Raw genomic sequence first — 66,616 nt, 5'->3', positions numbered from 1 at the left:
AGGGTCAGCAGGTATAATATTTAAAAACATTATTGGTTATCTTGCCTTAACAAGTTATTTTTGTATGTCTAGCTTTCTGTGGGTTGTAATGCCTGCGACTACTGTTTCCCTTACAGTGAGGTATTTTGAAATTATAAGTTACTGGACACAGTACACTCATATCACAGTTGAAAAAAACTGATTAAATAAGCAAGGTGATCTGACTTAGTAGTTATGAGCAGGGGCTCTGGGGCCAGCCTGCATAAGTATTAATTCTCACTCTCCCTCCAGGGAGTTCTGTGTGAATCTTGGACAAATTATTGTTGCTGTTGTTGTTGTTGTTGTCGTTGTCATTGTTATTATTTGTGCCTCTTTTTCCTTACCTTTTAAATAGCGAGGAAAATGTAGACTCTATCCCCTACAGTGTTGGCAGGATTAAATGAGTAAACGTCTGTGATGCCCACTTCCCTGGGTTTCAGCATTCTCCAGGCAATCAGTGCAAAACACAGTGGCATTCTCCACTGTCTTCGTCAGTCTGGGATTCTGTAACAAATTACCGTGTGTCAGGTGGCTTAAACAACCAGCATATTCCTTATGGTTTGGAGGCTGAGGCTTTCAAGGTCAATGTATCTGGGAGAGGATTGCCAGCTCAAAGATGGCTGTCTTCCCACTATCTTCATGGCCCAGAGAGGAGAGAGAAGCAAGCACTTTGGGGCCCTGTATAAGAACACTAATACCATTCATGAGGGCTCTACTCTCATGACCTCATTTTATCCTACTAATCACCTCCCAAAGGCCCCGCATCCCTATATCATCACCCTGGAAGATGAGGTTTCGACATATGGATTTTGAGGGGATGCATTCAGTCCACACATCGGCTAACTCTCCCAAACATGCAGTCATCAAACCTGTAGCTAATTTCAAAATAATGTTTATATCTCTCTGCCCATTTCCATTCCTACATCTACTAACACTGAAGCCCTGCTACATTTTATTTCTTATTTTCCTTGTGAGGTTTAATTGATTCCTCTAACTCCAAGGATTCGCTCACTCCAGTCTGCTTGACAGCCCTGCCAGGTAGGTCTTCCTTAAAACACCTTCCCACTTCACCTGGTTGTTTTTTAGGTGTAAATGTCAGAATTCTCTCCACACCCCATCCTAGACCTTTAATCCCTTACACTACCACTCACTATGTTATTTTCCTATTACCACTGTAACAAATTCCCATAAGCTTAATAGCTTAAACCAGCACAGACTTATTAGCTTATGGCTGTGGATGTCAGAGATCCAACACAGTTCTCATTGGGATAAATTCAAGATACCAGCAGGGTTCCTTCCTCCTAGAGGGTCTAGAAGAGAATGTTTCCTTTTTTTTTCCAGTTTACAGAGGTCACCCACCTTCCTTAGCTTGTGCCCCTCAACTTCCTCCATTTTCATGGTCAGCAGCCTTTCTGAACATTGCTCCATCGCTACACCTCCCTCTGATTTTAAACTCAGCTGGGAAATATCCTCCATTTTAAGGACCCCTGTGATTACATTCAGCCCACCTGGACAATCCAGACTACTCACCCTATTGTCTCATCTCAGGATCCCCTTGTCCCATCCCACTCAGGCAGTATGTATGTGGCTGTGACATTCACCTTGTGTAACATTTCCTCATGAGCAATTTATGGTTCAAGGCACTTATAAGTGACTTTTTGTTTTTCTTCCTTATCCTTTCTACATTCAGTTTGTCTGGTGAGATTATATGAATCCTTTTTATTTGTGCCCCTGCACTAATCTATAATAATGTATCATGGGTTTAAAGGCTAACTAATAGACAATTTAGGAGACAGAAATCCTCTAAGATTTTTAATCCTAAAATATCTGTCATCCCTTTTGCCATGTACAGTAACATGTCACAGGTGGCTACCCTGTGGCCGGGGAGGGACATGATTCTGCCATCACACTCCCCTCATTCTCACCAATGTGCTGATCAACGAACCAAGGATCTATACTCTCCAATTCACTCACTTCCTCCTCCTTTCCATTGACTATCCTGTTCCCACCGCTTCCTTCATCCACCACATCAGGATTTCATGACCACATTCTCCCCTAAATGAAATGGGTATCTTGCATCTAATGTCTGACAGCTGTTCTTATTGTATATGCACACACTGACCTACACATAATCCCGTCCATCTCTTTATTTTCCTAGAATCTTCCAGAAGAATCAGTTCCATGATGATGATGATGATACTGACAATGATGACAGGGGCCTCTCAAGGATTCTGATAAAGAGGGAATCGATAAAGGGAGGGAATCATTGCAAAATTGCCCCAGAAACAGGCTTAAAGGTAAATAACTCTTATAGTGTTTAATGAAATTGACTAATATTTAACTATTTTTAAGACTTTATATCACTGAATTTAAAATTTTAACGGGAATTTTCATTCACCACTAACCAAGATTCAACTCTGGGACCAAAATCTAAGGATTTCTGTCTTCTAAAAAATTGTCCACTAGCCTTTTAAACACGTGATCCTTTTAAAAAGTTTAGTGCTGGGCTGAAAATAAGCAGGATTCATATAATCTCACGAGACACAGTGAATGTGGAAAGACTAAGAAATAAAAACAAAAAGCCATTCATAACGTCTTGAACTTTATGTTGCTCACAGGAGAAAATGTTTGCCAATGTGTGTGTCACATCAACATGACGACTGAGTGGGATGGGGAAGCTGATCTTCCTCAGTCATTTATGCTGATTTGTTAGATGCCAAAACAGTTTCCTCACTGAAATTGCTTCTAACAAGTATGGAAGAATTTAGGTTCTACCAAAAGCAGGCTAAATATTTTCCCCTGCTTTCAGGTCTCTGGACTGAATGTCCCCACAAGAAGGACATGGTTATGTTTCATAGGGAAGTCTTCCTGAGAAGCAACAGGCTTTTCTAGGGCAGAACTGCAGGGCCCCCCATGGAGGGCTGGAGGAGGTCTAGAGGGGACACTGGAAAAACAGCAGGAGTGAATTCAGATACTGCTGCTCAGGTCGCCAAAGACAGCATTGCTATCTCTAAGGATATGACATTCTCCCAAATTTTCCATGAGTGAAGGAGCCTGTGAACACTAAGCAGGTTGTTAAGACACAGCAGCACATAATTTGCGTGACAACACAATTAGAGTATGATTTGATATTTGGAAAATAACTAGCCCATTGTTCTTTGAAACTGCAGCAGTAGCAATAGAAATAAAAAAGACTGAGCCGTCTTGGAGACAACAATCAATAAACAATTCTAAATCTGCAGAATTCCTTGACAATATTCAAGCAATGAGCTAGATGTGTGCTGCAGATACCTCTTACTGCAGGGCTCACTCCTGCAAAGCATAGAACTAGTTTCTCAGCACACAGAGGGAACCAAGTCAACATTCCTAATCTTTTGAGATTTACTAAATGGCTGGAAAGATCAGACAAGTACATACAGGCAAATATGATTAAATGGAATCAAATAATATCAAATGTGATTTGAGCACAGACGAAAGAGAAATTCCTTTCACCTGGGATCTAGAGAGACTTCTTCAGAAAATGTGGCTTTGGAGACGGCCAAAGACATGGGTGGAATTTTGGCAGAACAGGATGTAAGGAATTTAAAAACTTATTCTATAATTCATATAAAAATTCAAATGATCCCAAAAATCCAAAACAACTTTGAACAAGAAAAACAAAGTTGGAAGACTTGCACTATCTGATTTTCAAACTTTTTTTTATAAAGCTACAGTAATCAGAAATTATGGTGTTGGTGTAAAACAGGAAAATAGAATAATGGAACACAATAGAATGTTCAGAACTAAACCAAGACTTATACAGACAATTGATTCTCAAAAAGGATGCTGTGGAGAAAGGATCTTTTCAGCATGTAGTGCTGGAACAATTAGATCGTGATACGCAAAAAAAAAAAAATGAACTTTGATCCACACCTCACAAAATATACAAAATTTACCTCAAAATGGATCATAGATCTTAATAGGAAATCTAAAACTATAAAACAGCTAGGAGAACAAGCATAGGCTTAAGGTTTATGGCCTTGGGTTTGGCAAATTTTTCTTTGCTATGACACCAAAAGTATCATCTATTTTAAAAAGAAACTGATAGAGTGAACTTTATGAACATGAAGACTCTTCAATGCTCTTCTAAACACTGCTAAGCAAATGAAAAGACAAGCCATAGACAGAAGCTACTTGCAGATCATATATCTGATAAAGGTCTCTCTTTGTATCTGATCCAGAATAAAGAGGTCTCAAAATTCAATAATAATTCAAACACCTGAATGAATGAGGCCAGAAAACACACTTCAGTAAAGATATCCAGATGGATAATAAGCATATGAAAAGATGCTGATTAAAGGTGTCATTAGTCATTAGAGAAATACTTTTAAAAACCACAGTGAGATACTAGTTCACATACATACTAGAATGAATACAGTTAGAAAGACTGACCTTACAAGGTGCTGGCAAGGAAGTAGAGCAACCAGAACTGATACACACCACGAGGAATTTACAATAGTACAACCATTTTGGAAAAGTCTTTAACAGATTCTTTTAAAAAGGTAAACACCTGTGTACCATATAATCCAGACATTCCTCATCTGGTGCTTTAGAAAGGAAAAGCATATGTCCATACAAAGACTTGTAACCAAATATTCACTGCTATTTTATTTATAATAGCACAAGTTGTAAATAACCCATGCATCCATCAAGAAGTAAATGCAGAAAGAAATGATGGTCTATACAAACACTGCTCACAATAAACTCTTCAGTAAAAACTCAGCACTAAACAATACTCTACTATAAGACAAACAAGCTATTAATACAGCAACACAGATGATTCTCAAAATAATTACACTGAATGAAAGAAGTCAGACAACATAGAGTAGATACTGCATGAATCCATTCATATAAGGATCTTGAAAATGCAAACCAATATGTTGTGATAGAAAGCAGATCAATGGTTCCCAGGGGAAGAGACGGGGAGGGAGGGAGGGACAACAAAAGTCAGGAGAGAAGCTTTGTGGGTGATGGGTATGTTCACTGTCTTGAGTGTGGTCATGGTTCCTTGGGGATATACTTACGTCAAAACGTATTAAGCTGTACACTTTAAACGTGTGAAAATTATTTTGCCAAGTATACCTCAAAGCTGTTTTAAGAAAAAAGGCACTTTAGTCCTGATCCACCTCAGCGCCTGATTGGAGTGACATGATCAGTCCCTCACACTGTCTGCCTAACGGGAAGGTAGAAAAGCTCTCACGGAAGATAACATGGATTTTTCATTTGCAATGTCTGCCATGTAATAAAGAATTTCTAGACATGCAACATGTCCAGACTATATGACAGATAACATGAGAATAAGGAGCATTAGACAAAGGATGCAAACCCCAGGTGATGTAGGCATCAGAGTTACCAATAAAGGCTATAAAATACTTTTAATATATTCAAGAAAATAAGGAAATGATGGGACAATAGATAACAGGGTAGAGACTTTCACCAGAGAAATATACTGGAATGTATTTTTAGGAAAAATCAAACTGATACTCTAGAACTGAAGCTTTCAGCTCTGGAAACAGGTAAACAGAGCTAATTAGGATCCCTTTTAAGTAAAACTTTCAGTAATTCTGGGTAAAATATAACAACAAAGTAACACAGAGCTAACTATGGAGAGAGAAGTTCCCTGATGACAATACAAAGAGGACACTTAAAGCCCAGAGTGGTCATCTTGTGAGCTGATGCCACCGCACCCTGGAGGGAAGGGGTTTTCATCTGCACATAAATAGGGATACAATGTCCATGTAGGAAAAAGGGTCCATACCAGATGTAGAAGACTCTTCCTCTATATCTATATAGTCAGAGACAGAGATGTAAAGTGGCAGCAGAGGTCACAGTGACACAGGGCCCTGGGCCAAGGAGTGTGAGCACCTCTGCAAGCTGGGAAAGGTAGGATGACGAATCCCTCCCAAGAGCCTCGGTGTGGAACTTAGCCTTGGCCACTCGTTGGTTTTAGCCCACTGACATTGACTTTGCACTACTGCACCCTAGAACAGTGAGAAGATGAATGTGTATTGCTTTAAGCCACTGAGTCTGTGGTCCTTTGTTACAACAGCAATAGGAAAGGAACTCAGGAACCAATATGAACTTGAACCACAGGCTGCCTGCTGTGCTGGCAGGAAGTCCTTTGTCTCTGATCCTGGGGGAGTGTCCTGTCCTCTGGCAGCATCCACAAACTACCTCATGCTAACTTGGCAGTTTGCAGAGGGTTAAATCTTATCCCTGCACAGTTCTTCATATTTAGTTAATAAAAATGATGGTGTCATCATGGGTATTTTTCCATCTTTTAAATACCCTTCAGTCTTCTAATAAAGCTACTTCTAATTAAGAGACCGTGTAAATAGTTTTCAATCTTCATAATAAATAACTGTGGTTTTATCTGGTTACTTAAATTATGAATAATAATGTTCACATTTGTAAAAGTTATTAAAATCAACATTGTTTAATGAAAATATCATTTCTTTTCGCATGAACATGTATTAACTACAAGAAATGTTCCATGCTTTCTTCTACGATTTACTGTTAGAGCCTTAAAGAATAATATTTTCCTCAAAAGATATTACGGCAAAGGGATTTCTTTTGGTGGAACTGTTCCGGCATCAAATCTGGTGCATGTCTCAGGCCACTGGCAACATAGAGATGATAGAAATTAGGAGGCATTATAAACACAGAATCATTTTTAAAGGAATTAAAAAAACTGGATGTGTGTAAACAAAGAATCAGAGAATATTCTGGTGAAATAAATGTATTTTTCAGCTTAAGCAAGACATGGGGTGAATAAATCTGAAATGAAAAAACCACCCAGAGATTAGCAGCGAGTCATGCATGCAGTGTGAATGATCAAAACCAAGTTGTTTCCAAACCAGTGTGCAGGCTTGATGCCTTCATGAATCAAATCTGTGTGGCACCAGGCCACCTCGAATACATGTTGATGAGGTATTTATAAGCCCTTCACCATCCCAAATCAAAGCCCACGCACGAGCCACAAGACCATCACCTACACATTTGGAAAACACACAACATGGTGAATAGCACTTTTCTTGTTCAGTAGCCGGTGGCAGCGAACTGTCAGCAGACAGAGATACAGGGACACAGAGGCACCTCCCCTCACTCAGCTGATAAACTTCCGTGCATCCCTGGGGACAGGATTGTCATAAAATGCACCATGGATTGATTCTCCTCCTAGGAAAGGAACCGTAGTGCTGTCATTAGGTTTGAGCAGGGGTGGGTGGAGGATCTCAGAAGAGTTGTTTCAGCACACCAATAGAATTCTTGGCCACCGTGACCACGAAAGACAAGTCCCCTGCCATCCCGGTAGGCACTTGGGCTCCTGACAAAAGCTGGGCTCAGTAAAGGGTTGAGTAGAAGGCACAGACCTGAGGGATGCCCCAGCAATAGGCAGGAGGTAGGGCCTGGTTTATACTGCTCTGGGTGTATCCCAGACTCATCCGAATACGAAATCAGAAATTTGCAAAACAGCACAGCTGGGGTGGATCATCTACTCCAGACTCCTCACCTTACAGTTAAAAGGGTGGCAACCCTGACAGGCAAAGCAACGTGCTAAAGGCAGAGCGTGGAAGTCGCAGTGCCAGATGAAACGCAGCGTGCAACCCCCGTTCAAGGCCGCTGACTCTGACGACGGGGCCAAGGTTTCCAATGAGGAGAATAAGACAGTGTAAATACTTTGTTCCCCCTAAAACCCCAAATGTTTTTTAAAGGCACAAAAACTCACCTTAACTAGATCTCTTCTGAGGGGGCTCTCTTCTGCTTCTTCTTCTTTCTGTCTCCATTTCCCTCTCTCAGACACAAACACATTCAGTTTTGTGAAAGGGGACTTCCTTCCATACAAAGACAGACTTCACATCTTCAGAAAGATACCTGAGAAAGCACGTTTCTCAATTCAAGTCTTTGTGTGAGTTCTGGGCAACTGGCTTATTTTCTAGAACAATCGGTAGTTACAAAATCAGGAAATCATCTTCCACAAAGGCAGAGTTCTGGTCCGTGTTGATAAAGTTGGGGATGTCACATTTCATGAGTCTGTTCGGCTCCTCCTCTGGCCACCTGCTGCATCTGATGGCTTCCTGGAGCCGAATAACACTGTAAAGGGCTATGGTAGGGATACCAGCTTTGGCCTTGTCCAAGTGGTCCACTTCATTGATGTAGCAATGAAAGAGGGACCTAGATTCGTCATTGCACTGCCAGAGAACACCTTGGGCAGCAGCGGTCTTCCAAAGTCTGACACAAAGCTGTTGAGTCTAAATCTCTTCTCGGGAGACTCTGCATTGCTACAAAGAAAACCAAAATAAAATATCGTTCACAGTGTAGCTCGGTGACCTGAAGAATCATAGTTTTTGCCATCTACTGAGAGTAAATCCCTGCACAGAGCATGCTGACATGCACTGGAATCGAAAGACATCACTTCTGAACACATACAATTAAACCCAAGGCAAAAGTCTAAAGTGAGGGCCCATGGACCATCCTAAAAAGACATCGTTCCCTGAGAATCCTCAATATTGGTGCCTCGCACACCAGTGTTTCTCCGTGGGACACTCAGATCTCTTCATCAGGATTCGTTAAAGTGCTTCTTAAAATGCAGAATTCTGGGGTGCACACCCTCAGAGTCTCCAGAGGTAGCGACTGGTAGTCTGTATTTTCATAGCCACCAGGATAACTAAACATGCTCAGGTTTAGCACCGCAGTCTACATCGGGTCACCTGAGCATCGACAATTCTGTCTCACGGGATGGGGGGTGCCATGTGTGTCAGGGTGCTGTCCTACCCATGTGTCTCCCCTGATTCTCAGAACTGACAGTGCTGCCCCATTGGGCACGAAATACCACCGTTTCACAATGCATACGCAGGGCGCCCGACTGAAAAACAATCAGTGATAGGAGAGGGGACAAAACTCAGCTTCCTGTTACCTTGTTTCACTTACTGTGGGACGAGTGATCAATTCAAGGGTAATAAATCAGCGAATGAGTGAATAACATGACTCGCGTTAGTCCCACGAGTGCCTGGAAGAGCAAGCCTGGGCACATTGAGAACCATAACAGCCCATCTACTTAAATGTCATCCTCCACAGATCTATGTAAAGGTTACTTCCACCCAGGCAGTGACTCCAGAAGGGCAAGAATCATGTATGAACACACTCTCAAATCCAGAACAGAACCTGACAACAATTAGGCTCTGGAGTCTGTGTTTAGCCAGTGTGGAATCTCAGTGATTCCAGCTCTTACACCTTGCCTTCCCATCCCACCACACACGATATGGCCCTTATGTCCAGTTCTCCCGGGGCTGGGGCCACGGAACCCATTTATAGGACTGGAAGAATCTGATCATTTAAACCATCCCCCAGATTATCATCAAGAGTCACCTGCATTTCAGGGATCAGTAATCCCAGAAGCTTTGCAGTTCAGGCAGCTGAGGGATTTTTATAACAGCTCTGTCTTCTACTGTGACTGCCTGGGTGACATCAGACAAGGAATTCTGAAAAGCCTGAACTTTTCCTTTCAGGAATAATCTAATTAACAAATCTCGTTGACCACTCAACAAATGTGATGTGAAGATCAATAATTTACACAGGAGTACAACATTCACTAGGTCGTGGATTTAGAATCAGAGGAAAATCATTTTAGAAAGATTGACAGAATGTAGCTTTAATGCGAATTTAAGTATTCTTACCTTTCAGTAAATCATCTTCCCCTACTTATCACTTCACCCAAGTTTAAAAGATGTCTGAGAACAGGGATGAGTGTGTCAGCAATCTGAGACCCAATAACCTAAAATGTCACCTAGGAAAAAGAGGGGAGTAACACATTTTTAAAAAGCATGGTGAGGATGGCGGGGCCATCCCCAACCCCAGACTAAGAAGCTCTGAGTAATAGCTTTCCTGCCTGCCTGGGGCATCAGCTGATGTGAAAATCCACCCAGAAACCTCACTGTCCAGCAGCTCTTCCATAACACAGGCTACACTTTCTCAGAATTAAGAATTGCGTCCAGTAACCACTTCGCTGAAGAATAAAGACAAAGGAGAACAAGAGAGTTCTGCCCCTCCCAAGGGAGAGCCCAGACCTCGGGCTGCATGCACTGCGCCCACCTCCCTGGAGAAGAATAAACTGGAGAAGGGCGTTCTGCGAAACTGCGGCAGCAAAGGTTGAGATGGGAACAAATTGACCAGCTGGCCAGGGACAGCCCCCTCCGTCGCTGCCTTGGCGGCTGCCTCAGCCCTCTCAGCCCATCCTGCCCACCTCCGGTGGCTAAGCTGTCAGAGAAATTGCTTTGCGACCTGGAGCAACAGAGGCTGCCCTCAGGCCAATCTGCAGAAAAGATGGGAGCTAAACCCCCAGCTCCCGAGCGGCAGGCTCCATACCCCCGCCAACACCCCGACGCCCCCGCACCCTACCGCAACCCCGGGGAAATATGACCCGGAGAAGTGTGACCTGGGAACGAGGGGCAGCAGAGGCCGCCCCCACGTCAGGCCTGCAGAGAGATTGGAGCTTATCCTCCAGCTCTCCAGGGGCAGCCCCTGTCCTCTCCACCTCCTGATCTCACCGCGCCCACCTTCCTGGAGCAATCAGACCAGGTGTGGGGTGTCAGGCGAATCTTGCTCCAGAGAGGACGTCCCCAGGCCAGGTCAGGGGAGAGGAGAAGAAGTGGCCCCATTAGGCGGGGCAGCCGGCCGTCGCAACTGCCTCTGCCCCTCGACCACATCGGGCCCGTCTCCCAGGAGCAAGCTGACCTGGAGACGGGCATCCGGCTTCTTGGGCAGCAGAGGACGCCCCCAGGATTGGTCACGGGGAAGAGGAGAGCAAATTGACAGGCTCCGCGCTGCAGGTCTTCTACCCCCGCCATCGCCACCCCCGCACCTTAAAGGCACCGCCCAGGGCGCCCCTCCCCCAGCAGGCTGAGTGGGACAGGTGCGTCTGGTGACCTGGGGCAGGAGAGGCCACTCCCACACCAGGCCATCGGGGAGACGGGAGCCAATCCACCAGCTCCCCAAGGCAGCCCCTACCCCCGCAGCAGCCACCACTCTTGCCCATGACCTAACAGTGGCCTTCTCTAGGGAGCAGGCTGACCTGGAGATGGACGTCCGACGAACTTGGGACAACAGGGACCGCCCCCAGGGCAAACCATGGGGGGAAGTGGGAGCAAATGGACAAGTTCCATGGGAAAACCTGCCGTTGCTGCCACCACCCCCAAAGTACCAAGTCCAACTCCCGGGGTCAGGCCGACTAGGATACACGCGTCTCATAACACAGGGCAACAGCGACCGCCCCCAGGACAAGACGCGGGGAAGATGGGAGCAAATGGTCCGCTCCCCCGCTGCAGGCCCCCGACCACCGCCACCCCTGCACCCTGACTACCCTGCCTCCCGCCCCCAGCAGGCAAAGTGGGACAGGGGTGTCCCGGGACCTGGAGCAGCAGAGGCCGCCTTCAGGCCACGCGGTGCAGACATGGAGCTAATCCACAATCTCCTCCGGGGCAGCCTCCCTATGCCTGCAGCCACCACCTTACCAGCCCCCTGACCGCACCGCACCCATCTCCCAGGAGCAAGCTCACCTGGAGTCGGACCTCAGGCAAATCTCCGGCGGCAGACGTCGCCCCCAAGCCAGGCCGTGGGGGAGAGAAGAAATGGAGCAAATCCCTGGAACACATCCCCTGCCCCTGCCGCCTCCGCCGCCGCCTCCCAGGAGCAAGTTCATCTGGAGACCCGCGTCCCGCCTCTAGGGCAGCAGAAGCCGCCCCTGGCTCCGCCTCCGGGGAGAGCGGAGCGAATTGATCGGCTCCCCCGCGGCAGCCTCCCTCCCCCCGTGGGTCCCGCACCTTAACGGCCCCGCCCCCACTCCGCACTCAGCAAGCTGAGTGGGACAGGAGTGTCCGGCGACCTGGGGAAGAAGAGGCCGCTCCCAGGCCCAGCAGCCGGGACAAGGCAGCTATTCCACCCGTTCACCAGGGGTAGACCCGCTCCGCCCCTCTGCCGCTGCCACCGCCCTCTGACCTAACCGCCCCACCTACCAGGAGCAAGCTTACCTGGAGTGCAACATCTGGCGAATCTCCGGAGGCCAAGCCCCACCCCAGGCCAGGCTGCAGGGAAGAGAAGAAATCGATCGGCTTGCCCGGGCAGCCTCCCAACCGCCACCGCCGCCGCCGCCGCCGCCGCCCAAAAGCATTGCAATAGCCTACCGGGGTCAGGCTGACTGCAAGGATGTGCACTTGCCTTCTTATCCTGGCCAGGTCCCTGAGCACCTCCCTGCATCCCTACACTCCCTGCACCTCTGCACCCCTGCTACTCTCTGCAATTCTGCATCCCTCCACCCCCACATCCCCTGAAATGCCTGCACCCTCCACAGCCCCTGCACCCCTGTCACCAGTTACACTTTTGCGCTGCTTACACTCCTGCACCCCTGCATGTCCCACACACCACCTCTTGGGCCTTTGGCAGAGTCTCTGCTGTTAGACCAATGCACAGTGACTCACTCTTTGCCAGTATATGATGCATCAGTGGACGTCAGGGGTTGCCTGCAGGAAGGTACATGTTCCCGGTCACTAGCCTGGGCCACTAGGGTGATCTCTGTGAGGTCACCCAGGACGGGTTCAGAGATGCTGTTCTCTGGGAAGAGAGGAGTTGAAACCGGTCTTGAGGGCAGAGCTGTGCTCACCAGGCCGTCCACGCTTCATGTTTTACACAGGGCTTCGGAGAAGTGAAATGGATCCGGCCAAGTAATACCGGCCTGCTGTGAGCCCACCTCAGTCCTGGGCTCTGAGTCAGACCGACTGGCTCCCTCAATCAGGGCCCAGTTTGGGCACCTGAATGGTCCCTTTGAGGCATCCCAACAGTTCTCAGGATGAAGTCTGGCTGCTTCCACCCCATGGCCCTCCCTCCTACTGTGCTGGCCTCAGGAAGGTTCCTTATATGGGGAAGAAGGCAGCCCACACCCTACCCCACCCCTCACCTTTCTCTAACCCAGGCTGGTGCTCTCTCTGCCCCTCAGAGTCTGGGAAGCCATCCCTCTTCAGTTATGTCCCTTCTGAGATGGACTTGCTTCCACTCAATTCTAGGCGAGGATGCACCATGGAATGCACTGGGTAAGAGAACCAAAATAAATAATTTCTTCTGTGAGGTTGTCTGTTTATCTACTGGGGCTGGGCTGTGTGTAGTTTGCTACAGCTATTGGTGTGAGAGGCTAAAACAGCCTGTGTGTCCTTGTTTTCATCTCCCCGCTGTCTTTGGGTTTTCCCTAGACACTCCTGAGACATTTACTTCTGTCAGTATTATTCCTGTTATTACACACGGGCCCTACTGACATGGAGGTAAGGTGTTGGGGGAGCGGGACAGAGCAGGGCATCTGCAGTCCTGTGATTAGTTCTCATTGAGCCTGTGCCCTGAGCTGTGACCTCCACAAGTGTGTCTCTTTCCCCCCACCCCAATTTGGGTGACACAGAAGGGATTTCCCTTCTCCCAGGTTGGTTAGGCTCTGGTAAAATAATTTCTCATTAAAAAAACAAACAAAAAACAACTTCCCCCAATGAAACAGAATGTTCTGGGTGTATTTCAATACAGTTATTTTCTCCTCTCCAGGCAGGAAGCATGAGGAGTTATCCTCTGACCTTCATTCTGAGAACAGGACACGGTCCTGGATGTAAAATACATGAAAAAGAGCATGGGGCCCCTCTGACTGGCCCCCTGGAGTTGTCACACTCTGATTTCCCCACACTGAGCCTCCTGCTGGCCTCAGGGACCTGTTAAATCTGCCTGCCCCCGGGGTTCTTACAAAAGCAGGTTCTGCCTTGGGAGCTGTGACTCTCCAAGCCTGCCCGCTGTTCCCTTTGCAACCTCTCTGGGTTGGAAGCAGCTTTCCCCCTCAGTCTTCTGGGATCTAAGAAGAGCAGTGGGTTTGCAGCTCCCTCAGATTTGGTGTTATTTTCAGGACAGGAGGAAGAACTTCTGAGCTCCACACGAGCTGGACCAGAGGCTGGAATCCTCCCTTCCTCTGCCACCGTGCAATCAGTGGCTGTGGTTCTAGCCGAGTTTCTGAAGATGTGGACTTAAACACACATATCCCAGCCCTCACAGGAGCACACAGTCCCATAAATCCCCCTAGTTTCCACTGGTAACTATGGAGCCGATGGGGACACGGGTTTCGGGACCACAGAGGCCTGACTGCATGACTTGCTCCGTGGCCTATTTACGTGGTTGCTCCGGGCCTTGTCTGAAGTGGCTTGTTTACCACACCTGGTACGTGGGAAACACAAAATAAGTACTAGAACCTTCACTTTTTCTCCCTCCAGGGCCTTCAAACGTAGAAAGTAATAAGTGAACTCAGACAGCCTAGTCACCACAATGAGGTCCGTCCAGCCTGGCTCTCCTGAGTGATGGGCACTGACTTGCACCTTAACTCGGAACAGTAGGGGAACTGCCTTCCTCTAACTGGGCCTCTCCCCACACCAGGCACGCCCGCAGCTCAGACGGGGCCAGCTCCCCAACTGAGGTGTGTGCTGGTGGCTTCAGTGTGACCTGGCCCTGCCGGGACATGAACCTGCAGTGAGTGAGGTGGAGGGTCGGGTGGAGGGGGGTCCCTTCTGGGGTGGCAGGGGGCCCGGTAGCACCCCTCCCAGCCTGGTGCCTGGGGCTCCCTAACACCTCCTACAGCTCCTGGGTTGGCTCCAGTCCTGGCCACTCCACACACCCTCCCAGTATCTTTTAATTATGTCCCTTTTCTGCTTTTATCAGCGAGAAGTGGCTTCTGTTGCTTGTTCAGTGAAACAGTACATCGGGAAACCAGACTACTTCTAACATCAGTAAAATACCAACCTCGGTCAGCTCGCCGGGCAGACCGTGCAGCACAAAGGCCTGAACAGGGCTGTGCGAACGGCTTACGTGAAGGGTCCTCAGCATCTGTCTTCAGAGATACAGAAGCTGATGGTTCAGGTAAAACCTCAGGGTGGGATTGAGGAATCCAAAGCTGGTTGGTTTCAAAGGCTAATTGGTCAGACCAGACCCCTGAGCTGTGGTCAGAAGCCTGGCTCACCGTCACGCAGACTCAGCGCCCTAAGTGCCGGGTGGGGCCGGTGCTGTTCCCTTTGTAGGCTCTCGTTGGGGATTCAGTGTAGCCCCTTAAATACAGCAGAAATTCCAGCCCCATTAGCCCCCAACCTGAGTGTTCCATGACACAAATCCCGGGAGTGTTTAATTTTCATCTTTGTTTAGGAGGATGAAGGTGGTTCAAGAGAAGACATAAATTCACACTTAGTGACACAAGGTCACAGCCAGTACTTCCTCCACGGAGAGCTATGTGCTCCCACAGTGGTGGCTGGGGGCTCGGCAGAGACCCTCTGCTGGTCCCAGAAGGACTCGCTCCTCTGGCCACAACTCATGGGTTGGACAGCAGATCCAGAGGGTGACAGAGCATCTTTCCTGGGAATTTGGAACTGACACATAGAAATCAAGTTCACTCATCTGGAGTTTGGCGGAGGGGAGGGGCGGTGGTGGGAAATCAAATGAAACCAGAGCATGAGAGACACTTAGAAGTGAAAGAGCGAGAGACAGAGAGACTGAGCTTGTGAGAGCAAATAGTCAGAAAGAAGGCAAACAATCAGGGGACAGAGGAATTCCAGCTCCTGACTGTCTAGTCTGTCCCAGCCCATCAATGACCCCGTGAGATGTTTAATAACATTCCAGTTTTGCAGATTAGGAAACAGGCTGAAAGAGGTGGGGGCTGGGTTTGGGTGCACAGTTAATTCAATTGCCACTGGACCCCACACTTCCCATTGCCTGAAGGCACCCTAATCCTCACTGGGACCCCTGTGGTCCCCTGACAGCCCAGCACCCTGATCAAAGGGACCCTGCGGGAGTGGGAACCCCTCTTGAGTGTGGAGAGTTCCCTGCCCCGAGATGCCATGCATCAGCAAGCTCCCGCTCACCCCAGGTTAACATCAGCCCAGCTGTACTGTCTCCCAACCCGCTTCCCTCCCTGCCAGGCACCCCCAACCTTACCACCGAGTGTACTGCAGGAATTCAGGCACAGGGATGCCCAAATCAACACGAGCCCACCGGCTATAGAAACAGCAGACTCCCAGCCCCGCCTGGGTTGCGAGGGGACAGAAGGTGTCCTCAACTTTCATGTGTCTAAAACAATCTTCTTCAGCTGGAGGTTCTAGAGAAAAATAAAAGGTCCAAAACATAGTTCGGTGAGGAATTCCTCCAAGGACCTGACTCCAGTGTCTACAACCATGTGTACCTACCCCCGGAATTGGGGTGAAGGTGGATTATTGATCAGCACAACCCCTGGTGGCCCAGCTCCTTGGCTTGGCTGCCCCGAGGGGGCTGGGGGAATGGGTAAGGCCAGGGCACTCAGGAAAAGCACAGAGGACCTGACCTCTCCCTTCTGCACTCGTAAACCCTTCCCCAAATCTCAAGGCATTGGACAGAGATCCGCCACAATAATGAGATGCTCCCATCTCTTCACTCACTCCTGTCGGTTCACTTAAATGCTGAGCATCCACTGGGTCCCAGGACAAGACACATAGAATGGCTGATGGGACAGGCTTGGTCCTTCCCCCTGGAACCTGTTCAATCTGATCAAAGAATGATCACTCATAAAGAGTTTCTCAAAATTATACAGAGACCAAAGACCAACTGCAGAGTGAACCAAATTTAAAAATATATATGAAGATCCCCCAGTCTCCCCGCCTAAGGTTAACAGCATAAAGCAAAAAATTCTTGCCTTTAATCACCAGGGAAGTTGTCACCCCCTCTCAGGTGGAAAGGAGAGTTATTCTTTGAGCACGTCACAGAAGTGCTCCATCGGATTGGACCAGGGCATCTACATTCATTCAGCAAATGTGTATAAGCTCCTACTACATACGGGAATCTCCTAACTAGACCATTCCCAAGGCTCTCGGGCTTTATCAGTCAACAAAATAGACATGACTCCCCATCACTGGGGGCTCAGAATTTTAGCAGAGGAAACAGGCAGCATGTTGGGGTAGCAAGAGTTTGGATAAATTTTTAAAAAAGAGTGATATGAGCAAACTCGGGTGATGGCGGTGGGGTGGGAGGCAGGCAGGAGAGAATAAGGCAATCCTGGCAGATCTCACGGAGTAATGAACTTGAAGCAGAATAGATCCGGAGGAAGAAGGAAGAGCCGGAGCCAGAGGCCCCCAGAGTGAGGGGGAGAGTGTGGGCAGAGAGGCAGAGCACGCCGGGTCCTGAGGCCTTTGTGACGACTTTGGCTCCTAATGACATGGTGACCCGTTTAGTGAGTTTTGAGGGGAGGGGTGATGTAGTCCAACTTATGCTTTTGTGTTTGTGTTTTTTGGGGGGAAGTAATTTATTTATTTTAATGAATGTGCTGGTGATTGAACCCAGGATCTCAAGCATGCTAAGCATGCGCCCTACCACTGAGCAACACCCACCACCCCCAATGTATGTTTTTACAGGCTCCCTCTGACTCTGTGTGGATGAGAGATTGTAGGAAAGCAAAGATGGAAACAGAAGGCTATTGCTATCCAGGAAAGGCTGAAGGTGGCTCTTAGGAGGGCGGGGAGCAGAGAGCAGGTATTTAATTAAGACAGAATATCCAGAATTTTCTAACAAGCTGGATTTGCTGTCTGTGAGTGTAAAAGAAAGAGAGAGAAAGGACATGGTTCCAACATCTGGGCCTGGACAATGGGAGGGATGTCCTCTCCGGATGGGAAAGGGGATGGGAAAAGGTGGGGCTGAGCAGGTGGAAAGGGGCTGGTATCAGCTCAGTTCTTCAATGTCATGGTTAAGGGGTGTGTTACATATTGCCACAGAAGTGCCTAATAGGTAGAGGAATCTGTTTTCTTTTTCTTTTTAACATTTAAAAAAATATAATTAAACATATTAATTGTATTATGTGAATGATTTGGGAATTTTGTTTCATGCCAAGTTATATGTTATATATAGCCAAATGGAGCATATATCAAAAAGGGGAGAAATGAGGGCTTTCACATAAACTGACTGTCCGTAACGTAGGTAAAATTTCAATAAAACCAGTCTTCAGGGCAAAAACCTCATCTCGGTGTTACATAAAAATAAATGAAAAACGACTATGTTGATGTACCATTATTTCATGTTACATAATAGCCCCAAACTAACAGTGTTTAACTATGAGGCTTGTAGAAATACTATTCGCTTTATTCACATAAATACAGAAGTGCAGAAATGTTCTAAGGTAGAATTAGCATCTTAGTGGAAATAATACATATTTGAGCATTTTACATGATATATATGTACTGATTCAAAATTTGGAAAAGTAATTTCATAGTAGAACATATGTATGAATGTGAAAGCAAGATGAATGAAAGGAAAAGAATGTGATGTGAGTCTCAGGGATAAAGGCTCAGATGGAAAGGGGAAATTAGGGAATTTTGGAGAAATCGAGAAATTGATGGCATGCCAATTTCCAAGGCTGGGTTGCTTCCACCAAAGGAATAGCAGAGAGAGAGAGGAGAGGCCCAGGAACCCACCCTGGGGAACACCCACAGTATATGTTTGGAAAAAACAGGAGACATTGGCAAAGGACCAGCCAGCAGGCCAAAAGCAGAAACAGACAGAGAGATGGGCTGGAGGTTGAGTGAAGCAGGAACACGGGGTAGGAGGGATGGAAGAGCTGGGTCAAATGCTGCCGAGGGGCCAAGCATGATGAGGAGTCAAAATTGACCACTATATTTAGCAACATGGGGTCACTGATGGCCTTGACAGGGCAGTTTCCATAGAGCGAGGGATCAGGCGAAAAGCCAGAATGGGTGTAAAAGGGGATGGCTCAAGAGAAGATGCAGACAGTGAGTTTAAACAACTCCTTAAAGATTTGCTGCAAAGACACAGGGTGGCAATTGGTGGGGGTGAATTAGGGTCAAGGAGTGCTGTTGGTTTAAGAGGATGGACGTTTATATACTGATGGTGCCAACTAGCAGGAGAACAAAATAGATGAGGCAGTGAAAGAGAGGATGGTTTTGGGAGTGACAACCCAGAGAAGATGGGAGGGATGGGGCCTCGGGGACTTTTGGAGGAACTGGCTTTCGATGCCACTTTTAATAAACGGTGGGGCACCGAGAGTGAGGTCACAGACATCAGAAGGCGAGTGGATGTGCTGGGAGTTGCTTGTGAAATTTCTCTTCTGTTGGCTTGTTTGCTTGTTCAAAGTAGAAAACTAACCTTACCAGCTGAGGAACAAGGAGGAAGAAAGAGTTACTGGAGCCATGAGCAGAAGATAAGAAAGAGCCTTCCAGGGAGAATGGGACAGTAAAAAGGGCAGGGGGAGGCGGGGGAGTGCGCTCCCAGAAAGTTACATTTTCTCTTTGACGTCCCCAAATGTGTGACGTGTTATTACCCTTCCTGCTGTCTACAAAATAAAAATTAATTATGGTTCAGAGGAAATGCTATTTCATTCTAAGAGGCTGCCTGTTTCTCAGGAATGGTCATCTTAAACTGCAAATATTACAAACAATGTTGAAAAGATGAACCTGTGTACCTAAAATCCCCTATTTTCTATTAATCTGTTTACTACTTAGTTCCCCTATCAATAACACATAACAAATACTGCCATGATGGAGGTACATCGATGCTTAAAAGGAAATGAGATCTGTATCCTTTTGCTAAATTCCATGGCTTCCTTAATATGCAGTTCCACTTGGAATTTAGGAATGTCTGGTATAAGAAGTGAGAAACAGTTTGAGAAAATCCCGACTCAGAATTATACATCACAACCACATCTCACAAGTATATACAGCCGTAAAAAAGTTTAAAAGCAAAACTCCGTAACTACTCTTAAAGACCTTTGCAAACCTGGGCCTGCCAAGATGTTTCCAAACTGGAAAGGAACTCCAATCTCTTGCCTGGTACCGGACCAGGGGCTGGCCAGCCTTTTCTGTAAAAGCGAGAGAGTAAATATTTTCAGTTTTGCAGATCATTTTGTTGTAACCATGCAGGTAGGCAATAAGAAAGCTAAGAGCACTGGGAGATAGGAAACAAACGGGCATGCCCACACTCTCCCTTCCACTCAGGGCAGCTTCTCTGTGGTGGGGAGCTTTGCCACAATCACTTGCTTCTTTTTTCCATTGGTTTCTTTGTTTCCACCTTACTGCTCGAGCTCAGAACTTCAGGTGGGCCTGGTCCTTCAGCATCCATGCAGAGAAGGCTGAGCGGGGTTGGGAACCCCACCTGATGGAGAAGAGAGATTACTGGGAGGGACATTGTGGAGGCCACCATGACACGAGACAATCACACCTTCCGGGGTGAAAGGGAACGAAGACAAGGGAAGGACACAGTAGTGGGACCCCTAGGTCGCCTGCCAGGCTTGTTCTCCCTCCACGGCCACCATGGGGGCCTGGGGGGTGTTGGGCTTCAGCTACGGTGATTAGGATGAAGGGACTCAATATAAAGGACCCTCCAACTTCTCACTAGGTTCCAAACGCAGCCCCTCTAATTCCACCCTCTGAGTTTCTGGAACTCTGCTGGAAGAATACATGAGCAGGCCAGAACCAGAGCCCAAGCCAAACATGACAGGGGCTCGTGGGGCTGTAACCCCATGCTCAGTGGTCGGGGACTCCTTGCAAATCTGCAGAAATCCCTGTTCCACCTCATTCCTGGGAGAAACCCCAGATCTCCTCCTGCTCTGTCTGTTCTTCTCTTGAGGCTATTGTCCTGGAGGGATGCTGAGTCCTTGAACCTGGTCCTCCAAACGTACATAAGCAGCCTGTTCAATAAAACAAATTATGCACTTTTTCACATTTGCCAGTTTTTTGATTCCAGAAAGGCTGTGGGACTCATTCTCACAGTCTCCTGTGCCCCCACCACATGGTGGCCCTCTGCTCATGTAAACACGATTTCCCACAACTGCACCCTGCCTCCCAGCTTGTCAGAGGGGAGTGTCCCACAAAGACACAGGTGTTTGTGAGGATCCTGTCCCCCAGCAGAAAGCCTGCTCCTGGAGCCACAGACAGGGATCTGGCCTCCTAAGCCGCTCAGCTCTAATTCAAAGCCTAAAGTGGAGGCCCCGAACATTGCTGAATGACTTTCTGAATCACCTGGACTGGAGGGGACTGATTTTCTTTCCAGGAATGGAGGTAGCGCAGCCTCCATTTTCAGGGCTGACCTTGACGATGGATCTAGTTCCCCCGACTGCACCGCAGGAAGGAGTGGCCCTTCCATCCCACAGGTTGGAGACCCAACCCAAGGGAGTACTGAAGCAGTGCATTGCTGCCAGGTCCAGCATCCCTGCAGAGTGGCCTCTGCCCTTGAATGACCCCCTTCCCAGGGCCTTTCTTGCCCGGACACCACCACACCCCAGGCTGTGCCAGAGCTCTGGGGCTCTGCGTGTCCAGGGCACACAGGTGGCACCTGAGCCAGGTGTCCCCTGGGCCTCAAGGGAGAGAGGTCTGCTTCTGCATCAGGGGAAGGTGACCCCACAAGGCTGGCAGGACACTCTCAATATGGACCTCCAGGAGCCCTGGGAGCAGTTTCCCTGCAGGTGTTAAGAGCCATCATCAGGAGAGCAGGCCCCTCTTTGTGCAGACCATCCAGCAGTGCTGGGCCCACGTGCTGACCTCAGAAATCTACATGCCCCCAGGATACCCCAGGCAACCTCACAACTTCGTCACTTGGTGACCTGGGTACCACGAGCTCCTTGGCCATCCCATGAGGGTGGTCCTTGCAGGCATGGTCTCCAGGTTCTCCCGTTGAGAAATCCCCCTGGGTTTCTGTGGTCACAGAGCAGACACCAGAAGATTCTAGTCCTGCAGTGACCCCCACAGCAGTCAGCTCCCCTGTGCATGTCCAGGGACAAATGACAGCAATTTATTGCCAGGTACCGTGATGAACAAGGGGGTGGGATTCCATACTAAGTTCAGGATCCTGGTAACTCACTCTGCACCCCAAAAAGCTTCCATGAGAAATGTGTGTATTGGGATGTCTGTGCCCCTAGAAGAGCTGTTCCTGAGGGTTCCTGGGACCCTCCAGCCCCTCTCAAGGTTCTCAGATCCTGGGTCTAAATTTCTATCTGCCTCTTTTGGTGTACGGCCACCTGTGTCTCGTGGTCATGGGTCACTTTATTGCATGACTTGGCATGTTCTTAGTGCTCGTCCTCCACCCCTGCACTAGACTCCCAAGATGTTCCCACTGACCCTTGGCTCCCTGGGTGGCTCAGGGGGCCCTAAGTCTGCACCCTTCACGCTCCTCCTCTACCCCCACCTCTGGGGCCACCCCTAGGTGGACTTGGAGGTGTTTGTAAATGAGTCTTACACAAGGACATGTCTGGACAAAGCAGGACCCCACCCCCGGAAAACTCACCTGCTCCCTTCTCAGAAGAGGACCCCACAGCCCCACATTGCCTCCCAGGGGTCTACTCAGGACACAGTCCCCCAGTTCTGGGCAAGGTGTCTCCCTGGAATCCTTGCTTCCAGGAAGAGTCTCTCTGTCCTTCTTCAGAGTTTAGAGGTGTTCCCATGTCCCTGACCACCAAGATGCCCAGCACAGTCCCTTCAGTGACCTGGAGAGACAAGTAACTTATGTGGCCACAGGTCTCACAGGACACACCTGCTGGGACCCCAGGCTAAAGGGCTGTCCTTCTGCCTTCTCAGGTGTGGCTCCCGTGGTAACTTTTTGCAGGGGGCCCAAACGGGGAGTGTGGCCCAAAGCAGTTCATGGGGCTCTCTGGGCAGGGAAGACTTGGGCCAGGTGGCCTTGCCTGGTTTCCCTGCTGGGCCACTCTGAAAACCCCCGCTCCTCTGGCTGTGGCTGGAGGCCCCTCAAACCTCAGGGTGGGGCTCTTTCTCTCAGCCTCCACTGACTCCAAAGCCACGCTGGTGCTGGCGAGGGGAAAGAGCTTTCTTGCCTTCTTTTGGCCAAGTTGCCACAGGTGGATGCTGCGGGGAGCTGGAGAGAGAGGTAGCACTTGCTCAGATGTGAGTGGTTAAGCAATTTGACACCCTGTCAACTAGCCTTAAACATTGGAATGAGGTCTTTCCCGGTAAAGCTGGAAGTTACTTTCAGTAACTTGTCTAAAGATTTCTTTTTTTTTTCCACTTAAAGACTCATAAAACCTCTCCCAGGTCATTCCTGGTATGGACCATTATCCAGGGATCAATCAGGAAATGCAGGAGGAGAGGGGTGGGGGTGGGGGAGAGGGGAGGTTAGATCAGAGCCCACGGAGAGGAGATGCCCCTCCCAGGAGCCTCACACTGGGCAGTGGCTTCTGGCATCCAGCTCTCCTGTTCTCAGGCCCATTCCATCTGCGGGGTTTTCCAAAAACATAATGGTGGAAGGGCCATGGAGGACACCTAGAACTTCCAGAATAGACAGGGGGAGTAGAGTTACCATGCTGGCCCTGGGTTTGGAGACAGACCTGCAATGGAGACCACAGGCTTCTGAGAAGCCAGTTTCGAAATAAAGGCAGTATGCACTGGAATACCCGGCTCGAGAGAGTGCTTCATCATAGACATGTAATTTACATAGTTCTCACCACTAAATTCTGTGTTCCCAACACGCTACATGAATGACGGCTTCAACACACATTCATCTCTGAGATGTGAAAAAGTGTAGAGCCGCTCTTTCATCCTGCATAATGGGCATGGCTACACTTAAGAACACTTACCAAGATTTCTCAGCAAGAGCCAATTTCGAAATAAAGGCAGTTTGTGCAGGAAAACCCTGTTGGAGTGAGGGCTTCCCCATACACATGTAAGTTATAGAGTTCCCCTCACCATGAAACGCTGTTCCCAACATGCTACATGCATGAAGGCTTCGACACACATTCAGTTCTAAGCTGTTAGCATGTGGAGAGCCGCTCTTTCATTCAGCACAAAAGGCATGGTTACACCCAGGAAGATTTACCCAGATTTCTCAGCTGCTTCCTTCAGCCAGATTCAAAATAAAGGCAGTTTGTGCTGGGAAAGCCTGTTGGAGCGTGTTCAGAGCTGTTTCGGGCTCTGTCCCAGCTGGAGGGTGCAAAGCCCAACCTCCAGAAAGAGGGACCAGGACCCCACCCGCCAGGTGGTGTTGCCTTTGTAGGGGAACAGTGATCTTTGGGTAAGATATATTGCGGCTCTCTCTAAAAACTGCTTTGACTTAAGTTTGCATCCTAGTCACCAGTTCCAGGACAACAGAAAAGGCATACCCTACATCCCTTTGCACTCAACTCTTCCCAAAAGAGCAAATATTTGTCCATGAAAATACCAGCTGCTCTTCTAAGGCCCACTAAATACCCAGCAGTGTGGGCGGTGCACTCTTGATCAGGGACAGGTGGAGAGGGAACAGCGGTCCTCCAGCAGGCTTGGCCTGGTGTGGCAGCTGCGCTGTGGGTGCGTGGTGGGGAGGGAATGCAGGGTATCCTGTTTGAGGGGCCTCTGTGCACGCCTGCATTATAGTCTGAGGTTTCATACAAAGGCTCCAGGCATCCTAACTGGTCAGATACAGCCCCCACCCTTGGGCTGGAACCACCAGGAGATAAGTACCTGTAACAGGGACGGTGCCTGGTGTGGGGAGAGGTCATGGGACACTCCGGGGGCAGGGGCGGTGGTGCTGGGGAAGGCAGGGGATGCAGTGAAGGGTGGAGGGAGCAGGGTCCTTTGCTTGGGGGTGCGAGTTCTTTGGGAGACCACAGGGAATGGCACACATCATCCCCACCCTATACCCCAAATTCCTAGCCCCGCCAACACAGGGGCTGCTCTGCACCCTCTCAACGTGGCTCTCCTGTAAGACCGCACCCAACCAGGCATCTGGCACCCTGCCCTACCTCCCCTCTTGGGATAGATCCCGTCTTCTTGGAAACTGCCTAGCAGCGCGTATTCAAGGCCGGCAGCCGGCCTGGCGGATCTGCACTTCAGGTGCCCTACCTGGCCAGCCGTGCCTGCCTGGGCTCAGTCCTCTATCTTGCCCACCGGTAGCCTGGGTCCACTTCCGGTGCAAGCGGAGGCCGCGGAGCCCAGGCTGAGCCCCGCACACAGACAGGTGAGGGTGCCCCCTCCCCGCCGCCCCGCCGCCCCGCCGCCCCGCCCACTGTTGGCAGCATTGCCCCAGCCTCCGGCCGGAGCCACCTGCAGCTGAGGACCTCCGCGCGGCCCCGCCCGCCCCGGCCCCACCCAGCTGCCCCATAAGCCTACCCCCACCCCCGTCCTGGCCGCGCCCTTGCTCCCATTGGCTCCGAAAGTTCTGCTCTCGCACGTCTAGCCTCGGGAGGACGCAGACGCAAGCGCTAGGGGAGGGCCCCGCGGCGTTGCCATGGATACAGACGCCGCGCTCCTCGCGGGCTGGCGTGCGCTTCTGGGGCAGGCAGCGGGCTCCGGAAGTGTGCAGCTGCCCGGGACCATGGCGGTGTTTGCTGCTGGGGATGGCGGCTTGCTTGGCCGGGCCACTAGTTCTGGCCGCGTCAGTCGGCGGCCGACATCCTTTCTGGGGCGGCGTCTCACAGACGGTAAACGTACGGCAGCGCCGTTGGCGGGGCCAGTGGACATGGACCGGGGTGGGATCCGGGTTGGTGTGGCGGCCGGAGAGGGCTGTGGTGCCGGGGAGCGGGTTGGGGCGGGGGGGAAAGGGCTGGGGCACAGCCTCCGGCTTTCCTCCCCCTCGGGCTCTGGGGCTTGGACCGCGAGTCCGGGTAGCCCTGCGTGGCCGCGGCCTCCCAGAACCCCTGGGAAGGGCAGGTGGAGGACCCGTCTTTTATGAAGCGGGGCCTTACCCGCGTTTTGAAGAGCCCCAGAATCAGATGTTGGAATAGGGTGGTTTATCAGCCTTGTATATCAGCAGGGAAATTTCAGTTCCATCCAGATGTTGGCTCCTTCGCTAAAACTCAGGAATAAGACAAGGGTCAGTGTCAATTAGCAGTTATCTAGGGCTTGACTCAAAATAGACTGTGCGGGGTGTAGAGATGGTAGATGGGCCCTCCCTTTCAAGGTTGGTAGTCTTCTGGGATTAGAGGCCTCAGTTGAGGATTACATCCTCATCTGCAGTAATGGAGGTTGTGGGAAACATTAACACAGAGAAGGGAGGGGTGTTGCTGCGGTAACTCATTAAAGAAGCCAGGACACTTGCCTGGCTCTTGTGTAGGAGAGTCTCGCCTAGGGTAGGGCAGCAGTTATCAAAGTGAGTCCGAGGCCCCTGAGATGCAAGACTATTTTCGTAGGAACGCCGGGAAGTCACCTGCCTTTTGCACACTCTTGCACTCCCGAGTTTCCTGTGGGGTTTTCCAGGGAAAACCTAGTCTGTGATATCACAAAACAGGTAATGTAGAGGCAGATAGAATTAAGCTCTCACCAGTCCAAAAGAGATTCTCAGAAATTAAAATCACTGCTATTCCTCTCATTAATGATTTTTGTTTAGAAAAATATACTTATTTTTTGCTTAAGAGTATTAATGGTATCATGTAGTAGGTTGTTATTATTTTTAAGTGAACTCATAAGCATTTTTTAAAGTTCTTATTTAACTTCTAACACAGGAACTATTGATAGATTTAACCCACATAAACAGCAGCCTTTTGAAGTCCTCAGTATTTAAGAGTGTACAGGGGTCTTTAGGCCAAGAAGGTTGAGATTCCCTGGAGAACGGGTGCTCAGGTACTAGTCAGGTGCTTAGCGTTGATAGACAGATGCCAAGATGTCTTCTGCATGTGCTCCCGGACTCGAAATAATTGGCCACACAGAGATCGGTGGGCAGTGCCTCCACTATACAAACCAGAAGCTGCTGAACGTGTCTTGAGTCTAGGCCATGTGCTGTGCAGAGATTCCCATTGTATCTGTTCTATCTAAGCCGGGATTCCTGTGCAGAGACCTGGCTCTGAAGACCCGCTCTCCTTTGCTCCCTGCCAGGTACCTTCTGTGTTATGTCAACCCTCCGGAGGGCTTCAGCCTCCGTAGGGGCGTCTGTATCCACATCGCCTTCCTCCTGAAGACCCTGCTGAAAATGGAAGAGTCGGTGCTGGTGATACCCCCTTGGGGCCGCCTCTACCATTAGCAGAGCCTGGACATCCACCAGGTCCGGATTCCCTGGTCTGACTTTTTTGATCTCTCAAGTCTCAACAGAAACATCCCTGACAATGAGTACGAACAGTTCATTGCAGGTGAGATGGTGATCGTTTAACTGGGGCCAGACGGTTTTTGTTCTGGTTCCGATGTGAACATCGGGCCGTCTTGCTTCGGGTTTGTCAGTCTGCTTAGGGGCCGTGCTCATGTTTCCTGCACTGCAGGTGAATTTGGTCTTTCCACAGTTTTTCTCAGGAAATATATCTGAAGTGTATGAGCTCTGTGTTCCCTCCCCTCTGAAAACCCTGGCCTTCTGGTGAGATGGAGCGGTGACAAGGAGGCCACTGCCACAGAGGCCTTGTCCCAGCAGGACTCGCTCCCTGGGCAGTAAGGGCCATTCTTACCTGAAGGAAAACACGATGTATGTGTACCATGGGCCACGTGCTGGAGAAGGTATGTAACCTCTCATTCAGTATAATTTGGTCCTGCTCAAGCTTCCCATTTTACTTTTTGTAGGAGGTAAGATTTGAAGATTTTCTTTGAATACAGCTATTTAGAGCTTATCTTTTCTTTAATTGAAATGTGGTTGATTTACAATGTTTAGTTAGTTTCAGATATACAGCTGTTTTGTTAGTTTCAGGTATACAGCATAGTGATTCAGTTGTACATATACATAGTCTATTCTTTTTCAGGTTCTTTTCCATTATAGGTTGCAAGATACTGAACATTTTCCCCTGTGTTCTACAGTGAATCCTTGCTGTTTGTCTGTTTTACATATAGTAGTTTGTAATTGTTAATCCCAAACTCCTAAGTTTGTTTCCTAAGTCTGTGAGTCTGTTTTTGTTTTGTAAATAAGTTTATTTGTATCTTTTTTAAAAATTCCACATATAAGTGGTATCATATGTTACTTGTCTTTCTCTGTCTGAGTTATTTCACTTTAGTGTGATAATCTCCAAGTCCATCCATGTTGCTGTAAATGGCATTATTTCCTTCTTTGTTACAACTGTGTAATATTCTTTTATATCTAAATACTACATCTTTATCCAGTCATTTGTCAGTGGGCATTTAGGTTGCTTCTATGTCTTGGTCATTGAAAACAATACTGCTGTGAACATTGGGGTGCAGGTATATTTTGAAATTAAGGTTCCCTCTGGATATATGCCCAGGAGTGGGATTGCTGGATCAAATGATGTCTTTTTTTAGTCTTTTGAGGTATCTCCATATTGTTTTCCACATTGGCTTCACCAAACTACATTCCCAGCAATAATGTAGGAGGGTTCCCTTTACTCCAAGCCTCTCCAGCATCTATGGTGAGTGGATGTTTGAATGGTGGCCATTCTGAGTAGTGTGAGATGATAACTTATTGTAGTTTTGATTTGCATTTCTAAGATAATTAGCGATATTGTGCCTTTTTTTCATATGCCTATTGGCCATTTGTATATCTTCATTGGAGAATTGCTTGTTTAGTTGTTCTGCCCATTTTTGGATTGGGTTGTTTATTTTTTTTTCTTATTAAGTTGTATGAACTATTTTTATAGTCTACAAGTTAAGCCATGTTCAGTCTCATCTTTTGCAAATATTTTCTCACATTCCATAGGTTGTCTTTTCATTTTGCTTATGGTTTCTATTGCTTTGAAATAGCTGATAGGTGTAACTAGGTCCCATTTGTTTATTTTGGCTTTTATTTTCTGTTGCTTGGGTGGATTGCCCTAGGAAAACACTGCTGAGATATATGTCAAATAATGTTTTGCCTATGTTTTCTTCTGAGAGTTTTTTAGCGTCTTGTCTAATGTTTAAGTCTTTAAGCCATTTAGAGTTTGTTTCTTTTTTTTTTTTTTTTCAACTCTATTATATGCTTTCGATTTGTGGTTACCCTATTTTTCAAGTATATCAACCCATTATCATATCTATTTCCTTTAGACTGATAATCACGTAGGCTCCAACACATCCTAAGAATAATGAGAAAAAGGAAAAAGAAAGAGAAAAAAATCTATCTTTTCTTGCTACCGTCTCCCTTTCCCACCTTTTTGTATTTTGATATACTTTTTCTTTTTTACATCTTCATGTTTATTGTCTTGTAACTCGTTATTTCATTTCCAATGATGGTTTTCCCATTTCTATAGCATCCTGCTTCCTTTCTGTTTAGAGTAGAACCTTTTAATGTCTCTGTTTGGTTCCATAATGCTGAATTATCTCCCTAACCCCCTCCACCCTGAGCCTCTGAATACTCAGTACAGGGAAGCCAAACCATCCTAGCCTTCATCAGTCTTGGGATGCAATCTTCAGAGTGGGAAAGAAGAATCATTGAAAAATAATATTCTGTTTGTTGCTTTCTACCCTTGCCCAGAGAGTGAGAATCACCTCTGAAGGCCGAGGAAGAAAGATGGGGGCATGGGGCACAAAGTCTTTTCTCCTTTTGCTACTGAAAAAATGATTTCTTTTGTAATTAGTGATGATGCCCTTTAAATTGGTAAGATCGAGATTCCACAGCTTCAGCGCCTGTGAATAACCAGCTGGGAGAAAGCTCTCCAGGGCCCCTGCAGTGGGAAAGGCAGCCCCTCTGAGCACCTGTTGTTCTGTATTCTTCCGGCCTCCACACAGTTTCGCTAGGCACTGTGCAGGACGATGCAGTTCCCCAAGGTGGAGGACTGGGAGACCCCTGCTTGGTGGCAAGCCACAGGAGCCCACACTTGAAGGACAAAATGAAGAGTAGTGGGGCGGGCATAGGAACAGAGGATGGTTGAGACCCAGGATAGATTCCTGGAGGCCAGCAGGTGAGACTGGCGGGGCAGATGGGGCCCTGGTGCATGGGCAGTCCTTGAGGGATCTGAAGCAAAGATATGAACCAAGATACTGGATTCGTGTGGGGGTAAATCGCCCCCTGGAGGCCACGTGGCAGTGCAGCGAGCCCAGGAGGAGAGGGCATTTCCCCAAAGTTGGGTTGACAGATCACAACCAACTCACTGGGAACCGAGAGGTACAGAGATATTGTTAACTTTTTGTCCCTCTTCCTGGAAAAAAAATTGCTTCCTGTTGAATAGCCTGTGTAGTTAGTGAGAATTAAAGACATGAAGTAACATTTCCTCAAAAGTCATCCATTGTGCAGTTGTTAATAATGGTCAAATGCAAACTTGAATAGATTAAATCAAACAGTCATCATCGTATTTTAAAATCTTTTAAAATAAAAAATCTTGCTGTCTTTGTTCTTCATTTCAGGGTTCACTTGGTGATAATAGTAACAAAAGCAACAGCAAACCTTTAAAGAATTCTGTCCTGCTGTTCAAGGAACTCTGTGTTCATGACAAACAAATGAGGTGGCACTTTACAGGAAGGACAGTCATTAATCACACAGCTAGTAAATGGCAGGGGTGGGACTTGAACCCAAGCTGTCTGACCCCAGAGCCCCCCCTCAGGCCCTTCAGTGCAGCTCATCACTTCGTATGCCCAACAGAGGCCAGCATTAAAGAGCAGCATGACCTTGGCTGCTTGGCCTCTGTTTCTTCATCTGTAGAATGGGGGTGTGGGCAGTGAACTCTGTGAGCTCAGTGGTCACTTCCTCCAGCTCTGCTATTCTACTGCTTTGAGTTAATTTAAGAAGTATCCGAGCCCCTGAATGGCCCACCCATAGGCTGGCGCTTTGCTAGGCCGTGGGTTACGGAGAAAAATAAGATCAGCCTGCTTCTCCAAGGAGCCTGTGTCCCTCCACGGCAAACGGCTTTGAGGCCCAGGCTCCCTCACTGGCAGTCGGGGACTGGGCATGAATGTCTGATAGAAGATGGAGGCAGAGCCCTTCCGGGAACAGTGGTGGCCACAGAGCTATCAGGAGCGGGAGCATCTGTCCAGGCTGCTGAGAGGGGGGCCCTCATGAGGCCAGTAGCCCCCCCAAACTAAGCCCTCAGGACAAAGATCCAGCCATTCCTGCAGTGTCACAACAGAGCCAGTCCATCCTCATCACTGTGCCCCTGTGCTCCTTTGTCCTGGGGCCTCTCTTCCCCCTACACCCAGAAGACTCATCTCTCTCTCTTCTCTGAGTGTCCCCTCACTTCACCCATGGTCCCTGCTTCCTAGGCCACCATCTCTGGAGTTGACGATTTGCCCCCTCACACTCTCCGTTTGATCAGGAGCCTGGGTTGACCTCCTTGTGCTCACTTTCCCCCATGAGGTGATTTCTCCTCCTCTCTTGGGAACACCTGGAAAACCCAGTCCATTCCTAGCAGTGCCTGCCACCCTGGCCTCCCTGCTCATCTGCCTCAGTCAGGAGCAGCTGGACCACCAACTCTGTATTGCCTCACCGCCTACCATCAAGACGTCAATGTTGATTCTCCCTCCACCACCCAGTATGGTCATTGTAGGGTCTTCTTCTCCGTCAGCCTGAGCCAGACACCTCCCATTCACCCTACCCCCGGGCTCATACCCGGGCGTGTCTCCACCCCAGGTCCAGCCTCTCTCCTTTATGTGCCCAACTCTAGCCATCCAGCTGCTTCTCCACCAGCCTCGTTGGCCCTCCTTCACCCTCACTGGGGCATCATGCACTGACTCCTCTGCTTTCCTACCTGTCCACGTTCCTCTTACTTCCACTTCCCCACCTTCCAGCTCTGCATCCACAGTCAGCACTCTCTTTATGACAAACAAAACCCCCTTGACCCTTGATCTTTTCATTTCCTCACCAGGATGACTTCCATCTCGGTTCACCCAGCTCTATTTGTTCTGAGCCTGCAGGCAGCAGGCTCTCCCAGCACAGATTTCTAAGACTACAAATCAATGCCCAGCATGTTGCCACTGCCAGGCAATCCTCCAGGATTTCTCTAGTGAGCACATTTCCCCACTTGCCACACAGTGGTGTCAACATTCTATGCTCTCTGCACACCTCTAAGCTTCCCTCTGTCTCTTCCCTGACTCCCAGCAGATGGCCTTGCCTCCTGCTTCAGAGAGAATGACATGTTACTTGAAGGGAACTCGCTCACCTGCAGCAAATCTGCTCACCTCACCTTTTATCTGTCCCTCTCCCACCTGGACTCTAGCTGTAGTTGTTCTTAATTTAGTGAGTTTAGTTGACATATATATACACAGTTAAAAGCTTAGCACACTATAGGCTACCTTCTTGGGCTTACTTTTTCAATTTAACATAGGGTGTATGATGCATCCACTTCGTTGCATGTACCTGCAGTTCATTTGTTTTAACTGATCTTAAATGTTGTGTGTGTGAAAGTAACACAAGGCAAGTGTAAGCCAGGATTCAGGATGCTGGTTGCTTCCTGTGAGAAGAGGCCTAGGGCAGGATAGGACACAGTATGTCACTGTCAATAGTCCTGTTCTGGTGCTGGGTGACAGGTTCACAACTGTTTCTTATAATATTAATTTTAATACATAAATACTTCTGACAGGCACCTAAGGTGAGAATGTGTCATGAGCCAAGATATACAATGGATAATATTACATCATTATTGTTATGTAATCTTGTTATAAAATATAATATTCATAATCCTACATTGTTATGTGTTATATATTATATAGATGCATGAATTATATATTATGTATATAAATAACTACATATGTATTATATACTATCTGATAATAAATAAACAGAACATAACATGCTAGTATATCTACTATTATGTATTATTTAATAAATAATATACTATATCCTGTTATATGACATGGCACCTAATCTTTAATCAAATAAAAATATGTCACTATATGTAATGGTAATTAATAAAATTAAATGAAAATGCCCGCAGCTTTTAACGCCAACACCGCTCCAGCTGTCACTGTCTATCTTCTTCCCTTTCATGGTCGAGGTCCTCACGGTGCTATCTGTTCCCCTTTTCATCTCGTTATCCTGAACCTTCCTCCCCCTCCCATCCCATGCTGCCTTCTTCCCCGTGGTCCCTCTAGTCACCAGCGGCCTCTGGGGCACTGATTTCAGGGCAGTGTCTCAGGCCCAAGCTCACCCGCCTGTCCTCCACCTCTGCCACTGCTGGTGGGGACGGGGCGGGGGGCAGAGTGCACCTGTTGTCCTGGAAGAGAATACAGCACAGACTCCGTGACCAGCAGGAGGTGTGGCCGGAACCTGCAGGACTGGGGGGAGAGCCAGACTGTCTGCATCCAGACCGGGGGCACTTGGAGTGTGAAGAAGCCCAGTCCTCACTGCCCCTGAAGTGAGGAAAACACCCTCAGGTGAGTTAAAGTGCTTATGACCTAGGTCTGTTGGCTGCAAAGGACAAAGGGGTCCCTAAGGGGAGGTTAGTTGATGTTCCAGGCCCCACAAAGGCCCTAAGGGCTGGCGGGGAAGCAGGCTGGACGCTCCACTGGACCCAGTGTCCCCTCGGGGGTGGGGCCTTCCGGAACAAGCAGAAAGCCCTCAGTCTCTGGGGGAACGCGGCAGTGTGGGAGCATACCTGCAGTGAGTCAAGTGACGTCAGGGCCTGTGGGATCCGTTTTTATGGCCACATTGAGCCACAGCAGAAGCCACAGCAGGAGTGGATTCCTGTCTCTCCAGCTGACATCCTCGTGTCTGAGTGCCAGGCTTCAGACCCGATCCCCTGGGGTGCTAGGACAGTTATACACAGAGGCGGCTCGGGGAGGCCTCAAGAGGGCTGTACTGGCCTTGCTGTCGACATGATTACTCAAAGATCAAACAATCCATCGATGGGAAGAAAATAAGAACCATGGTCACATCTGGACCGCAAGCTTAGATGTGGTATATGGGTGATATTTATCGACAATCTGGAGAGGATCTGGTCAAAGCTAGAGGCCAAGGCAGCAAACCGGTAGTGACACTAAGGAACATCGTGGTGCAGAGGCTGGATTGGGGGTCTGAAGGCTCCTCCCAGGAGGAGCCTCAGTGTTTGGGAGGTGGCTAATGTGCCTGCTTCATGTCACTAGCAAGTGATGCCACCTGCGGAAAATCAGCTATAATCCTGAGCCGGGTCAGCCCTGGGTGATGTGATAAAGGCTCCTACAAGAGGAGGCGCCAGACGGATAGTGAACCAACCAACAGGCTGATGAGTTTCTGGCCTGTGTTTATCGTGCTTTCGCAGCCAAGAATGAGGAGAGAGTTGAATGGTTCACCATGAAGATTTTAACAACTTAAGAGAGTTCCGTGTCTCACTGCATTTCAGTGTCACCCGGAGGAATTCAAGAGGTGTTTAGACCCAGAAGGGACTAACAGCCTCTTGGTTCCTCATCAACCTGACAAACCCACCAGCCCTCTATGGCCAGACCTTGGCAAGTGCCTTCCCTTGTTCTAACAAATCCCTTTCCACTCACGCCTGTGGTATGCTTTTATTTTTGTTTAATTAATGGGAATGAAGATACCTTACAGCCTCTTCAGACCTTTCCTTAGGCCTTCTGCTCTTAGACCCCGGCAAGGGGGCCCACTGCCCTGGGTCCTGCACTGCAGAGGGTCCCTCTGGCCCTGACACTTCCTCTGGCCACGCCCTCCATGGGGTGGAGTCAGCAGGGCCAAGGGGGCAGGGTCATTGGCTCCATCCCATGCTCTAGAAGCCCAGGACCCCAGATGCCCTGTCTCAGCAGCCCCTGACCCATTCCTAGTGCCTGCACCGGCTCTCCCGGAAGCTCAGATTCCCAGGACTCACAGAGAGGCCAAAGGGCAGGTGTATGTATGGAGGGTATGAGCAGATCCCGAATGTGAGTTTTGAGTGTCCCCCTGTGAACATCCAAGGCCACTTGTGGCAAGGGATGGACCCAGCATTGGGAAGAAAAGGATCAGGCTAGTGGTCAGAGACTGGGAATCAGCTCTCCCCACACGCTCACTTTCTTTGCCGGACTCCCCTGTGTCTTGGAATTCTAAATTTGAACCTGGTCTTCCCCCTTATAATGAACGTATATTTGTAAAGGCAGGACTTTAGAACCTACTGCACTTAACATGTTTACATGTACAGGATGTGAGCTCCCAGGTATGCTCTGGCCTGCACTTCCAAAGGTCCAGAGCAGTTATGTTGGCTCTACTGAGACTGTAATTGGTAAAGACCATCTCCAGAGAGGAGAGCTCCTGCTTCACGCTCCAAAGTCAGGACCTTCTGAGTGGATAAAACAATGGACACTGTGACCCTCAATTGTAAATTGATTTAGAATAACGCCAAAGTGTGTAAGACGTGTGTGTGTGCACGCGCGCACCTGGGGACGTGTGTTGTACATGACTGTGTGTTTGTGTGTGCTCACGTGCACCTGGGGATGTATGTGGTTCTGTATGTTATGTGTGTGTGTGCGCCTGAGGATGTGTGTGGTTGTGCGTATGTTATGGGTGTGTGGGTGGTACATGACTCCATGTGTGTGTGCCCGTGGGGATGTATGTGGACTAGAGCCAGTGTGTCTGCACGTGTGTTTGTGTGTACGTGCATGCATTACTTTTAATAGTAGAAGCTGTCCTTTAGAAATACGATGTAGTAAAAATTGTATGATGTCCTTTGCTGTATAAATCAAAATTAAAATTATCTTCAATCACCAGAAATTTAGTCCCCCTCAGATTCTGTTTTTTTTCCATATTGATTATGTCCTCATTTTACTGATGAGGAAACTGTAGCTTAGAGATGTTGACTGACTCAACCAAGGGCATGGAGCTCGCGCGCCCAGGGCCAGGACCCAGTCCAAGCTGCACTGCTCCAGAGGCCTGGAGCCCTGCTCATGATCATGCGTGGCCTCCTGGCGGGGGAACAGATTCTGATGGGCTGTGGCCAGTGTGCAGGCTGCCCGTGCCGGGGACTCGGGAAGCCGGGTGGAGAGTACCAGACAGCAGACAAGAGTGAAGGGCTGCTCAGAAGTCAGATAGTTTCCTAGGTCTTGGATGAGGAAGGAGGCTCACTGCTCATCCTTGATCCCTTTGCTGGTGGCCAAAAGGGACCAAGGCCCACGAGAGCACTTCTGGGAGCTGCCTGTCAACACCTGGAAAAGGACTGCTCAGGACTGGCTCTGCAGTAGGAGCAGAGGAAGGAAATGTCGCCTCCTGGTGGACATCCTTTGTGATGGCAGTAGGAGGCCTAGGAGCCTTGGTATCGAGGTGGCAAGGCAAGGTCCTAGTGGATGATCGTTTCCACGTGTCTTAAAAATCATTGCTTCATATATTTTATCCATTTTGTGGCTTACTTTAGGGTGGTAAATATGGTCAGTGTTACTCCATATTACCTAGATTAATTAATTTTTTTATTGTTAATTTTCTCTTCAGTGATTTGGAAGCTATATTGCCTCTTAAAGAAAATTCTCTCTAAATCTTTATAAATCATCTCTAAGTTCATAAATTTTTATGCAATTGGACCAGTATTCCTATAAGAGTCTCAAAAATGAAATAATCTATTAGATCCTGTTCCTCAATAATGATAAATTTAGCATATTTTACCTCTCTGTTGTTCTAAATTGTGTGTGTGTGTGTTTGTGTGCTCCAGTTACTACTTTTTAGACAGTTGCTTTAAGTTTGTTACATTAACAAAGAAAATATAGGTATATACATCTTGGATTTCATTGCTCACTACCACTATTTAATCCCATGTCCTTCCCACTTTTGAGTTATTTACTTATTGGGATTTCCCAATCAACTGGACACATGATTGACTAATTGTTTTTGAGTGGTGGACTTGGAACACTTACATATCTATATGCAGATTTATGTTCTCCTCGTCAACAATTCTCAGAGCGTTGTTGATGGCCCAAGCCTTGTTTTAAATTAAGGCATTGTTTTTCATCACCAAAAAAAAAAATTATTAATTTAAGGTGTTGTCTTTTTATGGCTGGCTAGTCTTTTATGGTGAATGGATATTAATAGAGATTTCCTTAACCTTCCTCCTTCTTTTTGCCATAACTCGAATTCATTGAGAAACATGTTTTTACCATTTCTCAGATGGGCTTCAACTTTGACTTCTGCTTTAAACCATCACCCCACTCTTTTTCTCCATGCTTATTCCTGAAAAAGTGAGCTCTCTATTGGTTTATAGGTGGTTCCCGTCAAAGATTTGTGACTCCCTGTCCAAAGTTCCAAAGGAAGAGAAAAGGAAAGATTCCTGTTTCTGGTGGTTACATTTTGTCAGGTTAGAGATCTAGTTATCCATGTGGCTGCAGTGGAATCTGCAATATCTTGGCTCAGAGTTTCGTTTTTCTGGCTTACTAGGGGAACCGCATTAGCTGGGGTCACGTCGCTGTGGCCGTTGTCAGGATCCTGGGACTGAGGCAGCCCCTTTGCCTCCTTGTTATTTTGATCTTGCAAACTGGGTCCCAGTTATGTGAACCCTGCACCTGGTGGCCAGGATCGCCCCACACGTGACGTGTACCCAGTTCCTTGGCGTCCCTCACTGCTGTCAGCTAGTTCCAGTAAGAGTACGTGATGGCTTCCACTACTGTCCTTCCTCCATCCTCTCCAGGCAGCCCCTCCTTTCCCACTAGTTGGCCCTAAACCTTCTCTCCTGCTCTACATACGCTGACGGAATTCCTCAGGGTTTCCAGCAGGTAGATGGGTCTCTTCTATGTTTGGACCCCTTCAGTGCTTGCAGTGAAAATATAGGATGTGGGAAGGAGGAGCTTGGGGATTCTCCATATCTAGGGCCTCCCTATCCAGCAGATTCAACTAACGGTGGATTGAAAATATTGTTGAAAAAACAGAAAGTTTCAAAAAGCAACACTTGAATTTGCCATACACTGGCAACTACTTACATAACATTCATGTTGTATTAGATACCATGAGTAATCTAGAGATAACTTAAAGTACACAGGAGGACACAGTGAAAGAGAAAGTGACAACAAATATATGTGTATACTTATGTATAACTGAAAACTTGTGCTGTATGCTGGAATTTGATACAACTTTGCAAAATGACTATAACTCAATAAAAAAAGTTTGTATATATATATAAAAGTAGATGGGGGATGTACATGAGTCCCATGCAAGTCCTATGTCATTTTATACAAGAGGCGTCAGCATCCATGGATGTTGACTTCAGGGTGAGTCCTGGAACCAGTGCCCCATGGTTACCAAGGGATTACTGGAAGTCCAGGCTCCTTATCCCAGCCTGCCATGTCCCCACATGGTCTGACTCCTACCTGTACCACACTTCCCTTGTCACTCTCCTCCAGCCCTGGCAGACTGCCCTCTGATTCTTGAACAGGCCACACTCACTGCACTTCATGTCTGGCCCTTAGAAATACCCATTACTTTCTGAGCATGGCTCTGCTTTCACAAGATGGGCTGCATTGTCACTAGAGAAGTCAGTGTGGAGGTTCCTTTAAAAACTGAAAATGGACTTAACTCATGATCCAGCCTTCCCATTCCCGGGCATATGTCAGAAGAAAACTCTAATTCAAAAAGTCACATGCACCTCAATGCTCACAGCAGCAGTATTTATAATAGCCAGGACATGGCAACAACCCAAATGTCCATTGACAGGTGACTGGATAAAGAAGTAGTAGTATATTTATACAATGGAATACTACTCAGCCATGAAAAAACAAATAATGTCATTTGCAGCAACATGGATGGATGTAGAGATAGTCATTCTAAGTGAAGTAAACCAGAAAAAGAGAATAATGCCATATGATATCACTTATATGTGGAATCAAAAAAAGAAACATATGAACTTAAATACAGAAGATAAACAGACCCACAGACATAGAGAAACAAACTTACGGTTCACAGGGAGAGAAGGGGATGGGAAGGGATAAATATGGGGATTCGAAAAGTGCCCCTCTTGGGGAGTGATGGAAATGTTAGCTATCTTGATCGTGGTTATGGCTTTCTGGGTGTAGACATTTATCAAATTCACCAAGTAGTACATGTGAAATATGTGTATTTTATTGTACAGGTATCATACCACAATAAACGTGCCCTTAAAAAAAAAAACAGGAAAACACTGGCAGCATTTTGTCCTACGTTTTTATGTGTCTTAAGTGAGTGGGTCTTCAAGATTCTGGTCTGCCATATTTTCTGAACCAGAAGTGCCCTCCTTCCCTTTTCTTTGGTAAACTGTCAGTGGGTGGCATTTATTCCCATGGCTTCAACTGCTCTCTGTCCAATGATTAACTGTCAAATCTTTTCCAGCATGGACATCTCAGTTCAGTCCCAGAAATATATTTCTAATTGACAAGTAGACATTCACATTTGGTTAGCACATAAAAATCTCAAGCTCTGTTTGTCTGGATTTACACTCGCCCAGAACTAGTTTTACTTTTTCAAACAATGGCATCACTGTCCCATCTCTTTTCTGTGCCAAACATCTGGGAGTTTTCCTTTACTTTTCCACTCCCTCACCCCCATCAGTACTACAATTCTATTCCTTAATGTCCCCCAACTAAGTCCCTGCTCCTCGCTCCCCACTGCATTAATTCCCACCCCTTTCTAGTCTCCCCAGTGCTGTACTTTAGAGTGAACAATCCACTTTGCTCACTTTTAATGACTAATCTGTGTCACTCTCCTCCTTAAAACCGCAAAGAATTCCACGCTGCGTGTGTGAGGAAGTCCACGCTCTCTGATTTAACGTCACAACTTCTCATCACCTCGTTGCTGCTTTTTTTCAGCCTCAGCTTCCGTTAGTTCCTCACAGCCTCTAGCCTCACTGACCTTCCTTCCCTAAGTGCAAAGTGCTCTTAGACATGACCAGGGGTCTGCACAAGACACGCAAGCTGCTGAGAATCCCGTCCCCACCACGCACTCTCCTGGTCTAGAGATTTGCTGGAATCCGTCAGATGTCAGTGCAGAAAGCATTTCCTCTCTGACACCTTCCCTACCTTCTAGAACACAGCCCCAGGCAGTGCAAGAGCCCCTCTGAACATATAGTATATATGATGCAAAGTGATTCTTACCAAATTGTTTTGAAAACCTATTTAAATTTTTCCCTTCCACGACACACTGTGATCTCCTTGAGGGATGGGGGGCTGTGTGGTATTTGTCTAGACAGCTAATGTCTGACATAGACCCCGGGCCATCGGAAACAGTCTGCTGACTCATCAAGAAGACTTGTCGTCTTTGCGATATACGAAAGACTACATGCTCTCTGATCTTACACCATCCGGCAAGGGTCAAAATAATTTCACATAGAACTACAGAGGCAAAATATGTGTATTCTTTTCCTCTTTGTGAGCCCTAGATCATAGGCATCCTGGAACGGAGGTGTCACTCAAAGCTGTCTGTCCCCTAGGCTGTTACGCCCAGCTTCAACATATTTTTTGAAGTTGTAGGGATACGTGTACATCACCCCGTCTTAGAGCAAATGGTGCTTCAGCCTGACCAAGTTTAATGTCCATATAAAAATCAGAAATCTTCCAAACTGAAGCCTGAAGAAACATTTCCCTTTTCTCCTTCCAGTCTGTGTGTCATCTGCACCCCACATCCCCACTGCTCATCTGCGTCAGGCCACGTTCTATCTAGAAACATTTCCGGTGGGACACTTGGACAAGAACTAATTACAGCAGTAATGAAACTGGTCCCATGAACGTAGGCTCTGCACAACAAGGATGTTTGACGGGAGGCCTCAGCCGCGGCCTGCAGGGTCTGTTCACGTTTTCTGCCTGGCTTCCCTGCAGATGTTGTGCAGAAAATGAAGCCTGCAGTTAAAGTCATAGAAGGCCTAAGAAATCCAGAAAAATGGAGTGAGATTCATCTCCTTGGGAATATTTTTGAAAACCATCCACTAATAAGAAGAAATTTAAGAGGTTCGTTTCAGAGCAGATGATGTCCAACTGCAGGTGGGTCAGTTTTGTCATTGTTGCTCGCTAGTTGGCTTTCTGCTGCTTCTAACACGCCGCTTTTAAGAGAAGTGGCCTGAGTCGGCCCTCAGAGCAGAAAGGTGAGCTGGGCCTGGAGACAGACAAGCTCCTCTGCTGTGTAGTGACCCGCTGAGAAGGAAGGGTTGGCCCAGGGCTTCCTCTGACTCTCTCCCTCAGTTATAAACTCTATGAAGGGAAAATGGAACAAAAATCTTAATTCAATATGGTATTGTCAAAGTATAAACATAATTGTCTTTGGAGGGGATGGTATAGTTCAAGGGGTAGAGTACATGCTGGATTCAATTTGCGGAACCTCAATGTAAAAAAATAATAAGAAAAAATCTTTAAAAAAAGAAAAATAATGAAGAAGAAAAGAGATCTCAAACAACCCCAGTTTAAAAAGAAAAAAAATTCCTTTAAAAATAGTAGTCAGCTAGGTCTTTTGCTAGATTAGGAGTTTGGGATTAACAGGTACACACTACTATGTATAAAATAAATAACCAACTCTCAGGTCCTTAATAAATTATTTCAACCTGAATCCTTTTTCTTTTTTCCCCTAAGCAACCCGTGGAAGCCTCTGAAATTCTCATCTTATAAAAGAATTCATTTAAAGGTGGTTTGAAAGTTACTGGTTAAAACAGTTATTTGTGGTTCCATGAATATAGGTCTAGTAAGAAAGACAGACAGTAAACCAGTAAGCAAATAAATATATGATGTACTACCAGGTACTAATAATTGCCACAAAGAAACATAAAGCATTTTAGGAGGGAAAATGTTTGAATAGGAAATATGTGCATGCTATTCTAAATAATCTGGTCAGATAAGTCCTCTCTGAGGGTAAATAATTTGAACAAAGTCCTGAATAAAGCAAAAGAATAAGCCACGTATGTAACAGACAAGAAAAGCCTCCCAGGCCGGAAGAAGTGTAAGTACTAGACTTGGAGTTAGAAACGCAGCTGTCCTGGTGGGGACCATCGGGGCGGTGAAGATGGGCTGGAGCAGAACGGTGAGAGCTGAGGCTGCAGAGATCGGTGAGGGCCCGGATCACATAGGGCCTTGGTAGGGACTCTGGATATCCTTCTGAATACAATGGAAAATCACAAAAGTATTTTGCAATGCGGAACAACTTGATCTGATTCATACTTTAATAAGACCCTTGTGGGTAACGTATGGGGAATAAGCAATGGAAGCAGGGCAAGGTAAGCTGATGGGAAGCCAGTGGGAAGAGTACTGCTGACCTGGAGAGAGACACCGAGGTTGGACTGGGATGATGGCGGGAGACGGGCAGAAAGGGGGACACGAATTAACAGTAACGGTCACAGGCCTTAATGCTCGAGTTGGACACAGACACAGAGTGGTACAGGGTGATGGGTATGTGATATTTGGGGATGAGCCACAGTTTTTGTGCAGAGACCTGACAGGAGAATAAAGTGGGGATGTTGACGTCGGTAAGAAAGGTTGGTGGGTTTTGAATTCCCCCTAGAGTCGCGTCTGTTTCTCTGTACATGACGTCAGCCGAGCAGGGATGGGTGTTCCTACTTCTGCAGAGAATTGCGTGTCCTCCTCATCGACTAATTCGAGAGGCCGACCTGCCCATCCAATTGCAACATCTTGAATCTGCTTCTTTCTATCCAGGAGGAGATTTCCAACTAAGATGCTAATCAAAAATTCCCGTGTCCAGAGTTAGAGATGTGTGCCTTTGGGAGGATCTCAGAGATGCCTCCACAGAGGCTCGGTGTGCTCTCTCTCCCTCAGAGAACACAGTTCCCTTCAGCCCACTGGGTCTCAGCAGAGAAGATTTCACACATAGCCCCTCTCAGGCCCTGGGGACCAACCTCCCACTTGGCCGAGCTCTGAAAATGAGCACGAGTTCCGGGCAAAGGGCCTTCTCCAGGGGGCCATCTGGCATATTACATGAGGACAGTGTACAAAAGGGTGGGAGGGTTGATGGTATAAATGCATTTTAATTTTTGCTCTGAAACTGATTCTGTCCTTCTGTTTTGTTACGCAAGTGTTCTTAGGCCAGACATGATTCTCCTTTTTTCTTTATATTTGATCATCCAAGAGGTTTAGATAGGGGATTTGTTTTAGGGTAAGAATCTTTAAAAAAAAAAAAAAAACTTGCAAATAGCGTCTTGTTAGGCATTTTGACAAGTGAATTCTCCAGGCAGTATTGAACCCCCTTGTTCCTCCAGGGGGTCTCCAAAGGTATACATGTTCCAAATCTGACCCAAAACCAATGAGACTTTTCTTTTTTTTAAGAACTTCACCATGGGCAAAAGATGTCACTAAAGAAGGTGAGAAAAGAGCAGGTCCCCATAATCCAGAGTCCCTCCCAAAGAGCCCACAGAAGTAAAGAGGAGATGAACGAGAGAAACGTTTTATTTATACACACGCAGGAGCCAACCAGAAAAGTACCTACCATGTTAAATGGTGAAAGTTAAAGGCTTTTTTATCAACCTAACTTAATAGGGAAAAGGGAAAGGAGAGAATTGGCTTCCATGACAGGTTTTCTTCTGCATCTTTTGAATCTCAGTTATTTTCAGCTTAAAGAGGTTTCGTATTAACCGTGGGTTCCATCTGACTTTCCATTCCTCGAACTTTGTTCTTCTTTTTCAAGATCCACTCATGTATTCTGACCCCCTGGATTTTCCACATGAATTTTAGATTGATTGTCAATTCCTGCAAAATACCACCTGAGATTTGGGTAGGCATTCTTTGAATCCTTAGATCTATTCATGGACCTTTGTCATCTTAGTAGAATGAAGCCTTCTGCTCCATGAATATGGGATTATTCTCTTTGAATTTAGGTCTTAATTTCTCTCAACAGACTCTCTCATCTATTGTAGTCTTCAGTGTCCAAGTCGGGTACTTCTTGCTCACCTGTATTGGATGCTGATTCAGAAGAGACACGACCTCCTGGAGAACCTCTGCTTCCACTGAGCTGAAATGGAACTGAGTCCTGAGAAGGCTTTAAATTCTTTTAAAAATAGGATTAATGTACTTTAATTACTCCATAGATGAGTAATGAATGGGTCACATTAGCATAGGATTTTAATCCTTTTAGAATTAGTAGAGTAATACAGACACAGTACAAAAAATTGAAATATTGCCTAAAAAAGAAGTGATTTGTAATTCCCACCCACAGCGGTGTCTGTCATGAATGATTTGGTGCTTATGTCTCAGTCTCTGTGTCTCTCAGTATGTCTCTCTCCATCTCTGTCTCTCACACACTCACAATCAGATCAATTTCCATCTATATTGATTTCACACACATGTGGTCGTGCAGATGGGACCCTGGATGCAGAGAGTGGGTCTGCATACTTCCACCCTGAGGCCTCCCTTGACATTGGGTTGAGACCAGGCACCCACTTTTCCAACTGAACAGCATTCATTCATCCACATGAACCAGAACGAATGGACCCCATCCCCTCTCCATCAATATTATTGTTGCTTTAATTCCGACTGTTTCAACCAGTGCTGTGATGAACACCCTTGAAAAGGCATCTTTGAATAGGTGTGTAAGGATTTTAGCAGGATGAACTGTAAGTATCAGATCTTCTGAGGAAGAGATGCATCTGTCGCCCTTTGATGCGTCCTGCACCCTGTTCTCCTGAAGAGGAGCGTCCCTTCACTCTTCCCTCCAGGGGATCTGCTGGAGCCTCTGCCTGCTTACATTGTCACCAGGGCTGGTTGTCACCTGACTAAAGAACCGCCAGTGTGATGGTGACCAATGCTGTCTCTGCAGTGTTTCCGTCTGCCTCTGTTCTCACCTGAGAGGTCAAGCATCTCTAACACACACTGGCCACCTGCATTGCCTCTCATTGGAACTGCCCATGTCTGTTCTGTTTCTGTTTAGAACACTGAGTTTCAAAAGGATTTTGGACTACAGGAATGGGCAAAATTTCTCCAACCTTGGGTTTTGAGGAATGCATTTTCCAGGTTGTGGTTTGCCTTTCAAGCAATTTTTCTGGGCTTTTACTAATTTTTTTGATTCGTTTGGTTTTGTTTTTGCCACAGGAAGAGCTAAGCATCTCCCTTGTGTCTTCTGGCTGTGGTGTCACAGGGGGAACAGCAGTGTCTACCCTGAGATTATGCACAGAGTTACCAAAAGGGCTTCATTTTGTGCATCACATCTTTAATTCCCCTGCATATCCCATGAAAATAATAAAAATGCTGTTTCAAGTGAAAACAAACAAAAATCCTCAGCCCCAGGTGAAAACATGTGGGCAGGAAGGAAAAAATCCTTTTTTAAAATTTCATTGGCAGGGAACAACCAGTAGAGGTAAAGACACGCAAAGAGAAAGAGGACTTGGGGTTGTCAGGGGCTGGGTGAGGAGGGAGGGGAGTGCATGCTCTGGATCCAAGGTTTCACTTTGAGGAAAGAAATAGTGTGAAACTAGATGGTAGTGATGGTCGCACAACATTGTGAATACCCCTAATACTCCTGAATTGCACAATTTAAAAGGGGAAAAGTCTACATTTTATTACATGAAACTCTAAAAAGAAAAATAAAGGATGTCATAAATGATGTGAAACAAGCAAAGGAAACTAAAGAAAATGAAACAAAAACATCTCCAGCGGAAGGGACGTCAAGTTTGTGGGGGGACTGACGGTGGAATTTTGGAGAACATTTTGGAGAAGAAGGTGTGGGTGGGTGCAGAGGGGGCTCTACCCCAGGTGGTGGTGATGCCTGAACTGTTTCTCCGTTGCCCAGCAGTCCAGCTGCAGACGCAGGTTCAGGAGGAGCTGCAGGAGCGGCAGGAGGGAGCTCGAGGTCTCCTGCTGGATCCAGTTCGTCCCATTTTTGGTCTCTGACATCTTCCCCTGCCCCTGCCTCCTCTGTAACTATTGGAAGTGGAGAGAGTTTTAAGTCTTGTGGAAGATCTCATGCTGTGAGAGAGGAAAAATTTACGCACCTGCCTCCCTTTCCATGTGCCTCTACAAGGACAGAAATCTTCCCAGAGCTTTCCAGACAGCTCCCACCCAGAAAGTGCCCACAGGATGTATTCTGTGACTGAATTTTTCCAGACAGGTGTTCTGAGGCCATTCTTTTTTCTGGTCCCAACAGTAGCCTCTAGGGACACCTCCCTGTGTGGCCCAGCCTTCGCCCCACCCTCACCTACACACATACACCAGCCCTGCTTTTTTGACCTTTGGTCTCTGCTTCGGGGGCTCCTGGTCCTCCACCTGACTTGCAGCGAGGTGGGCACGGTGCTCCAGGTCAGACCAGGGTGTGCTGAGCTACCCGTCAGCCCCGGATAGGTCCCTGGGAGAGCCCTGGGTGATGTCTGGGTCGGAGGCCTGCCCCACTGATTTGTGGGCCATGGTGGTGGGGACCCCTCCATATCCAGACCCACCAGGAGTCTGCGCTGGCCCTCAGAAGAGTGACACACCAGTCCTTCACTTGGGGAGGGGGCGTTGGTGTTCTTATTCATCAGCTTCTTTTCAACATGTGGTATATGGCTCTGCAATGATAGTGACCAGCAGCTGACCCAGCATGGAAGTCTCAGAGTCCTTCCCGGCCAGGAACACTCCTGATTCTGTAGACTCTACCCTCTGCTGCTAGATCAGACCGGAACCTTGTTCAGCTCAGACATCCGGGAGGGAAAATGCATACCCAGAGAGCATGGGCTCCACCTCGGGCGGCAGGACCCTTCCCCGGCTCTCCACATCCCAGCCAGCCAGCTTTGTCCTGGGCTGTCTACGTGACCGGGCCCCCAGGCCTCTGTCCTGCTCTTTCTTGAGGCAGATACCCATCCCCAACATGACTGCTCCACCTCCACCAGGCAGGATGGGGCCGTGTGGCTACCTGGATGGGATCTGAGTGGTGGCCCAGCCTGGGGGGGCCTGCCCTGGGCCTCCCTGTGTTACCTTTGGGTCTCTCTGGCCAAAAGGCCAGAGGCGCCTTGGGTGAGACCTGACCCAGTGCCGGCAGCGTTGGTAGAGACCCTCGCTGAGGGCTTTCCGGGGCCTGTGGCCTCAGGATAATGGGATGCAGCAGAACATGCCTCTGTCTCCAACCAGGTGAGCTGAGTAGGGACTTCTCTACAGAGCGGGTGCCTGGTGACTTCGGTTCCAAGTTCTGTTGGGCTCTATTGCCAGGGAAGTGAGGTCACTTCCTGGGGTCCACTTCTCCAAGCTTCCTCCTGACACAAAGCTCCTCAAGGGCCTTTCTGGGCTTCCAATCTCTCATTTCTCACTCCATGCCATGTCCACACACAGTGACACCAACTCAGCCCCCCCCATAGCCCTGGGGAGTCCTGGATGCAACCAGTGCCGCAGCTCTGAAGACACAGCTGGGTTCAGACCTGGCTCCCCCTACTCAGCAGTGTTATCATCCTGGACAAGCCATGTGCCTCTCAGGGTCTCCCCAATCCCCCATCAGCACAGTGGGGATCATTCTGGCCCCTGCTTCCTAGAGAAGCCATCCTGTCTCTAGACCTAGAAACACCTATTGCATCTGTCACCCCCACGGGCTGGCATCACAGGGAGATCGTGCACAGACTCAGCAAAGGAAGGAACCCACAGAGGGCTGGCGGAGTGCAAAGCACACCCCACACAGGCCGGGGTCTGCCCTGGGGTCTGGAGAAAGTCACTTTCCTTGCTGCTTGCTTCCCCGCTCACAGTCGTGAGACTGAAATTAAATACAACTCTGACATCGTCCGCTCTGGCATACAACCTCCTAGGTCATTCTGTCATGTTGACATACAGGCCCAGTGTCCCGTCTCGGCCTCTGTGGTGGGCTGCCCCACAATGGCTTCCTATTTTTTGCCTTCTGTTCCCACACCCCTGTGGGATCCCCACACCCTTGTGGGATCCCCACACCCTCCCCTGGAGGGTGGATCGACTTTGGGACCGGGTTCTGACACATAGACTGACTTGTGAAAATGTATGTGAGTTCCACTCATTACCAGCTCCAGTGTTCCTTCTCTCTGTCTCTGTCTCTCAGTGCCTCTCTGAGTTGTCTCTCTCTCTGTTTCTCTGTCTCCCCCTGCTTCTCTGTGTTTCAGTCTGTCTGTCTCTTTTCCTGTATGTATGTGTGTATATATTTATGTGTATATGTGTGTATTTATGTGTGTGTATTGTACGGGTCCAGGGCAGGTCACTTCTGAAAATCCCTTGACGACATATTGATTATTTTGAATTCATGTTACTGAAGAAACATTATCTTTGAAAATTGTGCAAGCACTTTGGTGGGATCTTCTCTAAGGCTCAGCACTGCTAGGGAAGGGATGCACCTGTGGCACTTTGATGCATCCTACACCTTGTTCTGCCGGAGAGGAGCGTCCATTTGCTCTTCCTTCCAGGGTACCTCCTGGGGCCTCTGCCTGCTCACGTTGTCACCAGGGCTGGTTGTCACCGGGCTAAAGACCTGCCAGGGTGATGGTGGCCAATGCTGTCTCTGCAGTCTGTCTGTCTGCCTGTGTCCTCACCTGAGAGGTCAAGCATCTCCAGTACAAACCGGCCACCTGCACTGCCTCTCGTTGGAACTGACTCTGTGTGTTTTGTTTCTTTTCAGAACACTGGGCTTCAAGAGCTTTTTGGACCACAGGGATGTGAAGCTTTTTTCCGATCTTGGGTCATGAGGAAAGGTTTTTCCAGGCTGTGGTTTGTCTTTCCAGCTGTCTTTGTTGGCCTTTGTTTTCTGCTTTTGTTTGGATTTATTTTGCCACAAGAAGAGCTAAGCATCTCCCTTCTGGCTCTGGTTTCACAGTTAGAACAGCAGTGCCTACCCCGAGATTATACACAGAGTTACTAAAAGGGCTTCATTTGGTACGTCTCATCTTTAATCCATCTGGACTTTCCTCTCAAAATACAAAAATGCTAATTCACGTGAAAACAAAAAAAAAATAATTCACCCGTCCCTACTTAAGATATGTGGGCAGACAAACCAAAAAAAAGCCACCTTTTATACGATTTCACTGATAGGGAACCTCCAGGATACGTAAAGACATAGAGAGAGAAAGGGGATTAGGGCTTGTCATGGGCTAGGGGAGGTAGGACGTGGGGTGCTCTTTGTATACAAGCTTTTACTTTGAGGAAGGAAATAGTCTGAAACAAGTGGTGCTGGTCTCACAGCACTGTGAATGCAATTAATGCTCCTTAAAATTGCACAATTTAAAATGGGAAAAGGCTAAACTTTATTCTTATATACTTAAAACAAAAATAGAATATAGTATAATAGAAAAGAAAAAATCTGACTCCATAGAAGATCTGTCCTTTTGGCTTTAACCCTTTGCCCTCTTTTCTAGGCTTAGTTTTACTAGCTCTGCACCTTTTGTAAAACAATGTTGCCTTTAGCCTTAAATATACAGAAGAGCCTACTTTCAAGGCTTTGATTTTTTAAGGATATTAACACTTTTGCACTTATATAAAGACAACAGGTTGTAGAATAGAAAACTACTTTTGTTTTGTTAGGGGATTTACAAAGGCACTATGACCTGGTCTACGTAAACAGCTGTAAACCAAGATAATGGCGGACTAATATCTTGGAGAACCATCTTCCCCATGTCAACTTCAGGCTCCTTTTCTACTAAAAAGGGGAGGGGCTGTGGTTGGTTGTTGCAAACTTGTTGGTGTAGGAATTCTTTGTTCTTGGAATCCTTTGCAGCTGTCCACGTGGGTCAGATCATGGTGTTCCTGCAAAACCTGCAACAAAACAAACTTTTTCTATTCTGCAACTTGTTATCTTTATAGGAGTGCAAAGTGTTAATATCCTTAAAGCTCAGACTTTTGAGAATAGGCTCTCCTGTTTATTTCAGGCTAAAGGCAACACTGTTTTACAAAAAGTGCAGAGCTTGCAAGTCTAAGCCTAGATAACACGGCAGAGGGTTAAAGGAAAAGGAACAGATCCAATATGGAGTCAGATTTGTTCTTCTCTATTACAGTGACTTTTGGTGAGAGCTAAGTGGATGATTCCTGGGTGGGTCCTCCACTGTCCCAGGCTGGATTTCAGGCAGGATCCCTGCCAGATTCACCATGATTTTGGACCTAATCTACCACAGAGAAACTGAAAATTATTGGATTAAAATTACCTTTCAAAATGCCTTCAATTGCCTGTAAACTATACCACAGCAGGGGATGTCTCATTGGCCAGTCAACTGCCAGTCTCCCCTGATGCAAGGGACAAGCGTTGCGGCAAGATCCATGGTGGCCTGGCCAGTGCACCTTCCTACTTTGCTCTAAAGCTTTGGCTTCCTCACTTTGACACTTTAAAAGCTCCCTTCCCTCTTCCCTCTGGCCTGGTGTGAATGAACAAGTTCCCTGCACCCACCTGTGCTGAGTCCATGCCATGCACAAAGCCCCATGCACACAGCCCACCATCTGATGTCTAACCCTGGGATTAAGTGCATACTCTGAACTCCCCCACCCCAAAGGTCCGCGTGCCCAGTGCCTCCGCCCTAGGAGTCCAGATCACCATCAGGACCATCAACCACCGAAAGCCCAAGGCCAGTGGCTGGCAGTCTGGGATCAACCTGACCCATCAGGTCAGTTCAGGCACAGGCTGCAGGGATCAGGGTGCCAAGGCAGGAATTGGAACCACCTTCATCCCAGCCTGCCTCACCCTGTAGCCTCAGACATTAACTCTGAAGGTGCACACTAGGCTCGATCCCCCACTGGTGGCAGTAGTCATCATTACTGGAGCACGGATTTCCCCACCCCAACCACAGGGTGAAGGGTGAGTGAGTGAGCTCAGGGTAGGGGTGCACTCAGATTTAAGGGGATCCCATGGTGTGGGGGTACAGGTTGAGAGGTGTGGGGCCCGATCAGAGTGGAAATGACCTGGCTGAGAGGTGAGGGGGATAATTTCAGGATGTTGGGTGTCCTGTGCTGAGGCATGAGGGGTAAGCTTGTGGGTGTAGGGGCCATAGGTTAGGACCTAGCAGGATGGAGTGTCAGGGCAGGGACCATGGTGTGAGGAGAAGGAGCCCTGTCTTCAAGGTCTGGTGGGAGACTGGGCCTGGCCAGTGGTGGGAGGGTAGTAACAGGGAGGGGAAGTTGAGCAGGGAAAGTGGGGCTGGGTGGGTGAGGCCTGGCCTAGGGCAGTCGTGGTTCTAGTTCAATGCCAGGACCCAGTCGGTGGCTGGGTGAAGGCTCTGGGGATGGAGACCCGGCGGGACAAGCAGGAGGGGCCCCACCTGGCTCCTCCCGGCCCCAGCGGCCAGGGCCGGTAAAGCAGGAGACCCACCCGAGCAGTTTGCGCTGCGGGCGGGAGGAGGAGGGGCGCGCACGCGCAGACGGACAGACGCGCGGACGCCGGAACCCACCCAGAACGCGTGGAAGCTGGCGGCAGCCGGCTGCTCCTGGACCAGCTCCTGGAAGAGGAACACGGCCTGGGGCCTGGGCCGCCGCTTGCCCGCGGCTCGGCTGCCGCTGCCGGACAGTTAAGAGGGCGCTGGTGGGGGCGCGCTGCTCGGGGAGCCGGCGGGTGACGCCTGGGCTGTGCAGCTGAGGAGGCGCCCAGGGAGGGGTGCGGAGGTGAGGTCCCGGCCGCGCGTCCCGTTAGGACCCTGAGGCGGGTCCCAGCCGCCGCTGTGGTTCGTGGTAACCCCGGTATTAGTAGTTCCTGAACACCGTGTTTTTCCGCCGCTTATACACGGGTTTAGGAGAGCAGGTACAGCCCCGGGAGTTGGGAGGGCGCCGGACGGTTCCAGAGCATCTCCGACTGGCCCTCAGACGATGGCCTGCTCCTTGCAGGTGGGTGCGGTGCGGTCGCGGGGCCTCGGATGGAATGGGGACTGCCCCATGAGAGCCCATGGATTTGCTCCCATCTTACCTGCGGCCTGACCTTGGGGGCGGCCTCTAAAGACCCAGGTTAGTGGGACTCAGGTTACAGGTCAGTCTGCTCCTGGGAGATGGGCTCGGTGCGATGAGTGTGCTGGGATGGCTGCAGCAGCAGCGGGAAATTGTTGCAACCCCCGCGCTCTCACAGGGCAGCCCCAATCCCGCCATCGCAGCTGCCGCCTTTCCCTGACAGCACAGCACCCGCCTTCCAGGAGCAGGCTGACCTGTAACCTGAGTTCCACGAACCTGAGGCAGCAGAGGCCAAGCTCAGGCCATGCGCTGGGGAGTTTGAAGCAAATCCAAGGGCTCCCATGGGCAGACCCCATAACCCGCCACTGCCTTCAACCACACCGTGCCCTCCTCCCGAGAGCAGGCTGACCTGCGGACCGTGCCTGGAGCAGCAGAGGCCGAGCCCTGGACAGGCCATGGGGGAGATGGGGGCAAGTCTACCAGCTTGCCAGGTCGCTGCCCATCTCCCTGCCGCTGCCCCAGGTTCGTGGATCAGTTGTTTTCAAGTCAGTGGTTTCCTGAGATGCAGGCGTGGTGCAGTCAGGTGGCGGGGGCTGCAGGGAGGGGTGCTGCCCCAAGGGGAGCAGGTGGACTTGCTCCCATCTCCCCTAGGGCCAGACCTGGGGACGGCCTCTGCTGCCCCAGGTTTGCAGGACGCATGTCATGTCAGCCTGTCCCTGGGAGGAAAGCTCAGTGTACTCGGGGCAGCCTCAGTGGCTGACAAGAATTCTAGAAGTGGGCTCTAGCCCAGCATAACTAACTCTCCTTTCTTCTCCTGCTTCCTCAGTTGGTGGCTGTATCAGCTTTTTCATTATAGGTTATTGCTAGATAATGAACATAGGTTTCTGTGCTATATAGAAGAAACTTAATTTAAAATCTCTTTTTATATATAGTGGCTGACATTTGTAAATCTCGAACTCCCAAATTTATCCCTTCCTATCCCCTTTCCCTGGTAACCTTGATTGTTTACTAAGTCTGCAAGTCTGTTTCTGTTCTGTAGATGAGTTCACAGTGTCTTTTCCTCTCTTTTTTTACATTGCACATATGAGTGGTATCATTTGGTATTTTTCTGTTTCTGGCTGCTTTCACTTAGAATGACGATCTCTAGCTCCATCCATGTTGCTGCAAATGGTTTTATTTTGTCCTATTCATGGTAGAGTAGTATTCCAGTGTATAAATATGCCACAACTTCTTTATCCAGTCATCTGTTGCTACATTTAGCTTTCCTCCATGTCTCGGCTCTTGTATACAGTGGTGCTGTGAATACTGGTGTGCAGGTATCTTTTCACATTGGAGTTCTTTCCAGTTATATACCCAGATGTGGGATTGCTGGGTCATAGGGTAAGTCTACTTTTAGTTTTTTCAGGGATTTCCATGCTTTCCATAATGACTACACCAAACTAGATTCCCACCAGCAGTGTAAGAGGGTACCCTTCACTCTACAGCCTCTCTAGCATTTATCATTCATGAACTTTTGAGCGATGGCCATTCTGAATGATGGGAGCTGATACTTAATTATAGTTTTGATTTGAATTTCTCAGTTTATTAGTGATATCGAGCATTCTTTCATGTGCCTATTGGCCATTTGTGTCTTCATTGGAGAAATGCTTGTTTAGGTCTTCTGCCTATTTTAAGATTGAGTTGTTTGTTTTTTTGTTATTAAGTTGTATGAGCTGTTATATATATTCTGAAAATTAAGCCTCTGTTAGTCGTATCATTTGCAAATATTTTCTCCCATTCGTAGGTTGTTGTTTCCTTTTGTTTTACTTATGGTTGTCTTTGCTGTGAAGAAATTTATGAGTTTAATTATGTCCCTTTTGTTTATTTTTTCTCTTATTTCCATTGCCTGGGTAGATTACCCTAGGAGAATGTTGCTAAGATTTATGTCAGATAATGTTTTCCCTATGTTTTCTTTTAGGAGATTTATCATGTCTTGTCCATCTGCATCTTAAGCCTGTACTCAACATCTGTGCTTCAGTTTTGAATTTTGAGCTTCTTAGAGAAAACCTACTCTTAGCTCATACGTCAGATTCAACATGTCTAAAGCTGATTTCATAATCTTTTTTCTTGCAGCGTCTCCACTTATTCAGTGGGATAATCATTCTTTCGGTCTTGAATACACAAAGGCTTGGAGTGGTCTTTGATTTATCTTTCTCTCACCACCCTCCACATTTTGTCAGCTTCTTGAACTGTATGTTTTTGGTTTCAAGTGTCTATTCTGATTGCTGATACTCTGATGAAGAGCTTTCATCCCTGATACATGAATTTTTCCTTCTGCTGAATTCTTGGATATTCTCTCCCCCCTTTCAGTCAACCTACAGTTTTGGTGCTCCCACATCTACAGTCAAGTCAAAGACTTAACACAACCAGATCTCAGCCAGGGAGTCTCGACCCTTCATCATTTTGGACTTACCTTATTTGTTCCAATCATTATGTAACTTAGCCTCCTAGGGTAACCTGTGCCTTATTAAAAACCAGGAGTCACCAGCCTTTTCCTATCCAGTCCTCAGTTAAAACAGCTTAGAATTGCCCTGAGAACTAGTTGGAGCCCCATCCCCTTCATAGAGTCTTCCCTAGTTATTCCAAATACTTCTAGCTCCTCTTTGTATTCCTGTACTGTTTATGATCAGTAGTCTGTAATCTTGGATTTGAGTACTGACTTGGTACCATTCCTGGGTGGTTTCCAATGTGTCTCCTCACTTAGCTGGTAACTGGAGAAGACTCACTTGTTCAGCCTCCTTTATACCCCTCACCCTGCTTAGCATCGGGCAATAACAGGCATCCAGGCAGTGCTTACCTTCTTTATTTATTCGCAGTGGTGGTGGTGTGGATTATAGCTAATAACTATTAATTCAGTGTTGCAATTAAAAAAGAAAGCCAAGAAAATCCATAAAACTTTATCTCCATGTTCAGTTTAGTGCTTTACCTCAATAGTTTTCTTAAGACTGTGTTTACATTCACATAGTGTTCAGTGCTTGTACAGTTCCCTGAAGCAAGCAGGTGAGATGTCATTATGTTTGACTTTCATGTTACATTTCATATTGGATATATTTGTGCAATGACAAAACCTTCTTTTATAAGTAAACAGCCGGAAGCCCAGAGAGACTAAGAGCCTAACCCAGGGTCTCCTGGTTAGTGTTTGGCACAGGCCAGGACCGCAGTTCACATCTTCCAGCTGATCCTCTTCCAGTGCCTTTTCATTCCACTGCTGGGAAATGTAGCCCCATCAGCCAAACGGCCAAGTCACATTGCTGCCCCTTTACCTGCCAGTGATGGCAGTGCTTCAAAAAGTGGCAAAGGAAAGGTCAGAAATAGGAGTGATAAAAGACATGGAAGTGCTGGAAATGGATCCTCAACCTCCTCCTCCCTACTTGAGCGCCACACAAGTGTCCCACTCTGACAGTGCTGTTCATTGTTTATAACATAGCCTTAAAATCAGACTGATCTTTTATAGGACATGCTTTTATCCTGGTCCCTTTCCTACTAGTAGTCACCGTCATGGGCAGAAAGTGCCTGGCTGTGCTCTGTTTGTCACGTAGGTGGGAGGGAAAGTGGGAGAGGGAGTTGGTTGAACTGAAGCCGAGCTTTTTACAGCTCTGTTGTTCTAGGACCAGAGCAGTTCCACTCTTGCTTTCATCACCTCTCCACCTCCGAGTCCCAGCCACCCATTCCTGCCTGCTTCCCCACATGCCACATCCTGGGGGAGGACAGAGTGTTGGGCAATGCCCCCTCCGCCCTCTGCTCTGGGAGGTGCAGGAGTCTGCATTAACTTTTGAGCTGTTTTGGTAATTGGGCTTTTCCAGCTTTTCTAGACATCTCCTTTCCAGCTCTGAGAAATTGGAGATGTAACTTAACCATACATGGACTATACTAATGTATTCAGTGACATTAGTGTCATGTTGTCTATAATTGTGTTCTGTGACTGGATAGGAGGTTTTTTATCTCACAGGATGCTTCACATCTAATTCTAAAGTCCTAGAGGCTTGCAGGTGTAATCCAAGTTCTTACATGTCTGTAAGGTAGACATGAACATTATTTGATAATATGACCATATGTTCATAGATTACGGTTAGTCCACCGGCTCTGTATCTAATGAAAGTTTAAATACCAAACGCTTGAAGACAATTTGCGGGCCATGTCTTTTTGCCTGTAAGTAGTTGCAAAAACTGAAATCACAACTCTACCACAAGCCACAGTGTTTCCCAGTAGAGAAAGCCCTCTAATTTTACAACCTCTAAGTAATGCAGTGGTCCTTTGAGTGAGATGAGGGATGCCAGAGTATTTTTTGGGACACTAGTGTGGCATGACAAGTATTCTGGGACTGGTTACAGTTGAATCTCTACTTCCTATATCCTGGACTGATTACAGAGGCAATGTTAGTGCGGTAACTATCTTGTGAATGCAAGTGTAGCTAGGAAGACAACAGAGAAAATAGAAGGGATATAAAGAAATGGAGGGACTTCATAGCAGTACAAATGGTGACTTTGACACCACCAGCTGCTGATGTGAACTTGGCAAGAATTTGTGAGAAGTGGTGGGTGTCATTGCAAGCAGGAGAGTCCTGCAGCTTTTGGGGTGAACAGGCAAAGGGGAGAGCAGATATGGTGGCTATCCAGGGGCTATTTTTGTCCTGAATGTGAAAGTGTCCAGTCCCCTGTTCAATTTTGCAGCCACAACTTCACATGACTCAGGGCATTATTTCCACCAGAATACCATAAAAATATAAACAACCTCTGTTTCCCAAAGTGTTTGTTCTCGATCTGAGATGACTGTCCTGTGCTGGTAGGTAAGTGGGCGATGGGGCCTATTACATCACCCCCTTTCACTAGAAGTCTACCTCGCTGCTTTTCAACCTACTCCTAGAGGTGCTGTCATTCTGTTACACCTAGGCCTGTAAGACCGTGTTGCCTGAATCCTCACGTGAAGAGGGATGGTTATGTGCAGTTTTAAAAAATTGCTTGGGTCATGTGGTCCTTTGTTCCTTCCATTGGAAATCACTATTCCAGAGCAAATAGTATGCATCTATACAAACTATATTGTTTGTAAGATGTCTTTAGAGGTTTTGCAGTAGGTTTAAATATTTGCTTGGTGATGGCATCTTGATTGATTGAAGGAGGCAACCCTCACTAGGGGCATTGTGTGCTTTCTGTCTGAGAGTTCCTTTACTGGCAGCAGAGTGTTCGTAGGCAGCGTTAGAAAGTTACCTGATCTGAGAAGCCGAATTTGCCCGCAGCTGGGAATTGGCGGAAGAGTCTGTTATGGAAGGAAAGCTTTAGGATTATCTGGTAGCAGAGTTCTGGGATCCAAACCCTGGGAAACCTCAGCTTTTGTAGAGTATGTTCTGTAACAATAGGCTATAGGATAATTTTTACACTTGTTATAGGATGTAGAGTTGGGGAAAGGCTTAAAAGTGCAAGAACCTTAAAAGAGAATCTCCGAATATTTTAAAGAAGACAGTTCTCAGAATGAGAGCTTTTCTGGAAAAGACTAGCTCTTCACTTCACAGGGGAAGCAGGGAGCAGGTGTAACTGCACTTACGGTAACTTAAAAGGTAAACCTTACCCTCCCACTTAGCTGTTTCCTGGTGTAGGTTCATCTCCCACATCTGTAGTTTTAGACCTGATGTGTCATTTTCTGGTACTCCATTCTGCTTCTTAGTGAGAGACTGACCCAAAGTCACATAGCAATTGAAAAATTGCGCAAAGGTCTTTATTGTTAAAAATGTGGACCTGTGGCAGGGTGCTGCATTTGCAAGTGACTTTCAGTACAGAGACCACTGAAAAGAATGCAGTGTTATTTCTTATTTTATTCCTTTAAGCCTTTGAATAGAAGGTTTTCTTTGCAGAGTGTCTGGAGTACATCAGAACAAGCAGGAACTAAAATAGCTTTAAGAAAGCTCCAGTATAGACGTTGCTTATAGTGTTGTATCTGTCTTATGTTAATTCTTTAAAGCAGGAAGTTGTAACTCTCAATTTCTTAAGCAAATATAAACATTCTTGACCCTTATTGACGTTCTTTGTTGGGTGAAGCTGCTTTTGCTTCCATTCTGAGCATTGAAAGGCCTTCTATGATACTTCTACCACTCCTCAGTATTTTATTTTCCCTCTGTTGTGAACTTGTTTTTAAACTTGAAGCATATATAAATATCACTAACTTGCTACATATGTAGATATTCTGTGTTACATACTCAGAAAGTTTGTGTACATCACACATATCTACATAATTCCCCCCTTTCCAACTGTGTTCCTGATGAAAGGATGGTGGGAAATGGCATTATGGGGATATGTCTTACAGTACACAGTGTTTCCCCTGTTCCCTCTACCATATCTGGATGTTCTTTCATCTTTCAGCTTCTAGACTTACTAGCTCTTTTTCTTAAGCCAGGTGTATCTCATCCCCCTGCGCACACACACATGTGTACACACACACACACACACACACACATTCTACTGTAGGAAGTAGTGTGCACCATCCAATTCTCCCACTCCAGCTCTGGACCCACCCACTGGAGGCAGTGTCTTGCACGAATTCATTTGTAAGTTGCTTTTTAAAACTCGAGTGGTCAGGAAATAGGACTGATATCCACACCTAGTAGGCAGGCCCTCAAGGACAACTTCTATGGTTAATGCCAGGTTATCTTAATGTTTGAGTACCTGGGTTTCATGTCTTCCTGTGCCACCTGTGTGACCCATGATTCCCACATTTCTGTCTCCTGCTAGAATTTTTCTCTCCAACTCTGGACTCTTACAATCTTCTGCTGATTTGACATCTTCACTTGAAACTCTGATATCTTAAAAGCAACATGTGTAAAAACTGAGCTCTTTGTTCTCCTACACCCCAAACTGGTTCTTCCTGCAACCTCCCCCATTCAGTTAGTGGAAACTTAATCCATCCAGCTGCTTGGGTCAAAAAACTTGGAGTTATTCTGACTTTCACTGACATACCACATGAATTCTGTCAATAGATCTGGTTTAACACTGCCTTTAAAACATATCCAGAACCCAGCCACTTCTCACCATGGTTCCTGCCTCCACTGCTGCTTCCCTACCCTGAGCCACTGTCCTCTCCTCCTGCACAGCCCTTCTCAGAGGCTTCCCTCCTTTCATCTCTGACCCGTTTCGACTATTCTCACCTGGCAGTCAAGTGAGCCTCGAAAACCTAAGTTAGATTGTGTCGTCCTTCTGCAGTGCCTCCCCATTTCACTCTGGGTAAAAGCCACAGTCCTTACAACGTCCTCCAAGGCCATACAGGATCTGCACTGACCCTTCTCCGCAGCTCCAGCCGTGCCCCCATTCTGGAACATGCGAAGTGCACGCTGGCCTCGGTGATGGTTATTCCGTCCACCTGGGACTTCTCACCTCCAAGTCTTAGTTCTAACCTCAGTCCTCAGTGTGGCCTGCTCTGGTATTTAATACAACATCACCCTCATCCCATACCCTAAACTCTCTTTACCTTGCCCTTTTTTGATTTTTCCATGGTTCCTCTTTCCTAACATGCCACCTCCTCTGCTGCTCTGTTGTGTGAATTGTCATCTCCACCCCCATCCCAGCTAGACTCCAACAAAGCTCCGTGAGGACAGGACTTTTGTATTGTTTATTTATCTATTCCAACTGCCTAGACTAGTCCTGGGTACATAGTAGGCAATCAAAAATTATTTGCTGAATAAATTAAAAGACTATTTTAAAAATGAATCATCCTTTCAGGAATGGGTGAGGATAGGAAGCTGCATCAAGGACAATGGTGCAGTAAATAATGATATTTGCCTGTTGTTCTTTGTGTGATTTATATATGTGTTTTAGTCTTAATTTTGTATCCCAGTTTCTTAATTTAATATCTGTATTAAGGTGTAATTTACAGGCCATAAAATTCACACATTATAATTGTACAAGTCAGCCATTTTAGCTATTTCTAGATTTGTGCAACTTTGTCCTCACAAAGTCCCCTTGTGTCCGTCCATATGCAGTTTGCCCCCCCTCAGTGGCACCCTGATTTTATTTCTTTTTTTTTTTTTTGGCAATCACATCTCAAACGGATAATTTACACAGCAGTACTAATATAGCTTTGCACTTTTAGAAATGACACACTTAAATATGAAATTAGCGGTCATTGCTGAATGTAGGTAGCAGTATCAGACATTGGTGAGAAGAATGGACCTGAGTGTCAGACTGGCTGCAGTCTTACCCAGCTCCACCATTTACCAAGTTACCCAAATTATTTTCTGCCTCAAGCTCTTTATCTGTTATATGGGGGTAATAATAGCAGCTTACAGAGTTGTTGTGAGGATTAAGCAAACAGGGAAACAAAATTTAGTATAGTGGCCTGCTTATGTTATTACCTAAGAAATAGCCTTGCAGGTAGAGGGCAAAATTCAAATCAGTTTCTAAAGTATATGTAAAATATAATCCAGTTCCTGCCTGGTTTGTAAACACTTATGCCTACTGAAGAATTTAAAAGCAGGCTAATTTCCAACAGAAAAGATCATTTCTCAGCATTTCTTTCAAAGAGAGCTGCAAAATCACTTTTACTAACTAAATGTTCCATGCCCAACTCTGACAGAAATTTGACAACAGGGACGTAATTATCTACATTTTTGTTAAAATGATGCTGACCATCAGGAAGTGTTCTCAATTATATTTTAGCCTTTATGTTGAGAAATACTGTGAGACTTCTTCTAAATTAATGGGTGGGGGCATTCATTGTAGCTCTTGTAGCCTGATAAGCCTGCACTAAATTATCTTTTTTAAACTTTTAATTAAAGTAATAAATTAATTTTTTGCTGGGGGGTGGTAATTAGGTTTTTATTTATTTATTTTATTTTTAGAAGAATTACTGGAGATTGAACCCAGGCCCTTGTGCATGCTAAGAACATGATCTTTCACTTGAGCTATACCCTCCCCCCTAAATTATCTTTAATAAGGTCTTTTTCTCTGTTTTGTTACTTTATGTACAGAAGCACAAAGCAGGGTCATCAGAAGCCTCTCAATCACAAAGATGATAGTAGTGAAAAACATTGCGCAGTGACAGTGAATCCTTGGCATATGAAGAAAGATTGTAAAGTCCTGAATGAATTAAGAAGGTATTGTTACCTTAACATACATGTAAGCATGGCTCTCTTACCTTTATTTTTCACTTTATAATGAAAATAATCCCCACCTGTCAAGGTTGCTTTGTTTGATAGAGGGAATATCTAAACCCTTTTCTGCAAGTTTTTTAAATAAGTAAGAGCAGTTAATTTATCAGAAGTGTGAATGGTGTAATCTGGTCTGTGTAGTATGGTAGCCACCAGCCACATGTGGCTATTGTGAATTGAGATGTTCTATAAGTGGAAAATACATAATAGATTTTCAAGACTTTGTACAACAAAAATAATGTAAAATATTATTAATAAGTTTTAAAAGTGTCAATCACACTTTTGAAATGATAGTATATTGGATATTTTGGGATAAATGTAATTATTACTGGAATTAATTTCACTTGTTCCTTTTTATTTTCTAAATGGGATTACTGGAAAATTGTGACTTGCACTATGTTTCTGTTGACAGTGCTGGCTTCTAACTTATTGCAAATAATATGAAAAGAAAACTTTGATTAAAAATTTTGTAATTGAGTAGTTGATTTGCATCATATTAGTTTCAGGTGTACAAAACAGAGGCTCAACATTTTTATAGATTATATTCCATTTAAAGTCACCATAAAATAATGGCTATATTTCCCTGTGCTGTATGATACAGCCCTGTAACCTATCCATTTTATACTTAGTACTTTTTACCTCTCAATCCCCTAACCCCTTCCTGCCTCCCCTCTTCTCCTTCTCCCCATTGGTAACCACCAGTCTGTTCTGTGTACCTGTGAGTCTATTTCTGTTTTATTATAGTCATTAATTTGTTTTATTTTTTAGATATACATATAAGTTAATACATAGAATATTTGTTTTTCTTTCTCTGACTTATTTCACTTAGCATAATACCCTGTAGGTCCATCCATGTTATTGCAAATGTCATTATTTTATTTTTTAGTGGCTGAACAGTATTCCATTTGTGTGTGTGTTCATGTGTATATATGCGTGTATATATATATGCATACATGTATATATACATATATATATATATATATAAAATATACCACAACTTCTTTATCCAGTCATCTGTCAGTGAACATTTGGGTTGTTTCAGTGTCTTGGCTATTTTAAATTGTGCTGCTGTGAACATTGGGGTGCATGTGTCTTTTTGAATTAAATTTTTCTCCAAACATATATCCATGAATGGGATTGCTGGATCACACGGAAGTCTATTTTCATTTTTTTATGGAACCTCTTTTCTGTCCTCCATAGAGGCTGCACCAATTTACATTCCCACCAACCGAGTAGGAGGGTTCCTTTTTCTCTTAAAAGGTAAAAAATTCTCTACATTTACCTACTTTCCTTTCAGTTTAGGACACAGTTTGGCAAAAGCAAGATAGAATTTAATAGGAGTAGATACAGTATTTATTTTGAATGTCCATGCATTATGGATAGATATGTTATTGATGAGTTGGTTCCCTATTTTTGTAGGTGCAGATGTTTTTATAGCTTCACAGACATTTCAGTCTTGCAGAGAGAAAAGTTTCTTTGTATTTTGCTGAACTTGTCCGGGTGTCTTTATCGGATTTGGTCCAGGCCTGCAGAGGTGAATACACATCCAAACCTGAACCATTTGAATGTCTGCAAGATATTAAGAGTCTAGAATATCAGATCTGGACTGTAACTCTGGTAAATGACATCAGTGACTGGACTCAAGAAAACTCCATTTGAGGGCAAAACCTTTCATAAGCCAAAAAGGCTTTGAAACTGTGGCAAAGCCAGAGACTTTTGTGCGCCACTTATGGCCACAAACCCATGAGGACAACCACAGGCCTTCTGGAGTGCCAAGGAAATTCCATGTGAGGAGTCCAGCACTCAGGAATCCAACAAGTCCCTGTCTGCCAGAGCACCTTCATTGCTACTGTGCTGTTTTGAGTAAATGTCTTTTCATCAGGTTCAAATTGGTTTGTTGTTATTTTTTTGCATAAAAAAACAAATTCTTGTTCCCTGGTGTAAGTAAAAGCCTAACACTTTCTGATTTCTTTTGACAGAGAAAATATGAGCCTGTGGATCTAACCTCATCTGTGATGGTCTGCAGCTGGGAGCAACCAGATCAGTGTCAGTCCCCTTGCAGCCATTGGCTGGGAGCCTGCATGTTCCTTGGAACGGTATTTGAAACATGTCACACTAGCCGTGCCTTTGCTGTGGGCTGGGAGGCGAGTCAGTCAGAATCTGCATTATGGAATGTAAGTTTCAGATCCACAGCTAGGAGATCTTTTTTAATAGCCAGAGAATATAGTCATAAATATATCTATTAATGTATTTATGCAAGAACCTTTTTAAAGATTTTTTTATTATAAAAAGTTACCCCCAAAATTGAAAGTGAAAGAACAGTGGAATTAAAAACCATCTGTACCTTAATTATATATAAAGGATCATAAAATCCTTCTAAACTTTTTTTTGTTCAAATGAAGATATTTTTCCCTTCCAAAAAGGAAAATTATTATTTCACATTTTTTTGTTTTCTCCTTTTATTATATATTCCATATCAATAAATATAAATCTTTTAAATCCCTTTTAATGGCTGTTTAACAATATATTGGACAGATATGTAAATAGTTCTAGGTTTCAGAAATTTAAAAAATTGTCATTACAATACCACTGCAAAGAATATTTTGGTGTTTCTATTTTTAGTTACTAATTTGGACTAAAAATTAACAAGTTTGCTTTTCTTTATCTAAAACATTGGTTATTTTATGAAGGAACTGTAAGGAATTTAAAAAACTTTTCAGTAATTTCAACAAAGAAATTATCTTTAAGGCAAAAATGTATGATGTATTGCAAATCTATTTTTATTATATCTTCACTTTTACCAGTGTGACATATGTGTGTGTTTGCACAAGTGCTTTAACTACCAGCAACGTAGGAAAAATCTGTATACTAAAAATGTGAAAATATTTTCCTGGTTTGTGTTTTCATTCTCCCAATATAGGTTTTGGATGACAAGCTTGTATTTGCAAAAGTACACCCCCTGTGGGAGGTGTTCTGTACATACGCTGAGATACTGCACATAATATTGCCTCTGAAGCCCAATGATTTGAAAACCCGGTCCTCAGCCTTTGATAACTTCTGCTGTTTGATGAAAGTCCTCCAAGTGGATGAAAGTATCAACAACCGGAACAAGAGTTTTTCATTGCCCTATTTGAGAAGAGCTCCATGAAAGACTTTTATATTCAGGATAGAGATACATTCTTCAATCCAACCACCAGAAACCGCATTGTAAGTCTAAACCGAGTTTAGCTGCTGTCTTGGGGGTGATTTAGAACCTGCTGTTGAATTATCAGTGATTTGGTTTGGTTGGTTTGATTTGGTTTTTAAAAGCTGCCCATAAAAAGGAAAAAAGAGAAAGAAAAGAAATATGCCTACAGATTCCTGTTAGGATAGTAAACAGTGGCTGGTTAGTTACCTTGTATAAGCCACAAGCTCTCTTAGAACATTTTTAGGTTTACTTCATCCTTTCTCAGATCAAGTATCAAGTAAGGGACAGTGTTAAAAAAAATTCAGGATTAACAGGTTTGTGAGCTCCAGGATTTGCAAGGCAGCTTTCCCTCCCCATGGTGTAAGTCAAATGGCAGAATTGAAATAAAGCACCTCATGTATCCTCCGGTGTTAACAGGAAAAGGCTAATCTTCTTGACCTTGTTTCTTCCTGGGTAAAATGAAGATAATATATCAGGAGGCGACAAGCTCATTTAAGGCAGGAAACATGTTGTCTTGTTCACTGCTGAATCTCAGGCACCGGGAAGGCTGAGTTTAACGAGTGAATGAATGAACTGTACTTCCCCCACAGTTACCATGTGGGACAGTGAGGATTAGCAGCTAAGAGCATAGACTCTAGAGGGGAGGGCACAGCTCAAGTGATGGGGCACATGCTTAGCAAGCATAAGGTCCTGGGTTCAGCCCCCATCACGTCCTCTAAAATAGACATATATAACCCTAATTACCTCCCCACCCCCCACCAGAATTACCTTATTATCTCCCCACCACCAAAAAAAAAAAAAAAAAAAAGAGAAGTGGCCAAGAGCGTAGACTCAAGCTGGAATACCTGTGTTGGTTTCTCGCTGTCGACCTTGTAAATGTCATTTACCCTCTGTGTCTATCAAGTTCCTCACCAATAAAATGGGGATAATTGTAGTACCCACCTCGTAGAGATGCTATGGGGATTAATGAATCTGTGTCAGTGATACAACTGCCCTGGCTTATATTAAGTACTATGCATCTGTCAGCTCTTTTCATAATTACTGACAGATGTTATTATCGACAAAAGACATATTAGTTCTTTGAAAGGGAAATGCATGTTAGACCATTTCATTTATCACTTTCTGTAATTCAGGCTTTACCCTCTGAAATACCATTTTATGTCTGTACACTAGAAAGCCACAGGGCTTTCCAAATTTCATCTGTCTGGGTTCTTGTCATGATGGCAATACTGCAGATTGCTGACATTTTTTAGGGACTCTGTCTGAGATGACAGCAACCCCTCAAATTTAGGAGCTCTTCTCTAACTGATAACATCTCGCTAGAAATGAAGTTTTTATAATGTAACAGCTTCAGACGCTTAATGATGCCATAAATGCAAGGATGTTATATCTAAGCTCTTTAAATAAATCCTGTCATTGAAATAAAGGAAATACTATATTATAGCCCTCTATGACTTTGTTATCTTTGCTATCCATTTATCTGACTCTCTAAGACCAAAGAAAGCAAATACTAAGATTGATCATTACTACTATGTGGTACACGTATTTGTGGATGAAGACAATATTGAAATGCACTGTTTAAGATATTAAAATGGACACTAAACAGCTTCTTGATGCATATGCATGAACAGAACAGGGAGCTGGGTGCAGGGAGCAGACACTGAGCTTCCTGGATTAGAGACCCAGCTTAGCAGTCCAGCCCAGCTGTCCACATGTTTCATATTTATGTCCCAGCAAAATTAGCAGTGAGAGTCTTAAATGAACTTTGGGGACACTTGCAAACAGCTGTCATGATTACTATTGTGGGACACCAGGAATCTACAGTGTTTAGTTGGTATCTGTGCATAACCAGTTCTTTTCCACTAAAGCTTCTTGTAATTGCTGGTCCCACATCCAGGCTGAGGAATCATCTCATGTGGTGTTTGGGAGGGAGGTAAGTGGAGTCAGGACCCTTGTTAAGGCTGGGTGGGTAATAATCTGGTGCTAGTACAAGACAAAGAAAGTAGGTCAGGTGGGAAGGAGAATGACTGGATTTAAACTTTGTTTCTTGAGTAAGCTAAATATATAACATCATGTCAAGTTACTTTGTTGTTTATATTCCATGTGCTGTCACCGAATAACTACTGAATTGTGGGGACAAAAATGCCTGGGTTTTAGAATTGACCCTGCCCCTAACCTGTCAGGGTCCAAGTTCCTCCGGGTGTCCAAAGAGGGGGCTGGACCATCAGGTGTCCCTCCACTGCAGCAGTTTGGGCACTTGGGTGGACTAGATTTTTGCTGTGGAACACTGGCCCGGTTGTAGAACATTAAGCATCTGCAAGGCTCTCACCAGGTACCCACGGTGGTCCCAGGACTGTGACATCCAAGCGTTCCTTTCCACCCACGTTTGCAAATGACCCTCAAGGGGTTAATATTAATCCTGGGTGAGAATTATGAAAAATTATATGGTACCTCCATCCCTCCTGGCAAGTGAGGGCCCCTTATTTACAAATGACCATGAAGTGTTAGCACCAAATTTTATCAACAGAACATGTGAACATTTTGTGACAGTGACACTCACCTGTTTGCTTCTGATTCCCAGTGCCACTTCAGCCTCCGTCAGAGGACCTCAGCTGCCCCAGTGATCAGGGCCTTCTGTACAGGGAATGGGCTCCTCCTCGAAGCACAGACAAGCAGCAGCCCTTAGGTCTCATCAGGTGAGCTGTTGTGGAGAGCACCCCAGTGGGAAGGGCTCAGGGTTGTCCTCATGGCATCTGAGTGTGACAGTCCTCC

At 46.4% G+C, this 66,616-nt stretch overlaps 5 long non-coding RNA genes across 6 annotated transcripts; 2 read left to right on the top strand and 3 right to left on the bottom strand.

Annotated features, from left to right (window-relative positions):
- Positions 1 to 8,061: 8,061 nt before the first annotated feature.
- LOC140694753 (uncharacterized) lies at positions 8,062 to 11,715 on the bottom strand. Its single transcript, XR_012070371.1, has 3 exons — positions 11,610 to 11,715; positions 9,732 to 9,841; positions 8,062 to 8,336 (listed from the first exon to the last, which is right to left on the bottom strand). It is a non-coding gene; the product is annotated as an uncharacterized lncRNA (long non-coding RNA).
- Positions 11,716 to 12,095: 380 nt separating this feature from the next.
- LOC140694746 (uncharacterized) lies at positions 12,096 to 16,188 on the bottom strand. The gene is made up of 6 exons (XR_012070362.1): positions 16,045 to 16,188; positions 15,080 to 15,164; positions 14,863 to 14,950; positions 13,004 to 13,132; positions 12,528 to 12,660; positions 12,096 to 12,134 (listed from the first exon to the last, which is right to left on the bottom strand). It is a non-coding gene; the product is annotated as an uncharacterized lncRNA (long non-coding RNA).
- Positions 16,189 to 16,540: 352 nt separating this feature from the next.
- LOC140694745 (uncharacterized) lies at positions 16,541 to 22,599 on the bottom strand. The gene is made up of 5 exons (XR_012070361.1): positions 22,363 to 22,599; positions 20,654 to 20,770; positions 20,049 to 20,235; positions 19,861 to 19,942; positions 16,541 to 16,625 (listed from the first exon to the last, which is right to left on the bottom strand). It is a non-coding gene; the product is annotated as an uncharacterized lncRNA (long non-coding RNA).
- A 2,728-nt stretch (positions 22,600 to 25,327) lies between these two features.
- LOC140694712 (uncharacterized) lies at positions 25,328 to 30,428 on the top strand. The gene is made up of 4 exons (XR_012070297.1): positions 25,328 to 25,483; positions 26,874 to 27,124; positions 27,272 to 27,479; positions 30,243 to 30,428. It is a non-coding gene; the product is annotated as an uncharacterized lncRNA (long non-coding RNA).
- Positions 30,429 to 50,982: 20,554 nt separating this feature from the next.
- LOC140694747 (uncharacterized) lies at positions 50,983 to 63,815 on the top strand. 2 transcript variants are annotated; one of them, XR_012070364.1, is made up of 5 exons: positions 50,983 to 51,212; positions 60,478 to 60,625; positions 61,858 to 61,917; positions 62,637 to 62,703; positions 63,578 to 63,815. It is a non-coding gene; the product is annotated as an uncharacterized lncRNA (long non-coding RNA). The 2 variants fall into 2 exon arrangements; XR_012070363.1 differs by lacking the exon at positions 63,578 to 63,815 and having other exon boundaries at positions 62,637 to 62,808.
- The last annotated feature ends 2,801 nt before the right edge of the window (positions 63,816 to 66,616 follow it).

The sequence above is a fragment of the Vicugna pacos genome, unplaced genomic scaffold, assembly GCF_048564905.1.
Source record: "Vicugna pacos unplaced genomic scaffold, VicPac4 scaffold_103, whole genome shotgun sequence".
Classification (NCBI taxonomy): domain Eukaryota; kingdom Metazoa; phylum Chordata; class Mammalia; order Artiodactyla; family Camelidae; genus Vicugna; species Vicugna pacos.
This window is presented reverse-complemented; position numbering and strand designations above follow the sequence as displayed.